Source organism: Callithrix jacchus, chromosome 10 (assembly GCF_049354715.1).
Source record: "Callithrix jacchus isolate 240 chromosome 10, calJac240_pri, whole genome shotgun sequence".
Lineage (NCBI taxonomy): Eukaryota > Metazoa > Chordata > Mammalia > Primates > Cebidae > Callithrix > Callithrix jacchus.
This window is the reverse complement of record NC_133511.1, coordinates 117,819,888-117,880,835: the sequence shown is the minus strand read 5'-3', so window position 1 is coordinate 117,880,835 and position 60,948 is coordinate 117,819,888. Positions and strand designations below refer to the sequence as shown.

General features: G+C 52.5%; 3 protein-coding genes and 1 long non-coding RNA gene across 6 annotated transcripts in view; 2 read left to right on the top strand and 2 right to left on the bottom strand.

Annotated features, from left to right (window-relative positions):
• The first annotated feature begins 1,786 nt into the window (after window positions 1-1,786).
• PTGDR2 (prostaglandin D2 receptor 2) lies at window positions 1,787-6,809 on the top strand. The gene is made up of 2 exons (XM_035262837.3): window positions 1,787-1,888; window positions 4,036-6,809. The coding sequence occupies exon 2, from the start codon at window positions 4,042-4,044 to the stop codon at window positions 5,236-5,238; it is 1,197 nt and encodes a 398-aa protein (XP_035118728.1). The 5' UTR covers window positions 1,787-1,888; window positions 4,036-4,041; the 3' UTR covers window positions 5,239-6,809.
• CCDC86 (coiled-coil domain containing 86) lies at window positions 6,661-16,303 on the bottom strand. Of its 3 annotated transcripts, none has more exons than XM_054240950.2 (5): window positions 15,491-16,303; window positions 10,907-11,026; window positions 9,687-9,816; window positions 7,718-7,792; window positions 6,661-7,530 (listed from the first exon to the last, which is right to left on the bottom strand). In XM_054240950.2, exons 1-5 carry the CDS (start codon window positions 16,246-16,248, stop codon window positions 7,411-7,413), a joined length of 1,203 nt encoding a protein of 400 aa, XP_054096925.1. In that variant the 5' UTR covers window positions 16,249-16,303; the 3' UTR covers window positions 6,661-7,410. The 3 variants fall into 3 exon arrangements, with proteins under 3 accessions (XP_054096925.1, XP_054096926.1, XP_002755427.1); XM_054240951.2 differs by having other exon boundaries at window positions 10,907-11,005; XM_002755381.6 differs by lacking the exon at window positions 10,907-11,026.
• A 144-nt stretch (window positions 16,304-16,447) lies between these two features.
• Window positions 16,448-26,368, top strand: LOC100896816 (uncharacterized). Its single transcript, XR_624072.4, has 5 exons — window positions 16,448-16,575; window positions 22,319-22,641; window positions 22,755-22,957; window positions 23,115-23,280; window positions 24,249-26,368. It is a non-coding gene; the product is annotated as an uncharacterized LOC100896816 (long non-coding RNA).
• A 19,267-nt stretch (window positions 26,369-45,635) lies between these two features.
• MS4A10 (membrane spanning 4-domains A10) overlaps window positions 45,636-60,948 on the bottom strand; it is an 18,505-nt gene continuing 3,192 nt past the window's right edge. Inside the window, 8 exon segments of the mRNA XM_054240949.2 lie at window positions 45,636-48,666; window positions 49,956-50,080; window positions 54,671-54,781; window positions 56,178-56,309; window positions 57,891-57,947; window positions 59,067-59,186; window positions 59,637-59,759; window positions 59,762-60,948. The exon segment at window positions 59,762-60,948 is cut by the window's right edge and continues 3,192 nt beyond it. Coding sequence (XP_054096924.2) covers window positions 48,585-48,666; window positions 49,956-50,080; window positions 54,671-54,781; window positions 56,178-56,309; window positions 57,891-57,947; window positions 59,067-59,186; window positions 59,637-59,759; window positions 59,762-59,824 — 813 coding nt within the window. The 5' untranslated portion in view covers window positions 59,825-60,948 and the 3' untranslated portion in view covers window positions 45,636-48,584.

Genomic DNA, 60,948 nt, shown 5'->3' with positions numbered 1-60,948 from the left:
GGAATCATCCACCTATTTTCTCTGGAGGGCTGCAGGCATTTGTCTTAGGAAGTCAAGCCTTCCCTGACCTCGGGGAGAGGAGACCTTTTCCTATTGCTAGTGATGTATATCTTAAGTGACTAAGGCACTTACTGATCTGCCATATTGGGCTACAATGAGATGTATCATCCCCATCACAAGGGCATAACATTTCCTTCACTTTCCATTCCTTATGGGAGTCTCTCAGCAAGAGTTTATTATGCATCGGGCTCTGCACTAAGCCTCAGTCTAAATGGAAGATGCTTGTGGGGTCCATCCCACGGGAGGTGCCTTTGCCTTGATATAGGGCTATTGAGTTCTTAACGTGTTTTTTTTTTTTTTTTTTTTTGAGGCAGAGTTTTGCTCTTGTTACCCAGGCTGGAGTGCAATGGCGCGATCTTGGCTCACCGCAACCTCCGCCTCCTGGGTTCAGGCAATTCTCCTGCCTCAGCCTCCTGAGTAGCTGGGATTACAGGCACACGCCACCATGCCCAGCTAATTTTTTGTATTTTTAATAGAGACGGGGTTTCACCATGTTGACCAGAATGGTCTCGATCTCTTGACCTCATGATCCACCCATCTCGGCCTCCCAAAGTGCTGGGATTACAGGCTTGAGCCACCGTGCCCGGCCCTTAACGTGTTTTAATGAGTATCTATTAGGTGCTGAGATGCTGAGGTCGAAGGGATAGTGCTGACCCCAGGAAGCTTGATCAGCAAATGAGAGTCAGGAGTTAGGAAACACTAAAATGCAAACCTCTCTTATCCTAGGGCTTTGAGCCATTTTAAAAAAATTTCAATTTCAATTTTTTTTTGAGACAGAGTTTTTACTCTGTCACCCGGGCTGGAGTGCAGTGGCGTGATCTTCGCTCACTGCAACCTTCGCCTCCCAGGTGCAAGCGATTCTCGTGCTTCAGCCTCCCAAGTAGCTGGGATTACAGGCGTGTGCCACCACGCCCAGCTAAATTTTGTATGTTTAGTCCAGACGGGGTTTTGCCATGTTGGCCAGGCTGGTCTCGAACTCCTTGACCTCAAATGATCTGTCTGCCTTGGCCTCCCAAAATTGAGCCTGTTTTAAATAAAAGCTATATGACCTTTGCCTTAGAGCCTATATTCGTTTTTCCCTCAGAGGGGAAGGAAGCTGATTTTTATAAACATTAACTGTGTGCTGGGAGCTTTGTATCATCCATGTCATTCGACCCGTGCCACAGCCCATAAAGCAGATGTTACTGCTCCTGCTCACAGATGACAACCCCCAGGGCTCAGCAAACAGAAGCGCCTGACCTCTTGGCCGGCCTTCTACCTCCTGCTCTCACTTCCCCACTGTACTCTCCTGGCCTGAGACCCCTCAGGTCCCTCATGGACAGGCCCCCGAATCTGCCTGGGAAACTCAGAAGAGCCAGAGGGCTTTCTTCTCTGAGGATTATGGTGTCAGGAGACAGCAGCCCAGGAAGAGTGCACAGACAGATGAGCCAATCTCCTCATGCACTTACCCTACACACTGGTCACTCAAAAGCACACCCCTACGCACACTTGGGCTCACACTCTCTTGCATACATTGGTTTTTTCACGTGCACTTGCCCCACCCTCTGGGTTTCTTCAGTCTCCGTCATGAAGTGGGGGTGGGTGGAGCAGGGCTGCCGGCACTGATGGAGATTGATGATATTTGAACACTTGTGTGACAACTCACTCTCCAGCTGTCCCCGCCTCCTCCTACTCCACCCCACCCCTAAACACACATGCACTGGGGCTGACAGCTATTTCCTCTCTCAGCCTCCCTCTGCTGCCTCTGCCTGCCTGCTGCCTCTTGTCTAGCTGCTGTCAGGAGCTGACGGCCACCAGGGCTGGAATCCTGTGACCCCTCTGTGCCCAGGTAAGGAGGCAGTGGCCCAGGGGCTGAGCAGCCTAATACCCTCTCTGCACCCACAGAAGGCAAAGTTTTACTAGGTGAGAGGGCTGTTACTAGCTAGGATGGCAGAAGGTTGAGTTTACCAAAGATTGGAGGGGACTTGATACCCAGAGGAGGCACGGACCAAGTTTTCTTAGGCGTTAACTCAATGCTAGGTACCAGGGTAAACCACTCAACTGTCTGTCAATATTCACCAGCAGTCTATGTGGGAAGACGACACCAGCAGGCTTAGGGTGACTGGCCCAAGTTCACGCAGCCAGGAAGCGGAGGAGCTGGGGTTCAAACCCAGGTCTTGGACTCCCACAAGCTTGCACTCTCTGTCCACCCCCCCTCTCCTTTTTTTTTTTTTTTTTTAACCTGCCAAAGCTGGACCTTAGCTGCTGGGCTGTCAATCCTGGGAGGCTGGTGGCTGTCTCCACAGACTCAGAAGGACTGATCTGGTGGTTCCAAAGCGTAGCAAGACTGTGCTCTCTGATCATCCCTATGGGACTTGGATAAGCAGCAGCTGGCCTGCAGGGAATGTTTCAGGGCAGAGGGGATGGCCCTTGGCTGCCTGCTGGGAGTGAAGTCCCGGCCCACTGCTGCAGCTGGGGAGCGCTGGGCAAATTGCTGTGCTTCTCTGAACTTTGTCAGTTTCTTCTTCTGAAAAATGGGGTCTCATAGGTTTGTTGCAAGCGTAACTGCACTGCACACTTCGAAGCTTAGGAAGTGTGCCCATTGTCAGGAAGCACAGACTCCTCTTCTATCTGCAGATCCCCAGCTCCAGGGAGCTCATCTGCCAGCAAAATTCTAGTTTGATATCCCAGGACCCCACCCTATAAAAGGACTGTGGTCTCTGGAAGGGAGTGGGTTTTCTCATCATGGCTAACCATGTTTTCCCTAGAAAGATAAGTACTGAAGACCATTGCTCGCCTTGCCTGCTGTCCTTCTCTTCCTCCTCCATCCTCTCTTCCTTGGAGTAGGGGTAGAGGAAAGAGCACAGGCGGGCATGAAACTTGCTTCTCCACATCTGTGCTGTCTGGGTGGCTCTGGACAAGCTATTTAACCCCTTGAGGCTCAGTTTTATCATCTATAAAATGGGATGGAGTACTAGCACCTTTCTTCTAGAGCCAGAAAGACAGCACCTATGTGAAGGACCGACCACAGTACCTGGAGTGTCAGCAGTGCCCAGGACAACCTGAGTTCCCGTCCCCTGCTACCTGCCCTCTACCTCCTGCATGGAGCCTCATGCAATTTCCTCAGTCCTCACCGGTCGTGACCAGGTTCACATCTGATGGTCTTTCAGGCTTTCAATGAGGGTGTGAGCATGCATGTCTTATTTGTTGGATAAGTGCATGAGGGAGTAAGTGAATGAACAGCGGTGGGTTTCCTGGGACAGAGAGAGAGCTGCTGTGGCTGCCCCCCGAGAGGGGAGAGATCTTTTGGCCCCATTGGGCCTCCAGAACCCCATGTGAGAGTTCCTCCTACCCACCTCTCCTGGCTCTTATCTTATTTCCTCTCCAACCATCAGAGAACGGGGCTGGCCCCCTGTTCATGGTCAACACATCTACCCAGCCACCACTGAGTGTGGGGAGCTGCATGGAGGATCTGCAGAGAGGCAAGGTCTGGTGGTGCTGTGGGTGGGAAGGGGCAGCATCCCCATCCCCCAGGCCAGCAGAACCCTCCTGCCCTACATGTGGGGCCTCCTTCACTGCCTCCCACCCCCACCCAGTGCTCTGGGGACTGGCATGGCCTGACCTTGTTCCTATATCTCTGTGTGATCTTAGACTATTTGCTTCATAATCATCACAATGACACTAATATAGCACTTGCTGTGTGCTAAATAAACGCTTTACTGTATTAACTCACTTAACTCTCCCAGTAACTCTCTGTGCTAGGGGCTGTGATGACTGATGTCCAAGTTACACAGGAAGAAACAGGCTCAGGAAGGTTGAATGACCTGCCCAATGTTGCACAGCAATCCCGGGGTGTTATCCCCCCACCCCCGGCCGCCCAGTATATTTGTGGGTCACATTGGCCTCTCCTGGGGAGGGTCCCACTCCAGGCCCCTCTCTTCATTCCCCCGTGGCCCCTGCACTGTCAACCTAGGTGCTTCCTTCCCTCCACCGCAGAGCCCCATGATGTCGGCCAACGTCACGCTGAAGCCGCTCTGCCCCATCCTAGAGCAGATGAGCCGTCTCCAGAGCCACAGCAACACCAGCATCCGCTACATCGACCACGCGGCCGTGCTACTGCACGGGCTGGCCTCGGTCCTGGGCCTGGTGGAGAATGGACTCATCCTCTTCGTGGTGGGCTGCCGCATGCGCCAGACCGTGGTCACCACCTGGGTGCTGCACCTGGCGCTGTCCGACCTGTTGGCGTCTGCTTCCCTGCCCTTCTTCACCTACTTCCTGGCCGTGGGCCACTCGTGGGAGCTGGGCACCACCTTCTGCAAACTGCACTCCTCCATTTTCTTTCTCAACATGTTCGCCAGCGGCTTCCTGCTCAGCGCCATCAGCCTGGACCGCTGCCTGCAGGTGGTGCGGCCGGTGTGGGCACAGAACCACCGCACAGTGGCGGCGGCTCACAAAGTCTGCCTGGTGCTCTGGGCGCTAGCGCTGCTCAACACGGTGCCCTATTTCGTGTTCCGAGACACCATCTCGCGGCTGGACGGGCGCATCATGTGCTACTACAACGTGCTGCTCCTGAATCCGGGGCCTGACCGAGACGCCACGTGCAACTCGCGCCAAGCGGCCCTGGCCGTCAGCAAGTTCCTGCTGGCCTTCCTGGTGCCGCTGGTGATCATCGCCTTGAGCCACGCGGCCGTGAGCCTGCAGCTGCACCACCGCGGCCGTCGGCAGCCCAGCCGCTTCGTGCGCCTGGTGGCGGCGGTCGTGGCGGCCTTCGCGCTCTGCTGGGGGCCCTACCACGTGTTCAGCCTGCTGGAGGCGCGGGCGCACTCCGACCCCGGGCTGCGGCAGCTCGTGTGGCGCGGGCTGCCCTTCGTCACCAGCCTGGCCTTCTTCAACAGCGTGGCCAACCCGGTGCTCTACGTGCTCACCTGCCCCGACATGCTGCGCAAGCTGCGGCGCTCGCTGCGCGCGGTGCTGGAGAGCGTGCTGGTGGACGACAGCGAGCTGGGTGGCTCGGGCAACAGCCGCCGCCGCCGCCGCCGCACGCCCTCCACCGCTCGCTCGGCCTCCCCTCTCGCGCTCCACAGCCGCCCCCAGGCCTCGCGGGGCCCGACGCGCCTCCTCGGCTGGCTGCTGGGCGGCTGCACAGCGTCCCCGCAGAGGAGCCCCCGGGACCGGGCGCCGAGCAACGCCTCGAGTTAGAACCCCGTCCGGGCAGGGCAGCGCTCACGCGCGAAAGCATCACCAGGACGCCGCGGTTCGACTTGATACCCGGACTCCAGCCGCGGAGATCAAAACGTCCGAGGGGCGGGACCCAGGTGTCCACATTTTAAAGCGCCTGGGGAGACTGAATTTTTTTTTTTTTAAGAAACAGTGAGTTAAAGGAGTGCATCTTGAGCTTTGATGCGCCTGTGAATCACCGAGGGGTCTTGTTAAAGTGCAGTCTGATTCAGGGGGCCGGGCCGGTGCTCAGAGTCTGCACTTCACAAGATCCCAGGCCGCGAAGCCAGGGCCGCAGGTTCCCAGAGGCCTGGAGTAACGCAAAGTGAAACTCCTAATAATGACTTCCCAGACTAGGGCAGTGGAGTCGGAAGGGCACTCCGGGTGCGTCTCCCTGGAGCTCAATTTTAACAGATGATGGGGTGGGGTTTTACCTGAAACGGGATACATGTGTTTTTGAAGAGAGGAAAGCTTTGAGAAGCACAGGTCGAGCCTGCCCTCTGCATTTAGCCAACGTTTACTGTGCTAGATGCTTTATTCCACAATCTTAAGGGACAGCTTCTATTAGCGTCTTTACAGCTGAGCACACTGCGGCTCAGGAGGTTAACTGGCTTGCCCAGTTTCAGGGCTAGAGAAACTCGTAACCTCAGGCATCACTTGCTCAATTACCCTCCGGTGATCGAGGACATCCTCTGAGCTACTTGAGGGACTTAAGACGCTACCTCGTGACCCATCACTGCCCAAGGTACTTCCAAGGCAGAAGCAGGGGATGCCAGGGTCAATCTCTCGGGAAACCTGGGGCTAATCAAATCCAACGGGCAAAATGACTAAACGTCTTTGGTCTTTAGAATTCGAATGGGCACAGCAGCTCTGAGACCACAGCATGTCATTTCTTAGCCAAGCTGACCAGAATTCCCTGCAGGCCTGCTGTTCTGTGGGATCCCTCTGGACAGTGGTAATCCCAAGATCTGTGCAGCCCCCATCTCTAGCACGCACTGGGCTGCGCAGCTACCATTTCCCATTTGTGGGTAGGAGGGGTAACTTGCATCTCTGACCTGGCACTTCCACTGCACCGCGTCTCATTCCTCTGTCTGCCACGGACTTGAGGTCAGAGACTGCTGTGTTGTAGCTCTGCAGCCCAGGACTGACAGAGTTGGTGCCAATGAATGTTGCAGGGTGGATGAAACATCAGTGAAAAAAGCAGATGAGAAGCTCTGGGGATCTTGGTTCTGTGTTTTTGTGCCACAAAAGGCCCAGGTCATGGAAGGCCTGGCCCACAGCAGGTGTTCAGCAAAGGAAACAGTGAGGTGCCCAGCTGGCTGCACAGCCACCCCGTGTTGACAACTCGCTCATGCTCCCTCCCATCCCTTCCCCCTCACAGCACTTCCCCCATCTGACATGTGGTACATTTTGCTTGTTTATTATGTTTTCTCTCCATCAGAATGAAAGCACCTTGAGGGCAGGGACTTTGTTCTACTGTATGTATTTGCTGGTGCCTAGGACTGTGCCTGTAGGCAACAGGCACTCAATAAATATTTGTGCTGTGGACTGGACAGACAGGAGTTAGATTCTCTGGGGCTTCTGCAGAACCTGGTTTGGGAGAGGGGGTGCTAGGGAAAAACCCTGTTCCCTGCAACCTCCCCCTTTTAATGTTTCAGTGTTGAAGATGGGGAGCCGGATTCAGCTTGCTGGGGACAGAGACAGTGGGGTGCAGAGGTGCCCAGAGCAGCCTTTGGGAAGGTGTAGGGGAAGCGGGATTCCCAACTTCCAGCCTCCAGGCCTGGGATGGACCCAGGACGCTAAAACAAGACACATACCACTGGGGGAGCCACCTGCCAGTCACCAGCTCACTGAGGAACCAGAAGAACGTACTGTTCTTGGTTTGAAGGCACTTGGAGAAGGGGAGGAAGGAGGAATAGGGGCTGATTCTCTTCTCACCCACATCTCTGCCAGGTCCCAGGCCCCCTCTGGGCTTGTGTCCCACATAGACCTGCCTGCAAGCCTTCAAAGGCCCCAGAGCCCCAGTCGGGGTGGGGTCCCTGTTTTGGAGCCATGGGGCTGGAATGCTGGCGCCAGCAGAGGCGTCTGAACAGTGGCTGGAGGTGCTGTGTCTGGCATGGTAGTTGGCCATGGAAGGCCTCGGCTGTCCCGAGCTCAGATCTTGGTTGCCGGCTGAGGGGGTGGCTGCTTCTGCAGCAGGGCCAGGGTGTCCCGCTTCTCAACGGAGCGCAGCTGCTTCTTCTTTGCCCGCTTGAGCTTTGCAGGGTTTCGGATCTGGGGGTGGTGTGAGGGTAGGGCATTAGTGCGGCTGCAGCCTCGGTCCAAGTTCCCAGGGGAGAAGAAGGCCACCCCACAAGGGCCTGGGAACGCAGCGTGACAGTGGGGACACATGCAGCAGGGATCGAGGCCCTGGTTTGCACCCCCAAGTGGGGCAGAGGGTGGGGGAAAACGAAACACTCACCACTTGGACAATCTCTGCCTTCCGCTCATTCTCCAGGCGGCGTTTCAGGTTCTCAGCGCGGCGCTGTTTCTTCTCCTGGAACATTTGGGGGAAAGGGGATTTGAGTCTGGGAGCAGAGGCGGCCCTGGTCTCTCAGGCCCCAGAAGAGTAGGAGTGGACAGAATTCCCAGGAGGAGGGGGAAGGGCCCTCTAAGCCAGGCTACAGGTGGGTGGTGTGGGTGGAGGGCCATGGGAGCTATCCCGGGCCATGGTCTCGTGCCAGGGCCCGCTGTGGTGGAAGCTCCTGACTGCATGTTGGGAGGTGGGGACAGGACAGGCCGTTAAGGACGGGCTGAGCCAGGAGGCCTGGGTGGGCTGAGACACGGGAGGTGCCCATCTGGAGATGACACACATGCAGACAGTGGCCCTTCATGCCACTCTCATCAACTGCCAAGAGAGAAAGGGGAGCTGGCCCTTCCCCATTCCCACCCTCTGGAAAGTCTCTGCTTCTCCTGAAGTGCTGCTGTGCAGAAAGCCAGGCTAGGGTGAGGGCTGGTCCCCAAGATCCTGGAAGGTGTGGGGCTGGGCAGGGCTGTGCTGCACAGAAGACTCCCGGGAGCTCTCTGGCCTGGATTCGAATCTTGATCCTGTTATTTCCTAAACCCGTGACCTTGGCTAAGTCTGTGCCTCAGCTTCTCCATCTTTAAAGTGACAGTGACCACAGGATCTACCTCATAAGATAGTTTTGAGAGATAAGGGAGGAAATGTGTGTGCAGGGCTTGGAGCAGCTCCAGCCCCTTGGGCACAGTGAGACTCTAGATGGAGTCTGTCTTGGGAGGGGACACCCAGCGCTCCTGGACTGTGTGTCCCCTGGTAGAGCCAGGGCGGGGACACTGGCTCCAAGTCTGCTGCATGGTTAGGGGTTTCTGGTGGCTTTGGCGACCTGGAGTAGCAGGGGTAGCCTAGGCCCCTGCGGGGAAAGGAGAAGTGAGTGAGCCTTGGGCTCCTGCGGTCAGGGCAGGTCTGGGCAGGAGCCTCTGCAGTGGACAATGAGAAGCGGGACAGTAGCTCTGTCTTGCCCAAGAGGGAGCCAAGGCCACACAGGAAGAGAGATAAGGCCTCAGCATACGGTGGCAGACACACCGTTCCCAGGATGTCAGCTGTAAGCTGAACTGGGCTGACTCAGAGTGGGTGACGGGTGACTGAGTGACTGGCCCGCTCCTTTTCTCAGTGGCCAGGCTGGGACCACAGGCTAGGGGTGAGTTGTCTGAATCCCGTTCAGCACTCCTCCTCTAGCCCTGGGGTCATTAGAGGAGTGGAGGAGCCCCCCAACTGCCTGCCTCCCCTGGGGGCAGGTGCCCACTAACGCCACCCCGCTTTCTCTGCATGCTGCCTGCCGAGTGCCCTCTTCCCCACCCTGAAAAGAGCCTGGCAGATGTGGGTGAGGCTGTGACCCTTCACAGGGGCTTCCTGGCTCTGGGATGAGTGACAGGGAACAGAAGGGGAGGAAAGGCGTGGGGGCCATGTGTGTTGCTGGGGTGGTGGCTGCTTCTTGGAGAATGACAGCAGCCATACCGGGGACGTGGATTTCCAATCTGCAAGCCCTTCCCAAATGAGTAGGTCCCAGGAAAGGGACTTTGACGCCATCTCCCAGGAAAGGGACCTGGACGCCATCTCGCTGACTGCCCTACCACCCGGGGCTTCCTCCTGGGCTTCTCCCTGAGGCCCGCTTGTGGTCCTCTGTCCCTGTCCCTGAGGCTCTTTCAGAGGCCTAGACTATCGTGGATGGTCCCCTGGGCTCCCTTCCCCGTGGCTGCGGACTGTACTTCTGCTTCTGGCCAGTCGCCCTTCCTCCCTGGAGCCTTCAGATTCAAGAATGTTTCTTAACCTGCGTCCCGCAGGCACGCATGGAAGCCCCCCCCTCAGGTCTGTCCCAGCAGACATCAGCATGGCCCTCTGAGCCCCAGCCTCAGCCTGGCTGGCCCCTCACCTGGCGGCGCCTCTCCTTCTCCTCCTCCAGGCGACGGGCAAAGTCCTTGGCCAGCTTCCTCTCCTGCCGCTCCTTCATCTTCCGCTGCCACGATGTGTGCAGGGGCTTGTCCTGGAGCATCTGGGAGAATCTGAAAGGGGTAGAGGGGGTGCTTATAGGGTCTGTGGGGCAAGCGCCACCCACACCCTGGCTCTTCTCGGCCGCAGGCTCTGAACGTTCTTCCCCAGAGCCCAGGTGGAACCACCTCCTTGCTGGCCTGACAGGCAGCCCTCCAGGTCTGCAGAAACATGGGGTGGGAAGGAACCCTGATCATGCTGGCTGCCATTTCTCAAGCCTTGTCTACATGCTTCTGAGGTGGGTACTCCTATCCTCTCCACTTACAGAGGAGCAAGCCAAGGTGTGGAGAAGTTAAAAGCTGCCCGAAGACACCATGTCCTAAGTGGCAGCCAGGACTCGAACCCTGCCAGAGACTGCAGAGTCCAGGCCACGCGGCCCCTGCTGTAAAATTCTGTGTCTTCCGCCAAGTGCATTTGGCCTGGGTGTGAATGCCTCTGGAGGTGGGGCGCCCCATTTCAGAGTCTTGTGAGTGGTCGGAGTTCTGGGTAATGATTCAGAATCCTCCCCACCAAGACCAGGCGTGGCTCACCCCTGTAATCCCAGCACTTTGGGAGGCCAAGGTGGGCAGATCACATGAGCCTGGGAATTGGAGACCAGCCTGGCCAACATGGCAAAACCTACTAAAAAAGTTTCTACTAAAAATACAAAAAGTAGCTGGGTGTGATGGTGCATGCCTGTAATCCCAGCTACTTGGGAGGCCGAAGCACAACTGCTTGAACCTAGGAGGTGGAGGTTGCAGTGAGCCGAGATCATGCCACTGCACTCCAGCCTGGGAGACAGAGCAACACTCTGCCTCAAAAAAAAAAAAAAAGAATCTCTTCCCCCAGCTGGACATGGATGGAGTGGGCACATCAGGGCTCTCAGGGAAATCTGAATTTTCTTAAGAGCGACAATGATTTTAGAGTTACGGAAGAACTAAGCTCATCTCTGTAGGAATGCATACCGTAAGCCGGGCGCAGTGCCTCACGCCTGTAATCCCAGCACTTTGGGAGGCTGAGGCAGGCGGATCACCTGAGGTCAGGAGTTCAAAACCAGCTTGACCAACATGGAGAAAATCCGTCTCAAATAAAAATACAAAATTAGCCTGGTGTGGTGGTACATGCCTGTAATCCCAGCTACTCGGGAGGCTGAGGCAGGAGAATCGCTTGAACCTGGGAGACTTGAGGTTGCGGTGAGCCGAGATGGTGCCATCGCACTCCAGCCTGGGCAACAAGAGTAAAACTCTGTCTCAAAAAAAAAAAAAAAAAGAAAAAAAAAGAATGCATACTGCAAGGATTTATGGATGGGATAAGGTGTCTAAGATGCACTTTAAAATATTTCAGGGAAAAAAATGCCAAGGATCAAAGATGAAGCTAGACTAGTAAAATGCTGAGCTGTGCTGATGCTGCTAATGAGGACTTTAGAGCTCTGCTCTTTGTCTGCTTGGAAATTTCCATAAGAATAAGTAACAACAAGATGAGAGTCTCTTGGTGGCCTCCACATACTGAAGTTAGGTCTTTCTCTTTTAAAGATTCGAGGTGCATTTTGGTGTCCCTTGGCCCTAGTGACCTGTGGCCCCAGCTCTCTGATCTCCTCCCCTTCCCAAGGCCCTGCCTCTGAAGCCCTGGCTTCTTATGCACTAAGAATGGGGCACCATGGGGACGTCCCCCATAACTGTAAAGCTGGGCTTCCCAAGCTGGGGTATGAGAACCCTGAAGGGACAAGGCGGTGGGAGGCTGGAGACACATAGCACCCAGGACACGGCGCTGTGTCTCTGTAGAGCGGGGCTGTCACACAGAACCTTTTGTGATGGTGGGAGCATTCTACATGGACACGACCCAGTAAGGTAGCCACTAGTCATGGGTGAATGCTGGGCGCTGGGAATGTGGTTGGTGTTGCCAGAAAAACTGAATCTTAAATGTGATTTAATGTAAATGTACACAGCCACATGTGGCTGGTGGCTAAGGTACTGACTCTGTGCAGAACCGAGGCAGATCACCGGTTCACCTGGGTACTGAGGGAACTCAGGCCTGGGTTCCGAGTCCAACCACTTAGCACTCAGGTGACCTTGAGCAGTCTCGCCAGTGGAGATGAGAATCATTCCTAATCCAAAGGGTAATGGGAGATGTCATCGACACACACATAATAGGTGCTCAATAAATGCTCCTCCAGCCGGGTGCGGTGGCTCAAGCCTGTAATCCCAGCACTTTGGGAGGCCGAGGCGGGTGGATCATGAGGCCAAGAGATCGAGACCATCCTGGTTAACGTGGTGAAACCCTGTCTCTACTAAAAATACAAAAAATTAGCTGGGTATGGTGGCACGTGCCTGTAATCCCAGCTACTCAGGAGGTTGAGGCAGGAGAACTGCCTGAACCCAGGAGGCAGAGGTTGCGGTGAGCTGAGATTGTGCCATTGCACTCCAGCCTGGGTAACAAGAGTGAAACTCCGTCTCAAAAAAAATACATAAATAAAATAAATAAATGCTCCTCCTCAGAGAAGGGAGCCAGTGTGCCTGAGGGGCACTATGGAGAAGGTGGGGTCTGGCATGAGCACGAAGGCAGGGCTGCAGGCGGGTCTTCCCCACCACAGGCACTTTCCCGGCTGCGGCTGTCTTCCTCCCTGCAGCGGGTGCTGCTTCCGACTAACCTCTGGGCTCACTTGCCACACACAGAAGCTGCTCCCTCGAAGACCCCAAACATCCATTCAGTGGCCCGGCTGGGCCTTCTCCACAGACCTGCCTGCAGCTTGTGAAGCGGCGGTAGTTCTCCTTCCACAGCCTCCTTGTGGTTTCCCTGCTTCCCTCCTGCCCGCCTAGGTCTATTTTCAGCAGCCAGACTGACCTCCCAAGGCAGGTCATTTCATTGCTTGGCTTGATACGCTCCCATGGCTCCCAAGCTCAGAAAGCTGGAGTCCCTGCAAGGGTCACCACACCCCGCTGTCTCTCTGACCTCATCTCCTACTGTTTCCCCTTCTCCCCCTCATTCCAGCAGCAGGATTTCTGGAATGCCTCCCAAACAGGAGATGCTCAAGGCCTCTGAACTTCCCTTTCCTTGTCCCGATACTCTTTCCCCAGACCTCTCCCTGGTTCCCTCTGCGAGGCCGTCTCTGAGCACTGTGGCAATACCCTGCCCTCCCTGTTATTCTCTGGTCCTCATCCTGGTTTATTTTTCTTTAAACCCTTTAGTACTGAAATAGCATCTATGTCCTTATCTTTATCTGTTTCCCACAATTAGAATGTTTGCTTCAGGAGAGCTGGGACTTTTTGTTCACAGCCATGTTGAACGAAATTGGTTGAGGGATGAATGAACTACCTCTGTCCTCATTCATAACTTGCTCAGCTTAGTGCCTACCCTGTGCTGGGCTCTGGGAGATCTCATGATGATAGGCAAGTCCCCACTCTCATGGAGCCTCTGGTTTAAAGGAAAACAGGCAGTCAGTAAGAGTCACACAAATAAATAAGCATCTGTGCAAATGGAGGTGTTACAAAGGAGAAGTACAGGGCACAGTGATGACGTAAAGCATGGGGACTTAACCCTGGTGGGACAGGCCAAAGAGGCTTTTCAGAGGTGACTTTTGAGCTGAGCCCTGAAACATGAGTGGGGGATTGGCCAGGGAAGAGCCTTTCAGACAGAACTGCACATGTGAAGGTGCTGAGGAAGGAGGGAATGTCACACGGGAGGAATATGGAAGGGACGTCGGTGTGGAAGCTCCAGTGATGGAGGGAAGAGGAGGGTGGGCCTGTTGGCCTCATTAAGGAGGCTGGAGTGCATGCTCTGAACGAGCAATAGTGAGTCAGGAAGGGTCTGCAGTTGGGCAGGGAGCTGTACACATACCCTCCCTCCGGACTTCTTGGTCAAGTGATCTGTGGCCTCCTACTCTCCTCCAGCTGCTGATCCCATGTCTTGTGCGGGTCCCTCCCTTCTCCCCACCTGTGCGTGGACCCGGCCCTGTCCAGCTCAGCAAGCCCGTCTCCCCACCTGCAGCTGAGTACCAGGACCCCAGGCTCCACCGCTCAACCTGCTCATCACCCTCCTCCCACCTGAACCAGCCTCCTCCAGTTCCACATGGCCATCAGTGGCCCTGCCATTCTCCTGTGACCTGCTGGGACAGGGCAGATGGGTAGTGCCATCATCCACTTCTCCAACATCGACAGTCACTCTAGCTTCAAAGTCTCTCTCTCATGGGAGACTGGCAGTAAATTACTCCGGAAGCCTCAGTTTCTTCTGTTTAATGAGAGGTGGGGGATAATATTCACTGCCTAGGGTTTTAAGGGTACAAGAAAAAGGCCTAGCACAAAACCTGGCCCAGAGTCAGCTTCTTCCTTAGACACCCTCCTTCCTCAAGGTCCCTCACAGGCACGCATCCCCGCCTCTCCCCTGCGGTTCCCATTAGCTCCAATTGAATTGAACCCCACACTTCTCCTTCAAGGCAGCCTAAACTCTTCCTTCTTCAGACGAGCCACTTTGTTCCTTCATTAAACAAGCATTTATTGAGCATTTACTATGCTCTTGGCACAGAAAGACAAGAAAGATCTCATGCCTGCCCTTAAGAAGGTTGTAATCCAATTCAAGGTGGATCTACTGCGATTGGGTAAAGGGTTTTGCACATAGGCTTCAGAATCAGATCTGTGCTCAGGTCCTGTGCTGACCACTCAATTAGCCTCGGTTCAGCCTAAACTCTTCCTTCTTCAGAGGAGCCACTTTGTTCTTTCATTAAACAAGCATTTATTGAGCATTTACTATGCCCTTGGCACAGAAAGACAAGAAAGATCTCATGCCTGCCCTTAAGAAGGTTGTAATCCAATTCAAGGTGGATCTACTGCGATTGGGTAAAGGGTTTTGCACATAGGCTTCAGAATCAGATCTGTGCTCAGGTCCTGTGCTGACCACTCAGTTAGCCTCGGTTCAGCCTAAACTCTTCCTTCTTCAGAGGAGCCACTTTGTTCTTTCATTAAACAAGCATTTATTGAGCATTTACTATGCCCTTGGCACAGAAAGACAAGAAAGATCTCATGCCTGCCCTTAAGAAGGTTGTAATCCAATTCAAGGTGGATCTACTGCGATTGGGTAAAGGGTTTTGCACATAGGCTTCAGAATCAGATCTGTGCTCAGGTCCTGTGCTGACCACTCAGTTAGCCTCGGTTTCCTCACACAGAAAAACAGGAATGATAACACCACCTGCTTCACAGGGCTGATGTGCAGAGTAAGTGTGATGGTACACGCTGTTCCATGTTTGAAAGGCTGTTGACTGGTAAATCCTTATTAAAGTGCTTAGCACTATGTCCTATATAATCAGCTCTCAGTAATAGTTTTTATCATAAAGGCAAATAACTAGCAGATTATATTGAAGACCTCACTGCTTTGATCAAGTAATGGCTGGTTTACTTGCTTCTGCCTCCCTCACTGGAGAGGGCAAACAACGGTAAATGTCTGCAGAAGGAATACACGACTGAGGCACTACAGGAGAGGCCCATAGGGACCCTGAGGAGGAAAGGCATCAGAGAAATTGATCTTTGAGGGCCTGGTCCCACCCGCCCCCGGATCCCAGGGCATTTTACCACATTCTGACTGTAATGACCCGTTTGCTGACACCCCCATTAACGTGAGCTCTCTCTAACCCCGGGGCTGTTCTCCAGGCTGCAGCAGGGAAAGGCAAGTTCACAACACTAAAAAGAACCCCACCCCTGTCCATGCTGTCCCCTACTTCACCTTTTCTTGGAGCGGTCCTTCCACACTCGCCCCGATTTGGGCTTCCCCTTTGGGATCACAGGAAGCTTCTCTTCCTTCAACTTCTTGGACGCTGGGGCTTGGGATGAAGAACCTTTTCGCTTCTTTGCCCCGAAGACGCCTGTCACCGTCTCTCCAGCTGGAGGTGGCTTGCTCGGCTCGTGCTGACCCCGGGGGGAGCCAGGTGTTTCGGGTGTCAGCTCCAGTAGTGGCTGCGAGGGCTCCGGACCGGGAGCTTGCTGACCGGGGTAAGGCTCTGGTGATTCTGGGCCCGGCGGTAGCTGATGCTGGGGGAACCCCGGGGTCAGCTCCTCCTTATTCTGGGCCAACTCAGAGGCCAGTACTCCCTGGCCTTGAGAACACTTTGGCGCTTCCTCACTTGGCTTCGGCTGACATCGTGGGGATTCAGGACTGGACTCCGGCTGTCTTTGAGGCGACTCCGGGTGTAGGTCTTGCTGACGCTGGGGGGAGCTTGGGCCTGGCTCTGGGTGCCCTTGGGGGGACTCCAAGCCTGCACCCCGCTGCAGACTGGGTGATCCTGGGCTTGTCTCCGGCGGCCTTTCGGGGGAGCCCAGGCCAGCTTGCTGCACACTTGGAGGAGACCCGGACTCCCTCGTTTCTTCTGGGTTCGACGCGAACTCCACAAGGGCCCGTCTCGCCCGCGAAACTAAGGTGAGGCTCTCGGAGCATTCGGGCCGTAGGCCTTCCAGCCGTCGACTGCGCCTTAGCGGTGTGTCCATGGCTCAGCCGGTAAGTTTCCAAACCCATGTACACGTGTAGCCCCCGCCGACAACCGGCGCTTTCCTATGACGTCACGACTCGCTACGTCCGTAACGCGCAGGAGGGGCTGTTGCTGTAGCGGCCATGTTGGTGAGGGGTGGAGTGGGGGACTGGGGGGGGGGGGGGGTGAGGTTTAGCATGCGCATGCGCAATGCGCACGAGCGCCTTTAACACGTGATTGATGAGCCGGTTTTTTTCTTGAATTCGCGTTTGCTTTTCTTGCAAACAGTTTCCTGGGAAAGAAGAACGAGCAAATAGAAAAGGCAAAGTGGGAAGACCCATTTCCGGTAAAGAACAGGGTTGAAAAAAGGTCCGAGGAGCCCATAGGGAAGGCTCGTGGAAGTTTTGTGAACTCCCGTGCAGTTGGTCAGCGTCCTGCCTTCCTTGGGCCTGTTTTCTCATCTGCAGTATGGGTCATTTTGCACTAGCTTTGAGCATCCAAAATGATCCGTCGGAGTACTCCTACTAGCTGCCTGAGAGAATGCTGTCTGGGGGTCCTGGAGGTGGAAGATGGGTCTTTTTTGTGTTAAACATTCACTTGCCTTTCCTGGGCCTGTGCTTCTGTATGTGATCTATGGCTCAACCTTTTCAGTGTTTTCAGTGTTTATGAGTGAAGTTGAGGTACCAATAAGAGGCACCACCTTTGTCTTGTGGCTCACCTGGGCCCTCAACCAGCTTCGTACCCTTGCTTGTCCCTCTTTTCTGCCCCAGTTCTAGAAACAGGTTGGATCACCTCTGATCTTCCTTTCAGCCCAGACAGTGCTTTTTGCCCCTGCGAACCTGCCTCCCCTCCCTTCCCTTCCTATTCACCTGTAAACGTACTTTACTTACAGAGCACTTTGGGACCTCGACAGTGAGCAGGCTTTGCCTTCTGGACCTTCCAGGAGCTAGAGAAGACTCGGGACTGTGGGGTTGGGGAGTGCGGGGCTGTGGGGACCTTCGTGTGAGACCCAGGAGTGGAGTTTTGATTTACTTACAGAATGCTTCTTAGGAAGAACATCTTGGAAGTGGTCCAGTTGGGTTATTCTTGGAACTGCCTGGGATTGGCCTTTGAATATCCCAGGGCCCCTGTCCAACATTCCAGTAGTTTCTTTTAGAAACCATTGTTTCTCCAGCTGGGGGCTTGTGGGAGGGCATGGGAAATTATCCAAGAATACAGGGGTCAGAGTGCCCTCATCTTCCTCATGTTCATGAGCCAGGGAGACCCCTGCAGGGGGGCTTTGCCTGCCTCACTGCCACTCCCCTGTGTGTAGCTCTCCACAGCGGAAGCAGCTGGGATACTTCCTTGCCCAGTTTTCCCACCTCCCAAGTCTCAGAGGAGTGAGTTCCATTCACTTCCTTAAATTCCCTGCCCCTTCTGGGAGACCCCAATGATCTGATACTCAGAACCATGCCTGGCAGGCATTGCCAGGGTGCTGGAGGAGACTGTACGTCCCTCTGCCCTGCTCCAGCCTCCCTAGGCTTGCCCTGCCTCCTAAGCGCTTATCCCAGCTGGAGGGATCACTCTCCAGTGCAGACTGGATCACATCCTAGCCTTGCCTGAAATACTTCAGAGGGTGATCTCAGGTTTTCACCAGAGGGAGGGAGATGTTTTTCAGAGGAGGCCTTGGGTTTCCCCCAAACATTTGGAGACGCTTTGTCAACCTCAGCATCAGGCGGGCTCTGGCCCAGAACCCCCTACTCCCACCTGAGCTCAGTTCGTCATTGTCTTTATACATGGTGTCTGGAATCCCTGAGGACACTCCTGAAATCTTCAGAAGAGCCTGGTGTGGAGGTCACTGTTGGATCCTATCTCTTTACACTCCTTTGCTTTCTTTAAAAAATTATTATATTTGAGACAGGGTCTTGCTCTGTTGCCCAGGCTGGAGTGCAGTGGCACGATCACCGTTTGCTGCAGGCTTTATCTCCCAGGCCCTAGGGATCCTCCCACCTCAGCCTCCTGAGTAGCTGGCACCACAGACTCATGCCACCATGCCCGGCATTTTTATTTTTTGTAGAGATAGGATCTCTCTGTGTTGCTCAGGCTGGTCTTGAACTCCTGGGTTTAAGTGATCCTCCTGCCTCAGCCTCCCGAAGTATTGGGATTACAGGCATGAGCCACTGTGCCTGGCTGCTCCTTTGCTTTCTATTGTGGCTTTCTACATCCCAGTTTTCTTGCCTGCAGGTGGTAGCATACTGAGGGGCTTCTCTGCAGCCTCCAGGGGTCCCCAGCAGGATTGAACCCACATAGGTAACCTGGTCATGTACCCTCTTTTGGCTTTATCCCTCTCTTACTTTCCCACTTTGTTATAGATGCTTGCTGGGTCATTTTCAGAGCAGACAAATATTGTACTTAAATCCTCATTCAGAGTTGGTTTCTGGAGAAACCCAGCCTAAAACACTGGGGCAAGCAGTGATTGATCCAGGCACTGTTTCAAGCACTCTGCAAGTACAATTCCATTTACTAATGCTGCTCCCAAGAATCCTGTGAGGCAGCTGCAGTTGTTACTGGGAGCACATGAGCACATGGTAAGTGCTCAGTTAGCGCTGCCGGTGACCACCAGGGACCATTTCCCTGCCCTTTTCTGATCTTGGTATTGAATAGAGGGCCATGGGGACGCAGGTCCTTGACATCTGGGGGTTGTCAAACCCTCTCAACTGCAGCACCCCTTGGCTGACAGGAGGTCAATGACTTAGAGGAGAACACCTGGCCCCTGTCTTCCATCCATCGGCTAGTGCTTGTTTTCCCTCAGTCAGCAGATCTCAGTTTACATAAATAAGCTGGTATTGCTCATTCAGCACATTCTGCACGATGGTGTGAGCCAGGTGGTACCCAGCACCTCCCAGCACACAGACAAGGATCAATGTGAGGAACAGGTGAGCAAGGCCCACGTGGGGGCAGCTGCAAGGCAGCTAAGTGTGCCAGCTCTGGAACCACAATCCTGGATTCCTGAATGTGTCTCTGTCTGATTTTGGGCAAGCTCCGTAGCCTTTCCATGCCTGTTTCCTTGCCTGGGTAACAGGCAGATTTGCTGTTAAGAGTTGTGGCTCTGGGGTCAGACACTCTAGGTGTGGATCTTATTTGCTCTGTGACCTTTACAAGTGTCTCAGCCTCTCTGTGCCTTAGTTTCTTGTCTTCTTTTCTTTTCTTCTTTTGGCAGAGCCTTGCCCTGTCACCCAGGCTGGAGTACAGTGGCATGATCTTGGGCTCACTGCAACCTGGACCTCCTGGGTTCAAGCGATTCTCCTGCCTCAGCCTCCTGAGTAGCTGGGACTACAGGCGCCTGCCACAATGCCCAGCTAATTTTTGTATTTTTAGTAGAGATGGGGTTTTACCATGTTGGCCAGGCTGGTCTAGAACTCCTGGCCTCTAGTGATACGCCTGTCTCAGCCTCTCAAAGGGCTGGGATGACAGGCGTGAGCCACTGTGCCTGGCCGAGGTGATTTTCAGCAGGAGCACAGTATGTGTTTGTTGAGTGACTGCATCCTTATTAGGACCTTACAGGGCTGGGGTGATCATCCCCATTTTACTGATGAGGAAATCCCAGTCCCAGAGAGGCTGCGATTTGGGGCCAGAGTGACAGAAGGAGAGGGCACAGGGTGAGGTCTAGAACTCAGGGCTTCTTGACTCTAAGCCTTTAACCTCCACCTGCATCAGGCCCGGGACTGGGACATGGGACTGCCTCAGTCTGGGATGTCATTGGCACCCAGGTTGTTGCTGAGCATGGCAGGAGTGAAGGCAGAACCCACATGGCAGAGGTGAGACTGGTCCTCAGTGAATCTTCACTGTGCAGCACGGATCCAGTGGCTCTGTGTTCTGCTTAAGAGCTCTGTTAAGTATTTGAAGTCAGTTTTCTTGTAGTTTTTCCAGAATTGTCTTTTGTCCAGGTTAATCACGTCCTGTTCCTCCAGCTGTTCCTCCCATGACATGATAAATCTTTGGGAAAGACACCAGTTCTCTACAATGCTTCCAGAATGTGGGGTCCAAGGCTGACCATCCCCATGTGGATGGCTGAGTAGATTTGTCACCTTCCTACGACATGATCCATATCAGTGTGGCCAAGATTGCATTCAAGCCGTTCCATGGAATCTGATGGAAACCCTCAGTCCAGTTCCCATGGCTGTCACGCTTCCCTGCTCCTCTTGCTCTGATCTTGGACATGAACTGTTGGCTTTTTTGGATGGTGCAGGATTTTTCATGTGTCCCTGTTGCATTTTGTTTTTACCTCTCTGGGAACCCAGCTCTCCTCCTTTGGTACTTGCCCCCACTTTCTCTTTTGTACGTGTGAGGAGCTGCTTCTGGGTACCTTGAATCAGGTCCCACTGAGAACATGGAACAGGACCAGGGTATGGCAGGGTAATCGTGTGAATTCTTGTCATGCGTGCTTATCTCAGAGGCTCATCTTTGCTGTGTGCTCCTGACATCTCACTGTCAGTTTCAGATCCTTGAGAGGAGGTGGGGGGGAAGAGATCTTAGTAGAGGGGCCAAGGGATGGGGGAGGATGGAATGGTACTTGGGACCCCAGCTTGAGACCTCCCTGCTTCCCCCACAGAGCATTGCCAGAGTGCAGAGAAGCTCCTGGCCTGGGAAGGGCCCACTTTGCAAAGTTCTTGTGTATATTCCCCTGCTTAGGTCTGAGGAGGGCAGAGCTTATCTCCCGATCCTCTCACAGCGTCTGCAGGTTCCGCTGAAACAGGAAGGGGCCAGACCTGCTAGCCCAGGTCACCATGGAGAGGGGGAGGAGGAGACAAGACCTCCTCTCCCTCCTCAGGCCCCTGCCAGCCTCCACAGCATTTTCCCTGCTCCAAGGCAGACCAAGGAAGGGGTGGGGCGGGGTTGGTAATGAACACCTGAACAGGTGGGAAGTAGCTAACTCCGGAAGGGAGCATGGTGTCTCATACCCACTTCCAACCTCACCCAATGTGTTGGGTCCAGCAGCAATGCTTTCCAAACTTCAGTGAGTGTCGGGATCATGGAGGGTGTTGTATTAAAACACAGATTCCTGAGCTCTGACCAGCCCCTCCCCCAAATTAAGATTCATGAATTTGCATCTCTCTCCCCCGCCCTTTTTTTTTTTTTGAGATGGAGTCTTGCACTGTCACCCAGGCTGGACTGCAGTGGTGTGATCTCGGCTCACTGCAACCTCTGCCTCCCACATTCAATTCTCCTGCCTCAGCCTCCCAAGTAGCTGGAACTACAGGTGCATACCAACAGGCCTAGCTAATTTTTGTATTTTTGGTAAGACAGGGTTTTACCGTGTTGGTCAGGCTGGGCTCAAATTCCTGACCTCAGGTGATCCACCCTCCTCGGCCTTCCAAAGTGCTAGGATTATAGCTGTGAGCCAGCACACCTGGCCTGAATTTGCATTTCTTTTCTTTCTTTCTTTCTTTCTTTCTTTTTTTTTTTTTTTGAGATGGAGTCTCACTCTGTTGTCCAGGCTGGAGTGCAGTGGCACAATCTTGGCTCACTGCAACCTCCGCCTCCTGGGTTCAAGTGATTCTCAATCTCCCAAGTAGCTGGGACTACAGGCACTCGCCACCACGACCAGTTAATTTTTTTTTTTTTTTTTTTTTGTATTTTTAGTAGAGACTGGATTTCACCATGTTGGCCAGGTTGGTCTGGAACTCCTGACCTCAGGTGATCCTCCCACCTTGGTCTCCCAAAATGCTGGGATTACAGGTGTGAGCCACCGTGCCTGGCCTGCATTTCTAGCAAGCTGTCAGATGATGCTGCTGCTACTGGTCCACAGACCACATTTTACACAGCAGCATCTGGTGGGAAGGATAGAGCAATACGAGAAGAGCGTTCCTTCTTTGCCTTCTGTCTAGGGCAGGTGCTGAGATCGTCATACTGTTTTGTTTATTCACCGAGTCTTTTTTGAATGTTTACTTCATGACAGCATCATGAAGAGGTATAGCAGGGAAGAGGGCGATTGTGGTCCCTGCCTTACTGGAGCTTACAGCATCTTGGGGGCATAGATCATAAACACCTGAACCTGAAAAGTATCCTTTGAGGAAGGCTGAACAAGAATTAATTCCCCTATTTCACAGGTGAGGAGATGGCATCTCAGAGGGGCTATGTGACTTGCTGAATGTTGCCCAAATGTTAAGTCACAGGACTTGAACTCAGGACTCCTCAACTCAGAATCTGCCCCCATTCCCTGGCTGTGAGTCTTCTCTGCTTCATGGAGCTGCACTGAGATGGGAGAGCGACAGGCCCTGTGCATATGTTGCCAGTGGGTGGAAAGCTGCGGACTTCATCCCTGTGTGTGGAAGAAGAGCTTAGACAGATGGACAGATGGGTAGGCACTCATACTTACACCCCGCACCTGGACTCTCAGTTCCTAAGACCTGGATAGGCACAGAGTTTCATGGTGAGTCACTTCCCCTCCTTTCTTCTCTGTTCACTTATTCCTATTCTCTCATTTCCTCTAATATTTGGCTTCCTCTCTGTTCACTTCTCCCTATTCTCTCATTTCCTCTAAAGCTTTGGCCCTCACACAGTGTGAGGTCTGCTTAAGTGATGGTCATCCCTTCCAATCCATATGGCAGCTTCATCTCAATGGCAACCCGTGGAGACCTTGGGGACCAAGGAGGAGCGTACCAGGAGCAAATTATGAGAGATCTTCCCTGGAGCATGATCAGCTTGGTTTCTGGCTTCTTGGTTCCTTGGTTCCTCTTGACCATGTGGTAGGGAAAATCTCTGCTTTTTCTACCACTGAGTTTCTCTGTCACTCTAGTGGTGACCAAAACCGGCCGTAAATCTGACTCAGCGGGTTCATACCATGCTAGATGGGTAAGATGAGCCCTCCCCTGAGTCAACAGTTTCTCTTCTCTGTTCTCATAGAGGAGACAGAACATGAGCCCCCCAGGGACGGAGCAACTCCTAAACCCCACTGGATCAATAAGGCTTATTCTTCTGGATCTCAAATTCCATGGCGTGTTCTCTCAAGGGGCAGTTGTAGAAACAAGCAGATCACTCCCCTAAAAAATGGAAAAGTACGTCACTTACGGTAAGTTTTCAGGACATGAGAACGGTCAGCAGTCTTGATTTTATTGTGGTGAATTAAACATCAGAAAATGGATCGGTTCCACTGGTGGTTTAAAGGATCGAGATTCTTTTCAGTGTAGCTACAAAAGTTTTGGCAAATATTACCCCCATTTAATTCTCACAGCGACTGAGGAAGTTAGTATTGCTGCTCTGTTTTTCAGAGGTGGAGAAATTTGCCCAGGGATAGGCAGCTGGTAAGTGCACAGTGAGGGTTTAAATCTAGCACTCTGCTTCCAAAGTGTGGACAGTTTCACCCAGGCTGCTCTGCCTCTGTGTTTTAGGCACTTGACCTAAATCAAGAATGAGCCTCCTCTCTAGCCTAGGCCTAGTTTTTATATTCTTTGAAAATAAGCCAGAAATTTCAGATCGTTACAAGTACCTTCCCTACAGGGCAGGGCTGATAACTGAAGTGTTATTCCACTGCTCTTTTATTCTCTGCTTTAAACCAAAGATTATACAACACCCAGATAATATCTTCTGCTTGAGTGGCTTTCGCTCTCTGCTCTCAAGATGACTGTGGGTAGATCTAGATATCTCGCTTGTTTGGAAATTAGACACAGGTTGGGTAGGACGCTGCGCTTTCCCAGGTTGGCCTCAACTGTATCTCCTATCCATGTGCTCTTCTTACCATGTGACCTAGATGTCCCCTTCCCTCCAGTAGTGGGGTCTACATCCCCCTCAACTTCAAACCTGCATGATCTTTGTAATTGCCCTGGGCAAGTACGGCAGGACTGTTGCCATGTGACTTCTTCATTTTATTTTCAGAGACAGAGTCTTACTCTGTTGCCCAGCCTGGTGTTATCATAGCTCACTGTAGCCTCAAAGTCCTGGGCTCAAGCAATCCTCCTGCCTTAGCCTCCTGAGTAACTGGGACTACAGGTGTACACCACCACACCTGGATAATTACAATTTTTTTTTTTTTTTTTTCAGACAGGTCCTGCTATATTACCCAAGCTGGTCTAGAACTCCTTGCCTCAAGCCATCCTCCTGCCTTGGCCTCCCAAAATGCCAAGATTGGCATGAGCCGCTGCATACCCAGCCTGCCATGTGACATCTGAGACTAGATCATAGAATGCTGTGAGCTTCCATCTGGCTTTCATAGACAGGATGCTAGCTCTTGGAACTCAGCCGCCATGTTGTGAGGAAGTTCAAATCATCCCACATGGAGAGGCCTATGAAAGTGCTGTAGCTCACAGCCCAGCTGAGGTCCTGGCTGAGAGCCTGCATCATCTGCCAGGCATGAGTGAAGATACTTCCGGATGATTGTAGCTCCCACTCATCAGATCACTCCCAACTTGGATTCTTCCCAGCAGAGGTTCCAGACCATAGAGCAGAGATTACCTTTCCCTGCTCTGCTTTGTCCAAGTTCTGGGCTATAAAATCTACAAGCATGATAATACGATTGTTTTACACCAGAAGGTTTTGGGGTGGTTTGTGACATAGCAACTGGTACAGAAATTATTTACTAACAAGCAGGTGTCTATCTCAAGGGGGAAAGTCTTATGGTCATTTTTGCACCCTTTTCTGGGGCAAATATGATTGGTAAGGACAATGTCCATCATAGCACTATTGCTTCATCAGAGGCAGTTTGGATGGATGAGCTTTTCCTTGTTCTTTAGTTACAATATGTTATAATAGCTTACTTGTCCATTTCCCGCTGACTAGAATGTGAGTTCCCTATGATAGGTCCCCCCCCCGCCATTTTGTTTGTTCCTGTATTCCGCAAACCCAACCAGTACAGGTGTTCCTCAGCTTATGATGGGGTTACATCCAAATAAATCCACCGTAAGGTTGAAAAGTCCCAAGTTGAACCAGCTTAAGTTGAGGACCATCTGTGCTTAGTAGTTGTTCAATAAATAATTGTCAGATGAATGGTCACGAAACAAACATCAAGTGGGCAAAAGTTTCAATAACGATTCCTGGAGAGAATTCTAGCATTAGCATCTTCTAGTTGTTATGTAATGTAAAATTATTGTTTGGATAAGGACAAGTTCACATTGTGGTGGGAATTTCTGGAGAGTCATAGTTAAGAGTTCCCACTTTTTCTTGAAATAGTGAATGCAAAAGAATCAGTGGGCAAGGTATGATGAGTGTTAGGGGGACGGCAGGTCCATACTCAGGAGTTTGTTCAAGGAATTGGTTCCTGAGTACTCTCTAAAAGGATTTGGTATCAGTCAACAAGGAAGAATTGATTCGAGTAGACTCTCCTTTGTTGCCTGGCGTATGCTGGGCATAGGGACCACAAAAGAGTGTAAGATGCAGACGCTGTCCTCAACTGTGTTGAGTCCAGCTGGAGAGAGAAGATTGAGTCTGTACTTAGATAGCCCAGTATGGCAAGCTGGGTGCAGTGGTGAATCTGATAGGGTTTTGCCAGCTGAAACCCTATCAGCCCCGTCTGCTCCCAAGGGTGAGAGAATGTCAAGGAGGACTTCCTGGAGGAGGCCAGTTAAAGGGGATTGATGAGTTGGCCAGGTGGGCAGTTTCCTGATGCACTCATCAGAGGAACACCGAAACACCACAGAAATTCATCAGAAATCTGCTGCATGTTAACTCGGGTTTCCACCTGCAGGTTCTCTCATAGCTGGTGGAAATGAAATTGGTGTCCCTTTTGCCAAAATAGACAATACCCCTAAGTAGAAAGAAAAACTATTCTTCCCCAGCACAAGCCTACCTCTGTGGGGGTATTTCCGCAGTGTGCATTGCAAGTTGCTGCATCCACTGGCCAGCCTGGGTCTGAGACCAGCCTGCTGGCAGCCCCTGCAGTGAGCATGGCTGGGCAGCCTGAATTCTGAAACCAATTAATGCACTGCAAAGGACCGTTTACCAAGAAGGCATCCGCAAGCCTTAAAAAATATCTCCTAAGAAGTTGTCCACCTGTAGACCCAGCTACTTGGGAGGCTGAGACTGGAGGATTAGTTAAGCCTGGGAGATTGAGGCTGTGGTGAGCTATGATCTCATCACCGCACACCAGCTTCAGCAGCCAAGTGAGACTCTCACTGCAACCACAAATGCCTGAAAACAGCGATAAATAAATATAGAATGAGACTGGTTATTGCTTCTGTGGTAACTTCTGCTATTTACAAATGAGAGAGAGGGTGAGCAATGCTCCTCAGTTTTGAGTGGGGGAAGAATCAGGAAAGACAATTCCAAATCGATTAGAGTCCAGTTGGTGTGTGTAATACATCTCCACTTTGAACGTGAAGAAAGGGGGTTACAGCCGGGCCTGGTGGCCCACGCCTGTAATCCCAGCACTTTGGGAGGCCAAGGTGGGTGGATCACCTGAGGTCGGGAGTTCAAGACTAGCCTGACCAACATGGAGAAACCTTGTCTCTACTAAAAGTACAAAATTAGCCAGATGTGGTGGTGCATGCCTGTAATCCCAGCTACTCAGGAGGCTGAGACAGGAGAATGGCTTGAATCCAGAAGGCAGAGATTGTGGTGAGCTGAGACTGCTCCATTGTGCTCCAGCCTGGGCAACAAGAGTGAAACTCCATCTCCAAAAGAAAAAAGAAAAAAAAAAGGGGGGTATTATGACTTTTATTAATGAGAAAATGGCATCTTGCTATTTTCACTCAGTTGAAATTAGACATATTTGATTATCAATTTGGATGGGGGCCAAATTTTTAGCCTGCCCCAGGCACCCAAGTGTTTCTGATCTGTCCTCCAAGCAGCACAGGCCACACAATCCTGTTGGTGATATAATCAATGTGGAATAATCTCGAAATGCCCCAAAGGCCATCGTTAGTGCCTGGAGTGAGGAGAGCTCAGGGTAACCACAACTGGAGGGGCGGATGTCAACGGAATCCCAAAGGTCCCAGCCTATGAACCCTGACATTCCCGGCTGTTCCCTCCTTGACCAATTCTGTTCCATTCTGCAAATAAATATCTTTCTGAATTTGGAGCTGACCCCACTGGTACCAGCAGCCTCAGCAGGTGCCCATAAATATCTGAGACTGGTATTTCCCTGGCCGGGCACTCCTGATTTCTTCGCCCAGAGCGGGTGCTCAAGTTCAGTGCTCGATGCCACGCTGCCACCTGGTGGCCGTGTGTCACAAGTCTCTGGAGCTGCCTGTGTGGAGAGAGTGACTATCCCAGGGAATACGGGATATCATTTATCCTCCAAACAGGAACTTCTGTCTAGATGGGGCACTGGGTGTAAACTACATCTATGCCACAGGGACATATGGTCACTCTTTTGGAGCCTCCCAGTTACTGGGATATGCATTCTGCAATAGGCCGTCATGGGACAGAGGTGGGAACCAGGAAGCGTCGCTCTCTGCATGTTCTCCAGTGGCTGGATAGTCCTCTTTCTCCTATAGGTGTCTGGGTTGTGTCATTCCCTTTGGAATCAGCGATATACTGTCTGCTAATGTGAGACCTTTGGCAAGGGATTCAATAAGAAGCTAGCTAGCTCTCTCTCTCTCTCTTTCTCTCTCTCAATGGAATCTTGCTCTGTTGCCAGGCTGGAGTGCAGTGGGGCGATCTTGGCTCACTGCAACCACCGATTCCCTAGTTCAAGCGATTCTTGTGCCTCAGCCTCCTGAATAGCTGGAATTACAGGCATGTGCCACCACGCCTGGATAATTTTTGTATTTTTCGTAGAGACGGGGTTTCACCATGTTGGCCAGGATGGTCTTGATCTTCTGACCTTGTGATCCACCCGCCTCAGCCTCCCAAAGTGCTGGGATTGCAGGTGTGAGCCACTGCACCCGGCAAGAAGGCAAGCTATCTAGAAGGGGAGTGACCTGCCATCTATTGGGGACCTGTTATGTGCTTATTTTAATCTTAGTTGCCTTATTAGATGGGTACTATGATTAGCCCCATTTCACAGAAAATGAAACCGAGATTCAGAAAAATAGGTACTTGTCCAAAGCCACACACTTGGTAAGTTAAAGCTGGGATTCAGACCCATTTAATTCCAAGCCCCATGTGGTCAACCATTCAGACTGACATCCAGCAGCAAAACAGTACAGAAGGGTCGAGTAAGAAAATACATGGAAAAGTATGTAGTGTATTTGGCAGTAAGCTACTAGCGGCTACCCTGAGAGGGCTTGAGGTCTGTGGAGATGGGAGAGAAGGAGGTAGGCTCCATACAGAAGATTGTCACTGTGCAAGGGAAGAGAGGGGAGCCCACAGTCAGAGAGAGATGTGGGGTCTCTGGGACTTGAGTTTCTGGAGCCAGAGGAGAGGGAGAGGTGTGGATGGAGAAGGTGGACACAGTGGAGGAGGGTCATGGTGGCCTCGGAGGAAGGTCAGTTATAGGTGAGGTCATGGGCAGGAAGTTGAGTCTTGGGGCCGTTCAGGGACTGCAGGCTACAGTGGCAGGTCGGGGATTCTGGGTAACTGGGTCACTGAAGTGGTCAAGGTGGGGGCAGCCATGGGCAGTGTGTCTCTCACTCCTGCAAGGTGTGTTGGACCCAACTGAAGACAGTGTTTCTCCTTTCCTCTCTTTCCCTAGGATATGAGCAGAGGAAACTCCTCCCCCAGTATTCCCAGGCCCATTTCTGCCACATCCAGGTCCCTGGTAGCAACCTCATGACATAATCACATGTTTTTGAAAAGATCTGACCTCGATGGCCCCAGCCAGAAGGCAGGACTCACTGATAAATCTTAGGTATCCTCATGTTGGCCGTCTTTCTAATGTCCCCTTGACCTATATTATCTTGGAGGGGAACGTCCTTGGTAGGAGGCAAGCAGCTGGAATATCTTACTCCATACAAATTATTATTATTTTAAAGAGACAGAGGCTCACCCTGTTGCCCAGGCTGGAGTGCAGTGGTGTGATCATAGCTTACTTCAGCCTTGAACTCATGGGCTCAAGCAATCCTCCCACTTCAGCCTCTCAAGTAGCTGGGACTACAGGCATGCACCACCAGGCCCAGCTAATTTTTTTTTTTTTAATATTTTTTTGTTGAGATTGGGCCTCACCAGGTTACCCAGGCTGGTCTCAAACTCCTGAGTTCAAGTGATCCTCCTGCCTTGGTGTCCCAAAGAGCCACCACATCAGCATCAACACGGGAAAAGCTAGTCCAGTGGCAAGTACTTGGGGCTGTTAGATCCTGGTGGGGTTCTGCCTTGGGGCTCTGGAGCTAATTGCTAAAGCACTTAAACCCTATTCCAAAAATCTGGGTGTCATGGTGCCTGCCTGGAGTCCCAGTCACTCAGGAGGCTGAGGCAGGAGGATTGCTGGAGCCCAGGAGTTTGAGGACAGCATGAGCAACTTAGTGAGGCTCTATCTGTAAAAAAAAATTGGCCAGGTGTGGTGACTCATGCCTGAAATTCCAACACTTTGGGAGGCCAAGTCAGGTGGATCACAAAGTCAGGAGACTGAGACCAGCCTGACTAACACGGTGAAACTCCGTTTCTACTAAAAGTACAAAAAATTACTAGCTGAGTGTGGTGGCATGCGTCTGTACTTCCAGCTACTCAGGAGGCTGAGGCAGGAGAATCGCTTGAACTGGGAGGCAGAGGTTGCAGTGAGCAGAGGTCATGACACTGCACTCCAGCCTGGGTGACAGAGCGAGACTCCATCTAAAAAACAAAATCCCACTCCCCATTTTCACTTTGGTAATAGAGAATAAGAAGACATCTCTTGGTGGTGGTTTCTTGGGTCAAATGGCGCCCACAAAGTGGATGCTGGTTCTCTGGGTCTGAGACACTCACTTGGGTATAGTTGCTGCTGGCAGCCAGCTCAGCCATGAAGCCACACACCCCGAGGCTGGCCCACAGTGAGGTGACCAGGTTCAGCCCTATGCCCACCTTCATCTGCCAAGGAGACCAGAGCCCATGTTACTACCCAGCTGGAAGAGGAGGGTGCTGGCTCACATGCCCTCTGTGGACACTTCTTCCTGCTGAGCCCATGGCAAATAACATCCGTCAATCCTCAGAAACCACCAGGGTCACATCTGTATAAAAGCTATTTGCCATCTTTTGTGGGTTGAATTGTATCTCCCCAAAAGATATGTTGAAGTTTTAACCCTGGTACCTGTGAATGGGATCTCTTTGGAAATAGACCTTTGCAGATGCGATCGAGTTAAGGTGAGGTCATCTTAGGGATTATGACTAGTGTCTTTAGAAGAAGGGAAGGGACACAGGAAGAACAGCCCCTGATGACAGAGGCGGACACTGGCAGGATGTGTCTGTGAGCCAAGGAACACCAAGAGTTGTGGCAACCACTGGAAGCTGGGAAGAGGCTGGAACGGATTCTCCCCTAGAGCGTTCCGGGAGAACTCCATCCTGCCAGCACCTTGACCTTGGGCTTCCAGTCTCCAGAATCACAGACTACACTTTTCTGGTTTTTTTTTTTTTTCTTTTCTTGATACGGAGTCTCACTCTGTTGCCCAGGCTGGAGTACAGTGGCACCATCTAAGCTCACTGCAACCTCTGCCTCCTGGGCTTAAGTGATTCTCCTGCCTCAGCCTCCCGAGTACCTGGGGTTACAGACACCCCCCCACCACACCTGGCTAATTTTTGTATTTTTAGTAGAGACGGGTTTTCACCATGTTGGCCAGGCTGGTCTTGAACTCCTGACCTCAAGTGATCCACCAGCCTCGGCCTCCCAAAGTGCTGGGATTACAGGCATGATCCACCAGGCTCGGCCACGTTTCTGTTGTTTTAAGCTACCTGGTATGTGGTAATTTGTTACAGCAGTGCTAGGATTCTAATTCCCCAGGTTCAAAACAGAAGACTCTGGTAGGGGTGGAGTCCCCCCTTCTGGAGGTCTAACCAAAGTTTAACACTATTTGGGTCTGCATCCAGCCTACCCAGTTAGGGGTGATTTGCTGAGTTCAGGCTGTATAGAAGGCAGGGAAGAGCCGTGGTAAAGGAGAAGAGACTAGAACCAGACTCAAGTTAGATGCACGAGGCTCCGATAGGACGGGAGGATGGTCAGAGCTCAGACCCTCCCCACTCACCCACCATCCTGTGGAAGAGCCTCGCAAACATCCACCATCATGTAAGGTCTTCCAGGATAAGCTGTGCCCAGAGGCAGAGGCAATGTCTGTGAAACTCACCCGGGGAATGGTGCTTGCTGAGATGACCAGGATGGTTGCTTCTGAAACGCAGAACTGCACAGAGACGCAGGAAGATTGATGGTCTCAGGAAGCCCAAGGGGCACCTGCCTCCTGGAAGTGCTCATGCTGGGAAGGATTGCCGTGGGATTTCATTTATGGCTTGGCACAGTGGGGCCATATACTAGGGAGAAATGGGGCTTATGCGAGCAGAGAATTGAATCCAGCTCTCCCCACAGGCTCTGCATAGGTTGGTGAGGCAGCATAGTAGAAGGGACCACTAAAGGTTCCTAGGTACCTGTGGGGTGCGGTGCCTCATGCCTGTAATCCCAGCACTTTTGGAGGCCAAGGCAGGTGGATCACTTGAGGTCAGGAGTTCGGGACCAACCTGGCCAACGTGGGGAAACCCGTCTCTACTAAAAATACAAAAATTGCCAGGCATGCTGAAAAGATTCCTAAGTACCTGGTCCAGTACTTTTCAAACTTGACAGAGCACATGAGCAGCCTAAAAATCTTGTTAAGCTGCAGACTGACCAGCCCATGTAGGGTGGGGCTCAGATTCTGCTTTTTCTTTTTAAGAGACAGGGCCTTGCTCTATGGCCCAGGTTGGAGAGCAGTGGCACCGTCATAGCACACTGCAGCCTCCAACTCCTGGGCTCAGATGAACCTCTTGCCTTAGCCTCCTGAGTAGCTGCAACTATAGGCACACACCACCATACCCAACTAGTTTTTCTTTTTAAAAATTTTTTTTCTTTTTTTTTGAGTCAGAGTCTCCCTCTGTCACCCAGGCTGGAGTGTGATGGCACGATCTCGGCTCACTGCAACCTCTGCCTCCCAGGTTCAAATAATTCTCCTGCCTCAGCCTCCCAAGTAGCTGGGATTACAGGTGCCCACCACCATACCTGGCTACTTTCTGTATTTTTAGTAGAGATGGGGTTTCACCATGTTGGCCAGGCTGGTCTCGAACTCCTGACCTTGTGATCCGTCTGCCTCGGCTTCCCAAAGTGCTGGGATTACAGGCATGAGCCACCGCGCCCGGCCTTTCCCCCGCCTTTTTAAGATCTTGTTGCATATCAACATTTTTTATTTTTAGTAGAGACAAGGTTGTGCCATGTTGCCCAGGTGGTCTCACACTCCTGGCTTCAAAAGATCCTCCCCTCAGCCTCCTAAAAAGCTCTGGAATTGCGGGCATGAGCCACTGGAACTGGCCTGAGATTCTGCATTTCTAATAAGCTCCCAGGTGGTGCCAAAGATGCTGGTCCCTGGCCCATGCTTGGAGCTGGGAGGGACCAGTCTCTTATTTTGAAGATAGAGAAACTAAGGCTGAGAGGAGAAGGAAGCAACCTGCCTAAGTCACAGGGCTGCTAAATGATAGATCTGGATCTAGAAATCAAGTCCTGGGGGCCTTTGTTTCATTATAGTGGCTGAGTGCCTTGACTGGAGTGTTACCCTCGGGGGAAGCCCCCAGGGACACCGACTTTCTCCTTCCAATATCTCCAACTCAGCTGCATATATTGGGGTTGGTGCCTTTTGTCACAACTTTCCCCACCACATGCTGTGAAGCAGCTTCAGCTCTTCAGCTGGCTGCCTCAATAGCCCAGTGCCTCCCTTGGGCCATCCAACCCTGTGTGGGCACCAGCAGGGGGTGGGCCTGGAGCTTCCCCTCGAGCTCAGAACAGTCCCACAGCCTGCAGCTTCACTCCCGCTTTGCAGACTCAAACTCCCTTCCAAAAGTGCAGGGAGGATTTGCAGTCCTGGTCTTTGTAGCCCTCCCTGTCCCTGGGCCACCACCGGGTGGGACCTCCAGGGTCCTCAGGAACACTCCTCCTGCCAGCGGGTACAAGTAAGCTGTGGTGAATGCAGTGGAGCCCGAGGAAGCGGCCAGATGTCCCCACAGCTGAGATGAAGCAAGCTGATAATGATCTGCAGGGCCTGGGGGTGGAGGTGGGAGGGGGCAGAGCTGAAGCCTTGGCCTTCTGGGGTGGTGCTGTGTCTCCCAGGGACTTCAGTGGCTGGGCAGAACTCCGTGCAGGAGTCTCTGCTGAAAAGGATCCTGGACAAACTCCCCATCTACTTCCTTCTTTGGCAGCCAAGGAAACAGAGGCCTGGAGAGAATGAGAACCTTGCCGAGTCCCTGTCAGTGAGGGGCAGAACCAGCCCTCCTCATCCCCTGTGGGGAGAGAATGAGAACCTTGCCGAGTCCCCGTCAGTGAGGGGCAGGACCAGGCCTCCTCATCCCCAGGGGGAGAGAATGAGAACCTTGCCGAGTCCCCGTCAGTGAAGGGCAGAACCAGGCCTCCTCATCCCCAGGGGGAGAGAATGAGAACCTTGCCGAGTCCCCGTCAGTGAGGGGCAGAACCAGACCTCCTCATCCCCTGTGGGGAGAGAATGAGAACCTTGCCGAGTCCCCGTCAGTGAGGGGCAGGACCAGGCCTCCTCATCCCCCGTGGGGAGAGAATGAGAACCTTGCCGAGTCCCCGCCAGTGAGGGGCAGAACCAGGCCTCCTCATCCCCAGGGGGAGAGAATGAGAACCTTGCCGAGTCCCCGTCAGTGAAGGGCAGAACCAGGCCTCCTCATCCCCAGGGGGAGAGAATGAGAACCTTGCCGAGTCCCCGTCAGTGAAGGGCAGAACCAGGCCTCCTCATCCCCTGTGGGGAGAGAATGAGAACCTTGCTGACTTCCCCGCCAGTGAGGGGCAGACCCAGGCCTCCTCATCCCCCAGGGGGAGAGAATGAGAACCTTGCCGAGTCCCCGCCAGTGAGGGGCAGGACCAGGCCTCCTCATCCCCAGGGGGAGAGAATGAGAACCTTGCCGAGTCCCTGCCAGTGAGGAGCAGAACCAGGCCTCCTCATCCCCAGGGGGAGAGAATGAGAACCTTGCCGAGTCCCCGTCAGTGAAGGGCAGAACCAGGCCTCCTCATCCCCTGTGGGGAGAGAATGAGAACCTTGCTGACTTCCCCGCCAGTGAGGGGCAGACCCAGGCCTCCTCATCCCCCATGGGGAGAGAATGAGAACCTTGCCGAGTCCCCGTCAGTGAAGGGCAGAACCAGGCCTCCTCATCCCCTGTGGGGAGAGAATGAGAACCTTGCTGACTTCCCCGCCAGTGAGGGGCAGACCCAGGCCTCCTCATCCCCCATGGGGAGAGAATGAGAACCTTGCCGAGTCCCTGCCAGTGAGGGGCAGGACCAGGCCTCCTCATCCCCAGGGGGAGAGAATGAGAACCTTGCCGAGTCCCTGCCAGTGAGGAGCAGAACCAGGCCTCCTCATCCCCAGGGGGAGAGAATGAGAACCTTGCCGAGTCCCCGCCAGTGAGGGGCAGAACCAGGCCTCCTCATCCCACGTTGGGAGAGAATGAGAACCTTGCCGAGTCCCGGTCAGTGAGGGGCAGAACCAGACCTCCTCATCCCCCGTGGGGAGAGAATGAGAACCTTGCCGAGGCCCCGTCAGTGAGGGGCAGAACCAGGCCTCCTCATCCCCAGGGGGAGAGAATGAGAACCTTGCCGAGTCCCCGTCAGTGAGGGGCAGAACCAGGCCTCCTCATCCCCAGGGGGAGAGAATGAGAACCTTGCCGAGGCCCCGTCAGTGAGGGGCAGAACCAGGCCTCCTCATCCCCAGGGGGAGAGAATGAGAACCTTGCCGAGGCCCCGTCAGTGAGGGGCAGACCCAGGCCTCCTCATCCCCAGGGGGAGAGAATGAGAACCTTGCCGAGGCCCCGTCAGTGAGGAGCAGAACCAGGCCTCCTCATCCCCTGTGGGGAGAGAATGAGAACCTTGCTGACTTCCCCTCCAGTGAGGGGCAGAACCAGGCCTCCTCATCCCCAGGGGGAGAGAATGAGAACCTTGCCGAGTCCCCGCCAGTGAGGAGCAGAACCAGGCCTCCTCATCCCCTGTGGGGAGAGAATGAGAACCTTGCTGACTTCCCCTCCAGTGAGGGGCAGAACCAGGCCTCCTCATCCCCAGGGGGAGAGAATGAGAACCTTGCCGAGTCCCCGCCAGTGAGGGGCAGAACCAGACCTCCTCATCCCACGTTGGGAGAGAATGAGAACCTTGCCGAGTCCCGGTCAGTGAGGGGCAGAACCAGACCTCCTCATCCCCCGTGGGGAGAGAATGAGAACCTTGCCGAGTCCCCGCCAGTGAGGGGCAGACCCAGGCCTCCTCATCCCCCATGGGGAGAGAATGAGAACCTTGCCGAGTTCCCGCCAGTGAGGGGCAGAACCAGGCCTCCTCATCCCCAGGGGGAGAGAATGAGAACCTTGCTGACTTCCCCGCCAGTGAGGGGCAGAACCAGGCCTCCTCATCCCCAGGGGGAGAGAATGAGAACCTTGCTGACTTCCCCGCCAGTGAGGGGCAGACCCAGGCCTCCTCATCCCCAGGGGGAGAGAATGAGAACCTTGCCGAGTCCCCGTCAGTGAGGGGCAGACCCAGGCCTCCTCATCCCCAGGGGGAGAGAATGAGAACCTTGCCGAGTCCCCGTCAGTGAGGGGCAGAACCAGGCCTCCTCATCCCCAGGGGCACCACAGGTTTGCAGAACCCTAGGAAACTTGGGTGAAGGTCATCTCAGCCATCAAGCCCAACACACTGGACAAGCCCTTAATTTGTGTTTTCTTATGAAACACAATAAAAGATGTCACTGTGCAGAAGGAGCTTGTGGCTTAGTAGGGGAGAGACGCGTAGACCGAAGGGCAGATGTCTGTGGTCCTTGGAATGACCTTTTTGCTTCTTGGGTCTTGCCCTTTATTTATTTGATTTTTTTTGGAACTAAGGGACAAGCCCTTTCTGGTTGACAGCCACTTACACCTGCTTTATCCCTCACTTATGACACTTACCTACGCCCTGAGGGCTGAGTGTAAGAGCCTCAGAACTGGATGGCGCACACCAGAGCCAGGGCACAAGGCACCGCACAGGTGTGCATTGCCGATAAGAAGAGAGGATGAGGTGGGGGTGGGGTGGGAGAGAGGCTTCGAGATTTCCAAGCAGAAGAACCAGGCAGAGGGGAGTGGAGACCCAGGACATTTGGAGGTGATATTGTGGGGGGGTGCGGGGGGTGGATGCTGGGTTTTGGGTGTGGCTGGAGCAAGAGATTTCTGAGAAGGAGATCTGGCTGGTGGGGTTCTCTACTGGCTGCAGAAGCCATCACTGAAGGGACATGTGGATAATACACATGCTCTTCCAGGCTTTTCTCCTTGCCCCACCCAGAAAGCAGCCATACCTCTGGGGCAGGTGGGTTGGCTGCATTGTGTATGACTCTCTGGACTCCCAGGTGAGTCAGGCTCAGAGATAAATGAGGCTGCCTGGGAGACCTGGCTCCCTTCTCCCTTCCTGTCCTCTCTTCTGAGCCCCCGGAGCCACGTTCTCCCAGACAGGTGGGAGGTAGGGGATCTGTTGTTCTCTGGGAGCTCCTCTCGGAGGAGTCTTGCAGGATTTTGGGTAGCCACAAGAACCTGGGGAAGAAAGTGAGTGGAGGCAGCCCCTGTGGGTGTCCAAGGAAGCGGTGTCCCGGGAAGGCCTGGTGGGCAGAGGGGACAGGCAGGCAGAGGCCGTGGCTCACTGAGGGCCAGAGCGTGTGGGACTGGGAGTTGGAGGACGAGGTCACCCTGCGGCACCCACAGGCCAGAGACCTTGCACAGCCCCCCTGGGCTCAGGCCTTCAATTTCTCCTCTAGCAAAAGAGTAATAGTCCATAATCAGCCCCCAGACAGGGCCTGCCCCCTTCACACTTGGAGTTTTCCTGAGCATTGCCCTGGAGCCAGGAACAGGTGCCAGGGAGTCTCCGCAGCAAAGACACACCTGCTTTTCCTGCTCGTTGGAGGGGGGCAGTGGCCAGGGGAGAAATCAGCTGTACTTTTTTTCTCCTTTGTGCTGCAGCCTTTAGCCTCACTCCCTCCCCTTCCTGGAAAGAATGGAGAAATCTGTTGAGATCTGAGCTTTGGAGTCTGGGTTCTCCTCATCTGAGTGAGTGAGGACAGAACCAGGGAGGTAATGCCATCGCTGAGTCTTGAGGGCTGCCCTACTTACGTTTCCAAGGCAGGTACTTTGGGGAAGATTTAGCCCATCAAAAAAGTAAAACAGAGTTGTCCAAAGGGAGCTAAGGGAGAAGAGAAGAGAGGTGGGAGCTTGGCTAGGAAATGTAGACTGGCCCTTTCTGGGAAAGGTGGGAAGCCTGGAAACCTAGGGGGTGGTGGGAGGTGTGGGTTCACAAACAGTGGTGCAAAGGGATGGACCACTTTGTGCCCAGACTCCAGGGCAGCAGAGAGGGGCTCACTGGGCAGGCCCAGCCCATCGAACCCCGAGGGTGTGAGGGGCATATCTGGGCTGGTCAGCAGCTTTGTGTAGCCAAAGGGGCAAAAGAGCCCACCATGGATGTGGTCCTGTCCCCTCCCTGCTATTATAAGGACAAAGCTCTGGAGTTTCCACAGGACCCAATGGATCTGGGCAGAACCCAACAATGACTGATAAAAGCAAGCAGAGGGGGCAGGGGAGCCAGGTTTAACTCAATTAAGAAAGGTAAAGACAACAGGCAAGATTACTCATGCCTGTAATCCCAGCACTTTGGGAGGTCGAGGAGGGCGGGGAGGTTGGGAGTTTGAGACCAGCCTGGCCAGCATGGTGAAACCCTGTCTCTACTAAAACTATAAAAATTAGCTGGGCGTGGTGGCAGGTGCCTGTAATCCCAGCTACTTGGGAGGCTGAGGCAGGAGAATCACTTGAACCCAGGAGGTGGAGGTTGCAGTGAGCCGAGATCGCACCATTGCACTCCAGCCTGGGCAACAGAGCGAAACTCCGTCTCAAAACAAACAAACAAACAAACAAACAAAAAAACAAATATAAATGAAAATAAGTAAAAAAGCAAGGTAAAGACATGGATTGTTTTATTTCCTTTGAATTCCGTGGTGGAGTGTCACGTGCCTCAGCCCATGGTTTCCATGTGAAACCGTCCTGAGGAGGTGGGGAAGTTAGTTTACTTGACAGGTGCCTGGCAACCTGGCTCTGAATGAAGAGGGTTGAGATGCAGCAAGACACACACCTTGCGCACACACACAGGCACGCTCTCACGCACACATGCATACACATGCACAGGCACAGACACTGGCATATACGGGTTATCTTCTCTCGTCCTGGAACCCTCCTCCCCCCACGGCTTCTCTTCCTTCCCATGGGCACACCCCCCTCTGTCCCTATATTTTTTTCAGGCCTCTCTTCACGCTGTCTCTTACCTTCCTGCAGCCTCTTGTAGCCAGGCTGGCTCCTCACCTCAGGGGGGCTGGCCCTGGCTTCTTTGGTGGCCAGGGAGGCTTCGGGCAGACAGGTCCTTTGTGTGGCCCTGCGTGAGGCCCCTCACCTCGGCAAGTCCCGTACAGCCCTGACCCAGCTCTGCCACTCACCAGCTGTGTCACCTTAAGTAAGGCACTTGACCTCTCTGAGGGCAAGAACTGCTGGCCGGAGCCGGGCAGGGGACTGACTGGGGGAAGGTTAAACTAGCAAGAAGTTCCTTAAATGCTGGAGCCTGGAGCGCGGTTTGCACAGCAGTTTGCACAGGAGCTGATGAGCCAGTGGGGCAATTGCCAGCTCCCATCCAGGTAGGAAATGATCCAGACTTTCTCTACCGTGTTCCTGGGCAGATCTTCCCAGGACACACACCAGTGGCTCCCTGTGGCCTACAGCACAATCTGGAAGCTGGGGCCTCATCCTAGCACAGGGTTTCCCAGCCTCCGCAGTACCGGTGTTTGGGGCTGGGTGCTTCTCTGTTGCGGGGCTGCCCTTTGCTTGTAGGATGTCTAGCAGCGTCCTTGCCCTCTACCCAAGATGCCGGTAGCACCTCCATCCCCAACGACAACGAAAAATATCTCCAGGCCTGGGTGCGGTGGCTCACACCTGTAATCCCAGCCCTTTGGGAGGCCAAGGTGGGCGGATCATGAGGTCAGGAAATTGAGATCATCCTGGCCAACATGGTAAAATCCCGTCTCTGCTAAAAATACAAAAATTAGCTAGGCATGATGGTGGATGCCTGTAATCCTAGCTACTCTGGAGGCTGAGGCAGGAGAATCGCTTGAACCAGGAAGTCGGAAGTTACAGTGAGCCAAGATTGTGCCACACTGCACTCCAGCCTGGGTGACAGAGTGAGAATCCATCTCAAAAAAAAAAAAAAAAAAAAAAAAAATTCTGGAAAATGCCTCCAGACGTTGCCAGTGAGAACCACTGCTCTAAACTAAGTAAATGGGAGCTGTTGTGGGTGGTGGCGGGTTGGGAGGGGGTGGGGGATTTTAGAGGCTTCTCAGGTGGTTCTGATCCAGCGGGACCTCTGAGTGGCCCCACGGGTGCCGCATCCCTCCCAGGCTCTGCCTTGCACAGCACCCCAGTCACACCAACTCCGAGCAGACCCCCAAATGAGACGTGGAACCTCCTCAGAGGTTCAACCATCATGCTCTGTCTCCCTTACCACCAACCTGGCCCCAGGGGTTGGGGTAGAGAAAAGTAGGGTTTAAATAGCTAGGACGTTCCCACCAGCTTCCCCTCTGTGAGCTGATGCCCGGAGTGAGTCTATGTGGGAGAGGGAATGTGGTGTTCCCGCTGTTGGTCTGTGTTGTATTATTAACTATTTGGGAAATTCAAGAGAGCTTCACAGACAACTTTGACCCTACATGGTTTTTCTGTTTTTTCATATGGAGTCTTGCTCTGTCACCCAGGCTGGAGTGCAGTGGTACAATCTTGGCTCACTGCAACCTCCACCTCCTGGGTTCAAGCAGGTCTCCTGCCTTGGCCTCCTGAGTAGCTGGGACTATAGGCGTGCACCACCATGTCCAGCTAATTTTGGTATTTTTGGTAGAGACGGGGTTTCGCCAAGTTGGCCAGGCTGGTCTCGGACTCCTGACATCAGGTGATCCACCTGCCTTGGCCTCCCAAAGTGCTCGGATTATAGGCATGAGCCACCGGCCATCCCCTACTTGATTTTTATCTTATCCACCGGCTTGGGGTGCTAACCTCTGTGAAATGGGGTTTCCTGTGTTTGGAGGCCACACTTGCTCCCTGCTTCTCTCATCCCATGCCTTTGCCCAAGCTTGCCCTGTGCCTGGAATATCATTCTTCCCCTTGGGACTCAGCTCAGGCATCTCATCCTCCTACAGCACTGCCCTGGCTGCCCCAGCCCAGGCCGAATGTGACTTTCCCCTCTGTTTCTATGACACCTGGCCCTAGGCCTCCTAATTTCACTGTGTTGTCTTGTGTTGATTTTTTTTCACTCCCTGGAGCCACCCAGCAGAAGGGCTTTTTCACTTCTGTTTTAGAGACCGAAGAGCCTGGACTTTGTAGTCCATCAGCTGAAGGCTTGAGTCCTGTTTCTGCCACCATGAGAAGCAGCATTAAGCAGCCTCTCTAGGCCTCCATATCTTTGCCTATAAAATAGAGACAATCACAGCCCTTTCCTCAGAAGATCACTGAGGATGGCTGGGCGCAGTGGCTCACGCCTGTAATCCCAGCACTTTGGGAAGCTGAGGTGGGTGGATCACTTGAGGTCAGGAGTTCAAGACTAGCCTGGCCAGCATGGTGAAACCCCGTTTCTACTAAAAATACAAAAATTAGCTGGGCATGGTGGTGTGTGCCTGTAATCCGAGCTACTTGGGAGGCTGAGGCAGGAGAGTTGCTTGAACCTGGGAAGCGGAGGTTGTAGTGAGCTGAGATCATACCACTGCCCTCCAGCCTGAGCAACAGAGCAAGACTGTTTCACAAACAAAACAAAACAAAACAAAACAAGATCCCTGAGGATGAAGAGGTGCTGACAAACTGCTCAGCCTCTTCTGGCACAACTAAGCTGACAAATGGAGGCAGCACTGCAGAGCAGTCATGAGGCACCAGTTCAGGCTCTGGCATCCAGCGGAGTGTGATTCCTGGGTCTACCATTTTCTTGCTATGTGACTTTCAGGAAATCACTTAACCGCTCTGTGCCTGAGTCTCCTAATCCACAAACTGCTTTTTGTGAGGACTTCTTGCGAAAGCGTTTAGAATGGTGTCTAGCATGGAGTAATTTTTGGAGTGGAAGAAAATTTAACGTGGGGATGTTTGACAATCACCAGCCTCCAGCATGCCCAAGATAATTCTGTGATTGGCAGTCCTGTCCACCCTGTTCTCCAACTTCTCTTGCCTCTGTGTGTCTGTGATGATCTTTGGATGTGTCAGTTTGTCTCGGCTGCAGTCCCCGGTGATTCAATCAAGCATTAATCTAGGTGTTAATACCTGTGAAAGTAGGCCGGGTACAATGGCTCACACCTGTAATCCCAGAACTTTGGGAGGCTAAGGCAGGTAGATCACAAGGTTAGGGGTTCAAGACCAGCCTGATCAACATGGTGAAACCCTGTCTGTACTAAAAATACAAAAAATTAGCCAGGTGTGATGGTGAGCGCCTGTAATTTCAGCTACTCAGGAGGCTGAGGCAGGAGAATTGCTTGAACCCGGCAGGCAGAGATTGCAGTGAGCTGAGATCTCGCCATTGCACTCCAGTTTGGGGGACATAGCAAGACTCCGTCTCAAAAAAAAAAACAAACAAAAAAAAAACAAAAGCTGGAAAGTATCTTGTAGGTGTGATTGAATCTATAATCCATTGACAGTAAGGGAGATTTTCCTAGATAATCTGGGTGGGCCTGATTCTGTTGAAAATCTTACAGAATAGAACTGAGGTTTCCCTGGTGAAGTCATTCCCCCATGGGCAGCAGCTTGGCTGATTGTACTCTTGCTCCTGAAGCCCCCCAATCGTATAAGCCAATTCCTTGCAATGAATCTTAGTTTATATCTCCCACCAATTCTGTTTCTCTGGGGGAACCCTAACTGGTAAGAGTGTCCAGCACCTGGCAGGGACCTGACACATGGAGGGGACGATCTGCTACGAACGGATGCAAGGCAATAGGACCGTTTGGAAGGAAGTGGGGAGATGGGGAGGAAGTGACCACAGCCATCGGGGTGGTGCGGGGTGGGCGAAGGGTTTTGGCCTGGGAAGAGCTAAGTCTCTAGGCAGAAGAAATAGGAGGGCCAGGACAGCTTAGACACCCGCAGGCCTCGTCTCACAGCGTCTCCTTCTGGCCATACCCCGTATTCTAGGTTAGGTCACCATCACATTCTTTCATAATGCCTCTCGGTTCCCATTTATGGTAGTTATATGTTCACAGTTGTGATCGTTGGATTAGTGCGTGTCTCCCCCACCGGATTCTGAGCTCTGAGAGGCTGGGGTTTGCTCATGGTGGTTTGCCCCTAGACGTAGCATCGTAGGGAATGAAGGGAATGAATGAAGGAATAAACAAGTGCAATGCCATCCTGCCTCTGTGACCTGCCTTAAGGTCATGGAGACAGAAGGAAGAGGGCGTGTGGCTTTGAGGTTTCTTTAAGGCTTCCGGGGTGGGGTTGGGGTTAGAGTTTGCAGAATTATCTCATAGCCTAGGGGAGATGATACATTTGGGAGCCAGGAACTCAGGGTGCTAGATGCAGATAGGAGTTGTCCTTGTTCCTGCTCTCAGGCTCCTAGGAAAGCAGGTGGGGCAGGCTGGGCAAGAATGCCATGGGCAGTGCAGTATAGCTCAAGACCTGGGTCCTAGCCCCATCTCCATCAGAGGTCTGCTGGGTAACTTCAGTAAGCCCCATCTGGGCTCAGTTTCTCCATCTGTCTCAGGATGCGCTAGGCTAGATGATCCACAAAGATTCTTCCAACCCTGGAGTTCAATGAGATTAGGATGTAGAATTCTAGGTTCAAGGGTCACAGTAAACTTTTAATCTCAACTGCAGAGTGCAAACCCTTGCACTTCCCCTCTGCAAACAGAGTGGAGAGGTCTCCTTTGCTTGTTTTCCAGACTTCAGTCCTTCAAAGCTCTAACTTCATGAGTCTTTTTTTTGCTTTCTTTTTTTTTTTTAAATTGAGATGGAGTTTCGCTCTTGTTGCCCAGGCTGGAGTACAATATCAAGATCTCAGCTCACTGCCACCTCCGCCTCCTGGGTTAAATCGGTTCTCCTGAGTAGCTGGGATTACAGGCAACCATCACCGCGCCCAGCTAATTATTTTGTATTTTTACTAGAGACAGGGCTTCATCACGTTGGCCAGGCTGATCGGGAACTCCTAACCTCAGGCAATCCTCCTGCCTTGGCCTCCCAAAGTGCTGGGATGAGGTGTGAGCCACTGCGTCTGGCCTAATTCATGACTCTTAAACATTTGTGTTTTGTGTCATTATTTGTTTAATACGTTTCCTTAAATGGCCTCTTTTTAAAATCGATGATCTTTAGTATGGGCAGACTTATGCAAGACTTGTTGCAAAATTCTGCCAGATGTCTGGTCTCAAAAGTCCATTACAATTAATATTAGAACATTTATTTCTGAAGCAGTGATAAGTGCTTCAGAAAACCCCATATCCACAATCACTGCTTTAACTTATGTATGTGGATTATAAAAGCCCTTGATACCACTTCCATAAACAGAAATTCAGTATCGCTTGCCACAGATGGAAGATACACATAAAAGTAAACCCAATGGGAGCAAAGCAGTCTTGTGGAAATCTGGCTTTGTCCCATTGCCCACTGCACCCAGGGCTTGCTGTCTCGGTAAAAAGAACAAGTGTTGGTGTTAAAGATATAGCTGTCCCAAACCAAGACTTTCTCCTTAAAGAAATCTCAGAGATTGAAAAAGAAGTAATCCCTGAGAGGTTTCCTCTCAGTGTCTCACAATTTGGGGAGCTGTGGGTGGGAGACCCCACAAGAGCCAAGGCAAGGGTCTGAAGCCTCAGCCTGTTCCCATATAAATACAGAACTAGAAAAGAATGAGAGATATAGTTACATAGTTCTTCCTATATATATAAAATCATAATCACATAGCTATTCATATGTAATCATAAATATATACATCTATATAATTATATGATCTTCAATCTTACTAATAAGTCTCAGGTTAAGAAGTATGGGACTGAAGTGGCATTGGAAAAGAGGTGACCCTAAGGCAAGATGCTCTAAGATGTCTGTCTCACCCACATAAGGGCTGCTGGAGGACGCCTTGGCTTTGTGACAGTGTCAGCGCTCTGAAAGCGCCTGCTGTTTAGCCAGCTAGGGAAGGAAATGTCCAAGATGGCTGAGACGTCTCCTTCCTCAGGGGAGTGAGGAGAAAACTTCACTCTCCCAAGTGGAGTAAGCCTGATGGCTCTTGTGGTAAGCCTGACGGCTGTCAGGGAGACCCACAGACATCCGGGGACTTAATTGTCTCTATGCGATGCTGTGCTTCAGCGGTCACGTTCCATGTCTACTTTCAAGTTCTGCTTCTGCACCTGGTTCCCCTTTTTCTCAGAAGATAAGAATTAGTAATAGTAACATAAATCTTAGTGACCTTGTTCTTTCTTGACAAGTATGTGAAAAGTGCTGACGCCTTAGGTTTTCTCCTTGCCTTGGCTTCTTCAAAGTCTTGGGCCCTTGTCTCCAAGACATGTAATTTACTTGACCCTATCACTGGCCACCATTACCTCATCCTACCTACCATGCCCCCTGCTTTGAACTCAATAAAAGTCAGAGCGTCCAGGCACTCGGGGCCGCTGCTGGTCTCTGATTTGGTAGCAGTGGACCCCTGGGCCCAAATGCTCTTTCTCTATCTCTGTGTCTTGAGTCTTTTATTTCCACAGTTTCTCGTCTCCACACCTGCAGAGAGGGACTCACCGGACCCTGCAGGGCTGGACCTTACAGAGAGCACCGAGGTGGGGTTTTCATCTCCATAGTCTCTTCGGAGCTTCAGTATAACTCTGTGAGGGAGGGATTATCCTTCCCATTTTACAGATGAGAAAACTGAGGCTTGGGGGAGTCAGCTGTTTTACCTGCATTCTGCAGTAAGTGGTTGAGGAAGTTCTTAGTCCCAGGTGCTCTTTCTACTCCCTGAGAGCTGCTGCCCCCGACTCCTGTCCTAGACAGGGAGCACACAGCCTATCTCTCCCCAGGCTTAGGCATACTGTGGCAGAGTTTTCACTAGGGAATGAAAGGATCTGTCTATGGGGACCCAAGGCCCTGAACCTTCTGGTTTATTTGCCTCAAGGCCATTGAACTGACATCTCTAAACTAGAGTATCCTGAGGCCAGATGTTGGCCGTGACAATGTCCTTTTGTCTCATGCTAGAAACCTGGCGTGCTAGAGCTGGCCAGGAACAACCCCATCATCGGGTCCAGCGTCCCCTAAACTGGATCCAGACTCATGACGTCCCTGTACATTGTGAGGGGCTTCAGAATTGTGTGACCCCTCCAGAAACATTTCCAATGACTGCATTTTGCATGGCCTAGGCGAAAAAAAGACGCTAAGTAAAAAGAAAAATAATTGAGTTCAAGTTATTGTTTTTAATACAGTACCATAAAGCTAGGGGTTAATACATGTGAAAGTTTCCTACAGTATATGTTCAGGTATTACAGCAAGACGCATATCCACCCTTTCCTATTTGACAAGTGATGCCATCTAGTTCATTTTCTGCAAAGAAACTTTGTGGGAGAAGGAGGAAATAAGAAATGATGCTAGCGGTGGGGAGACCGTGACAGTTCCTCGGGTCCAGCCACTAATCGAAGGATGAGCTGGCCCCTAGTACCCTGGGTGGGGGTGCAGGGTGAAGGCAGCAGTACCACCTCTGGAGTATTCTCCCCAGTTATGCTTACCCTGCATGGAACCAAGCTTTGAGGCTCTTCTAGGTGTGACTGGCAGGTTACAGGAAAGAGGGAGGGTGGGGGAGCCGGGGAAAGACGCCATGAAGAAACCACTAACATTCTGCAAGACAAAGGGTCTCAAAAGTCTACGTCACGAGAAAGGTGAGAGGGCCTTTCTAGATGAAAAGAAAATAAAGTGATGGAACAATCAAATCTAATGTGGGAAACATGGCTAGATCCAGGTTAGAAAAATGGCGATAAAGACATTTTTGGCCCAGTGGGGGGAAATTTGAATATGGACAGGGTAGTAGGATTATAGAATTATTCTTAATTTTCCTAGTGTGATACTAGTACTATGATTACATAGGAGTGTGTACTTATTCTTAGGGCATAGTGCAGGTAGAAGAATTTAGAGAGGGAAGGTCATGATGTCTGCAACTTTCAGACGATTCAAGGAAGAAGTATATACAAATGTATATGTATAGCCATGCATACCATATACCTGCTATATGTGCACACACACACATATGTAAAGAGACAGATACATGTGGAGAAGCAGGGAAAGCAAATATGCAAAATGGTAACACTCTAATCTCAGTGGAGCTGTAAGGGTGTCAATTGTGCTATTAACTCTTCCGCATGTTTGAGAGTTTTCATAATGAGTGAAAGTGGTCTTAGACTTAGTTTAGGGCTGAGTCCATTTCAAAATCAGCTGTGTGTGGCGGCTCACACTTGTAATTTCAGCGCTTTGGGAGGCCGAGGCAAGAGGATTGCTTGAGACCAGGAGTTTGAAGGACCAGCCTGGGCAATGTGTCGAGAGCTCTGCTAAGAGTAAACACAATTAGCTGGCTGTGGTGACACAGACCTGTAGTCCCAGCTACTCAGGAGGCTGAGACGGGAGGACTGCTTGGTCCCAGGAGTTCAAGGGGGCAGCGGCATATGACTGTGCCACTGCACTCCAGCCTGGGTGACAGAGCAAAACACTGTCTCAAAAAATTGAGAAAAAAAATCAATCAAAATACAGACTAAAATTTAACCACAGCACCAACTATAGCTAAAGACTGCTCTGTTTCTAGCCTGATGTTAGAAATTCTGCCTACCGTGTAGAAGACACCAGTCATTCTAGAGGTCTCGGTATTGATGAGCCTCAGGGACTGGGCTCTGGCCATGCTCCCCCAGGACCTACTAACTCTGTCCCAGCTTCCACCAGCTGGGCTTCCACCACGCACCTGCGGAGGCAGTGGCCTTTCAAAGGGAATATTGGCAAGTCTTCCATTTACTGACTTTAAAAAATATATAAGTCTAGGCCGGGCACGGCGGCTCACACCTGTAATCCCGGCTACTCGGGATAGGTAGGCAGGCCAAGGTGGGCAGATCACGAGGTCAGGAGTTCGAAACCACCCTGACCAACATGGTGAAACCCTGTCTCTACTAAAAATACAAAAATTAGCCGGGCATGGTGGCAGGTGCCTGTAATCCCAGCTACTCGGAAGGCTGAGGCAGGAGAATTGCTTGAACCTGGGAGGCAGAGGTTGCAGTGAGCCAACATCACCCCACTCTACTCCAGCCTGGGTGACGGAGAGAGACTCTGACTCAAAAAAAACGAACCAGAAGCCATTTCTTCCTTTATCGATGCAAACCACCAGTCTAGCACAACTGCGTGTTTTACAAATGGAGACACTGGGACCGAGTGAGGGGAAGGGACTAAAAGCCGCACAGTAAGCGACTGGCAGAGCTAGCGTGGGCACCCAGGTCTTCAGACATCCCAGCTAAGGTTTTCTCCATCAGTCCCTTTCATCTTTTGAAAGACTGGGGTTGTCCTCAACCTTTGCATGGCTCTCTCTGCCACTCTCAGAACCTAATGACTCAGACTTTACAATCTATTTTAAAGCCAGCTGGATTAGAAGCAGCCAGTGAAGAGAAGAGGTGCTACAGCTGAGCTAGTGACCACAGCCAGAAAGGCCTCGAAGGAGCTGGAAAAGCAGGAGAATGCAAAGAACCTCAAACCCCGGGGACATTCAGTGCAAGGGCAAATGATACTGGCAGCATCCCTCCACACAGGGATTTTATAAGACAGTGGAGTGCAGACTGCTATCTCAGACAGCTTAAAACCCTGGGCTGGGAGCAGTGGCTCAGGCCTGTAATCCCAGCACTTTGGGAGGCCAAGGCGGGTAGACCACCTGAGGTCAGGAGTTTGAGATCAGCCTCACCGATATGGTGAAACCCTGTATCTACTAAAAATATAAAAATTAGCCAGGTGTGGTGGCGTGTGCCTGTAGTCCCAGCTGGTCAGGAGGCTGAGACAGGAGAATTGCTTGAACCTGGGAGGCAGAGGTTGCAGTGAGCCCAGATCATGCCATTGCACTCCAGCCGGGGAAATAGAGCAAGACCCTGTCTCAAAAAAGCAAAATGAAACAACCTGGGTTACCACATGTGTTGAGCTCTCAACTGTGTAAAAAATGGCTTGTCCAAGAGGACAGGGTTCCCAGCAGCTGTGAGGGCTGACTTTGCTGTGTAGACCACCAAGCTAGCCTTTTGTGTGTTCAAATCTCATCTTCCCAGTGAAAGCGCAACTTCGGGAGAGCAGGGCATGTGCCCCAACGATGTTTGAGCATTGTCAGGTGGTGGCTCTTCAATTTGCAGTCTGGATCCAGGTCCTGGCTCCGTCATTGAATATCCATGTGCCTTGGGCAACTTGATTAACTTCTCTGAGCCTGCATGAAATGGAGATGGTAACAGCAGCTAGGTCACAGATTGATTGATGGGAGGGTTAAATGACACTGAGATTAAATGACATTTACTTGGGTCGGAGTCAGTGGCCCAGTGAAGATTCAAAGAGTGAGCTCTTCGAATACCTAGGGGAAGAGAGTCCAGGTGGAGGAAAGGCAAGGTGATGACTCAGAGGCAGGGCTATCCCTGGGGGCATCCATGGAACCTCAAGGAAGCCACGGTGGCTGGGGAAGAGCTAGCAGGAGGAAGGGAAGCAGTGAGTGAGGCAACGGGTTGGAGGGCGGAGTCGCGTTTTATTGCACGTGTTTGTTATTTTGGGGGTTCACTTCTATTTGCGGAAAGATACTGATTTCCCATTTCTTGCTGCTACAAAGTGCCCCTTTAAAATAATATAGAAAAAGGAATCAGTGTGGAAGTAGAATACACTGCAGCCCACAAAAGAGCAAGACTCCATCCTCAGATGACTGAAATTTGCAAAATGAGGAAGGCAGGTCCCTCTCTCTTACATTATTTACTCAGCACAAGTAGGTTTGGAATTTCAACGCTAAAGTTTCACTGGCAACCTCGATGTCACAACTAGAACCTTGAATTCTACTCCTGATCTCAGAGCTTTCCAGCTGGGAGACTTCTGGATCATGTCATCCTCCCACTCCCGCTTTACAGATGGAGAAACTGAGGCCCAGGGAGGCAAACAGATTCCTTCAGAGGGTCTGGTTCAGAGGGAAGAACTGTACACAGTTTCTATGGGACTCAGCTCCCCAGCTGCTTCCCCACCCCCTGCCAAATCCAAGGATTCAGACACACAGGCTCCCCCAGAGACCTTTTAGTAGGTTGAGGCAAGGGAGGCTCTGGCTGTGTCGCTCTGGAGACTTTCCTTCCATGCTCCCCTTTATATCCTCCTGTGCATCCACCGTGGATCAGAGAAGGCAGGCAAGGGAGGGCAGAAGGCATGGGGCCACCTGGGGGCTGCTGGCCCAGGAGTTTGCTCTGGAGGGTGGTGGGTCCTGGTTGCACCCAGGTTCAGCCAAGGCAGCTCCAGTCAACCAAGTCAGGTGCTGAGATGTTCCCAGGGGGCCCTGGGAGTTCCTCTAGTGCCTGAGGGGACAGGACCATCGTTGCCTCGGCTACCACTCCCAGGCCAGGCAGTTCTGGGTACAGCACTGTCAGCCCCTTTCTGGTCACAGCTCCCTCGGGAACTGGTTCCTATCCATGCCAGGGAGAAGGGGCCACGGTGGGTTCCGAAGGTCTGGGGAGCCGGGCCAAACCTCTTTACCTCTGATGTTGCTTGTGTTGGGCGGCGTGACCCTGAACCACACTCTCGTAGGACGGTGGGGGCTCCACCGGCAGACCTTTGAGTTGCAGTGGTGGGTTCGGAACAAGGCATGCGTCATCATCGTTCTGCAAAAGAAAACCCACCGCCCCTGCTGCTCACATCTGTGGAGCGACTGGCTGTTTCCGAAACACTTCCCTACTAGCTCACTTCTGAAGTCTCAAGTTCTCCGTGACTATGGGGAAACTGAAGTGAGGCTTGAGAGATGAAGTGATTTCTATAGACCAGCGTGTGACTCCACTCTCCCTGTTCTTGGAAAGAGAGTAGGGGGAGGCCCACATGGGACTCAGTGGATGGGGTCCTGGTTCCCATCCTGCTACCAGTGTCCTGGTGACCAGGTGCAAGTCACTCACCCTGTTGGGTTTCCTGGGGGGGAGGGGTTTGGGCCAGGTAATGCCCCAAGACCCTTCTAGCCAGGATTGGCACTGTTGGCATTAGACCTGCCCCTTCAAGATACTCTAGGGGCAGGTCTAATGCCAACAGTGTCCCCCAGTGATTGCTACCACACCTCCATTCCTGATTATGATGAGGGTGGCATCAACTCAGTGCTGCAGAGCCCATCCCTAGCATCGTCCTTTCTGATGGGAGGGCACAGGGCCCATTGGGAGACCTAGCACAGCTGCTTACTGGCCGTGAGACCATAAGTCACTTAACTCTTCTAGGCCTCATTTTTTCCTCTTTAAACGGAAAAGCAGAACCTGCCTCCCGGAATGGCTGTGAGGTTCAAAGAGTTCTCAGCTAGTGCACTAGGCAGGAGCCAGGCCCCCAAAAGACTTCCATGTACTAATCTCTGGTCACATGGCAGAGAGGAATAAAGGTTGAAGGTGGAACTAAGATTTCCAATCAGCCTTGAGATGGGGAGATTCTCCCGGATTATCTGTCTGGCCCAGTATGATGACAAGCGCCTTTAAAGGTAGAAGAGGGAGACTGGGTTATTGGAAGGTGTTGTGATGCTGGCTTTGAAGGTGGAAGAAGGGTCCACAAGCCAAGGAATGCAGGCAGCCTCTAGAAGCTGGGAAAGGCAAGGAAAGAGATGCTTTTCAATGCCCCCTGAAGGGAGGCCGTCCTGGCGACACAGCTTGATTTGAGCCCTTGAGATTTGAGCCCGACCTCCAGAACTATAGACTAATACAGGTGTCATTTTAAGCCACCAAATCTGTGATAATTTCTTACAATAGCAATAGAAAATGAATTCAGCTACCTGCAGCACTAGCACAGTGCCTGGAACACAGCAAAGGTCAATAAACAGTGTGGGCAACCCCCATATAGGCACTGAGGAAGGAGAGCTAAGCAGAATCCTGGCACAATTAAGATCTGAAGAATATCTCAGTTTATAGTGTTACTACTCAGTTGTTTCCTTTTATATGACCCTCTCTATATAATCATATATTAGTTCTTAGAATGAGTGCCTAAAGAATATCTTACCACTCAGTTATTTCCATATATATGACTATATCTTAGTTCATAATCGGAGGAATGCCCAGAGTAGACACGGTACAGAGCATGAATTAAGGAAAAGCAGCTTATATTCGGAGGAATGTCTGGAGCAGACACAGTGCAGAGCATGATTTGAGGGGAAAAACAGTTATACCAGGACAAGAATCCATGACCCAGGCGGCAGTGTTCAGTATGGTAAAGACACCCTCTGTATGGCAGGCTTGGGGCAAGAGCCACTCCTCCTGATAAAGGAGTTGTAGGACCTTGCACCAGTTCTTGTGGAGGGCTGCCCTCAGACCGGCAATCCCTCGAGCATCCAAGGGCTCAACACTCCTCTGGGTAATTGCACCTTGGTGTCTGTGAACTTTATCAGCTCTTGTTACTGTGCCACTCGAAAAGCATCTTCCTATAGAACTCATTGGAAGCTGCCAGCAGGTGACGTAGACCCTGACAGCTCTGTCACTGCTATGTGACTTAAAGCATCCTATAAATCTTCTTAGTAGCTTGCCCATAGATAGAGGTATTGCACACTGCACCCTCTTCACTGCACATGGCCCGCCTCCATGCCTTGGTGACCTAATGGGGGTGGACCCCTTACTGCACATGGCCCACCTCCATCCCTTGGTGACCTAATGGGGGTGGACCCCTTACTGCACATGGCCCGCCTCCATGCCTTGGTGACCTAATGGGGGTGGACCCCTTACTGCACATGGCCCGCCTCCATGCCTTGGTGACCTAATGGGGGTGGACCCCTTACTGCACATGGCCCGCCTCCATGCCTTGGTGACCTAATGGGGGTGGACCCCTTACTGCACATGGCCCGCCTCCATGCCTTGGTGACCTAATGGGGGTGGACCCCTTACTGCACATGGCCCGCCTCCATGCCTTGGTGACCTAATGGGGGTGGACCCCTTACTGCACATGGCCCGCCTCCATGCCTTGGTGACCTAATGGGGGTGGACCCCTTACTGCACATGGCTCACCTCCATGCCTTGGTGACCTAATGGGGGTGGACCCCTTGTTTTATTGCTCACGACCCTATCGCTGTCCTTAAAGATGACTTCACTCATTGCCCTGCCCCTAACACAATAAATACTGACGCTTCTGGACATTTGGGGCCTCGCCTGACTCCACTTATATGTGGCATGGCCCCCCGAGCCCAGCTGCATTTTCCTTGTACTTCTGTGTCCTGTCTCTTTATTTCTCAGATCCTGCGCCTCAGCACAGCATAAGGGACACCCCATGACCCTGTGGGGCCCTCAGCCCTACAAAATAGGAACAACGATTGCTCATACCTGAAGCTAGGTATGGGGCCTCAGTTTCCCCCATCCTTAAAAGTGGGGTTGGCCTCAGTGACTCAAGGCCCCCATCTGGTTCTCTGATGTCTTAATGAGAAGACTTCCTACCAGGCAGCCAGGCATGAACTAAGACAACTTCTCTGCTTGATGTTAAATGAAACGCAGAGGCTATCAACTTACATATGCATTAAGTGAGCACGCGGTATGTGATGAGGTCACTAACGTGAACATCGGTGCCAAACGTGCAGGATTATGGCGGATTTGGCACTTTGTTTTTTGAGACACAGTTTGGCTCTTCTTGCCTAGGCTGGAGTGTAATGGTGCTACCTCAGCTCAAGCAGCCTCTGCCCCCAGATTCAAGAGATTCTCCTGCCTTAGCCTCCCAAGTAGCTGGGATTACAGGCATGCGCCACCACACCCAGCTAATTTTGTATTTTTAGTAGAAACAGGGTTTCTCTATGTTAGTCAAGCTGGTCTTGAACTCCAGACCTCAGGCAATCCGCCTGCCTCTGACTCTCAAAGTGCTGGGATTAGAGGCGTGAGCCACCGTGTCCGGCTGACACATTTTTTTTTTTACAATGTTATAAAGTTGAAATTATACTATGATTTTTTTTTCTTTAAAGAAATGAGTCTTGGAAATCACTTCTGGTCAGGTTCTTTATTTTTTATTCCTTAATTTTTAAAATAAAACATCCGTATCCTGAACTGCTCAGGGTCTTTGTGGTAGGGAGAGACTTGCCTTCTATTTTAAAATATATCTAGCCCAGTCTGCCGTTCTGCCATCCCCAAGGGTAGACAAGGGCGAGGCTGTGGGTTACACGTAGCTCAGGCTGCGTCCTGGATCTTCTTACTGGCTGCTTTGCCTTAGGAAGTGATGTGATCTCTCTGAACCTCAGCTTACTAGTCTGTAGTATGGGAATTTAAGTACCTCAATGGGTTTTTGAGGGCTGGGCCCGGTGGCTCATGCCTGTAATCTCAGCATTTTGGGAGGCCAAGGCCGGCAGATCACTTGAGGTCAAGAGTTTGAGATCAGCCTGACCAACAGGGCAAAACCTCGTCTCTACTTAAAAAAATACAAAAATTAGCCAGGTGTGGTGGCACGTGCCTGTAGTCCCAGTTACTTGGAGGCTGAGGTGGGAGAATTGCTTGAACCCAGGAGGTGGAGGTTGTGGTGAGCCAAGAATGTGCCATTGCACTCCAGCCTGGGCAACAAGAGAGAAACTCCGTCTCAAAAATAAAGGTTGTTGAGAAGATAAAGTTAAATACAGATATATTTATCTATATATCTGCATATCTATATCCATCCATCATCCATCCATCCATCCATCCATCCATCCATCCACCCATCCACCCACCCATCCACCCACCCACCCAGCCACCCACCCATCCAGACAGCCATTGATATAGTACTCAACAGAATCCCTGGAATGTCTGAAATGCCCAATCTTTGATGACTCCATCTCTCACTTGTTTCTACCACAGCCAAACTCCACACACACTGTAGCTTCCCCAGACCTTCTCTATCCTGTCTCCAAGCCAGTGCTTGTGCTCTTGCTCTGCTGAATGAAAGTCCCGCTTCCATCTGTGCCTGCGGGGCCGAATCCTGCCCAGTCACCACGGCCTCCCTGATGCAATTTTCCCGGGGCCTTCAGAGCTGGCAGCACAGTCGCCTGTTGTTCTGGGCACCCACGGAGTTTCCCTTCTGGCAGCCTCACCCTTTTCTCCTTGGATTGGCCTCCTCTCTTGCACCCATGCCTTGGCCCCCGTCCTGGACCGTGGGCTGCCACTCAGGGAATCCTCAGCAACGTGAGGAATGAAGGAAACACACTCCTCTTGTAACCCCCACATGTCTTTCCTTTCTCGGCCCTCTGCTGCCTCGTGGCCCCATTTTTTGAGGGCTTGTCTTCCCAGGAAGGGCCTTACCTTTGCAGACAGGCAGTCCCCTCTCCAGGCTGTGACAGCCGTGGGCACTGGCAGGAAGAGCTCTAGGACGGTGAAGCAGAGCAACGCCAGCTCTAGCCTCTGGATGTGGACCTGAGAGGGGAGAGGGAGGGAAGGCAGGGTGAGGCCTTGCTGAGTGTCGGCACCCGGTATCTGGGCTTAGCCAGCTAGGGATCAGATCCACATCGGAGGGCAGTGGGGGCTTCTGCTCCCAGGTGTGCATGGGGAGGGCAGTGTGGATCTCTGTGGGATGGGGACTGGGTCTGTCTTGGTCACTGCTCTACACTCATTGCCTGGCGCATATACGTGTTTGGTGAGTGTTGGCCCAACGTTTGAGGGCTGGGGAATCTCACGGTTCCCTGGGAAGACTAAAGGTAGCCTTAGGGTCATCTGATCCAAGCCCACTTGACAGATGGGGATACCTAGTCCCAGAGTGAGGGAGTATGTTTTACAGTAGCGGGGGGAAGAGCTGTGCAGCTGGGAGACATCTCATAGTATCACATGCATTTGGTGGGAAGCATATGTATGTGTGAGCACGTGTGTGTGTCCACACATGCTCACACATGCATGTGGTATTCTCGTGTATGCGTGTGTGTGTACGTGCCAGGAGGAGACAAGGAATAGCAAACCACTATGGTCAGAACCCTTGCAGGCGCAGTGGCTCATGCCTGTAATCCTAGCACTTTGGAAGGCCGAGGTGGGCAGATCACAAGGTCAGGAGTTCGAGACCAGCCTGGCCAACATGCTGAAACCCTGTCTCTACTAAAAATACAAAAATTAGCAGGGTGTGATGGCAGGTACCTGTAATCCCAGCTACTTGTGGGGCTTAGGCAGGAGAATTGCTTGAACCTGGGAGGTGGAGGTTACAGTGAGCCCCTATCATGCTGCTACACTCCAGCCTGGGTGACAAGAATGAGACTCTATCTCAAAAAAAAAAGAATTCTTGGAGCCTTGCCCAGAGGCACCCAGCCTGGAGTGGCTGGTCCACCTTCTGCTTCAGAGGAAGCGGTGGCGTGGTGAAAAGAGCACCAGGCTCGGAGTCAAGGACCCACTGATGTAGCCTGTCTGGACCTCAGTGTTCACTTCCAGAAGATGAGGGTAACCAGGTGGACTTGGCCAGCTTTGCGAGGCTCCCGGATCACTGGGGCCACCAGGGATTCATGCTTCGAGCCCTGGCTGGGAAATCTGCAGTTCTAGGCTGTGGTCCTGGATTTGCAGCTACGTTGCGGCTTGACCTCAGGCAGGCTCCTCCCCGTCTCTGGCCCCATTTTCCCATCTGTAAAAGTGGACTTGGACTCCATGATGCTGACCAGTGGGCAGCCTGGCACCCCCCTTTCCACCACACCTTGGGAGGGACAGGAACAGGTTGGCCAAGGGCTGAGCGGCCACACCTGGGCTCCAGGAGAGGTTTTCCGTTAGCTGGAAACCTCCTGTTGGCTAAGCCTGAGGCAGCAGCTTCACTGAAGTCAGAGGTTCCTCCGGCACTCACCCTGGAGTTGGGGTACGTTCTCCAGATGGGGGACTCAAATGGGCTTTCCAGAAAGAGATCCTTGGTGATGACAAAGAGGCCGGACAGCACGCAAAGGAGGCCGATGAGGTTTGTCATCAGGCAGCGCCCCTTCTACAGGTGAAAAATAGAGGTAACGGCTATCCAAAGGGTGGAGATCTGGGGCTAGGTCCTTCCCCCATGCTTGCAGGAGCTTCCTCTGTAGCCTCAGGAGAGACTACCTGTCACTGGACCTGAGGTCCCTGCCCTCACACAGGAGCTGAGCCACTGACCGCTGAGGAGGGCCCAGCTGGCCCTCACCTTCTATGGTACAAATCAGGAGAACCCAAGAGCTGCCTTCAGATCCAAGAGCTCCGCAATAAAGATGCCCCACTGCCATCTCCCCCTCAAAGCCAGCCCTGACCAGCCCACATCAGGTATGCCAAGTGTCAGGGACCTGACACCCAAATCACCCCTCATCCAGCCCCTTCCCCGCCAGAAAGGGAGGAGGAGCTCTGAAAGTGCCCTATGTCCCCATATTCCAGGGCCAGCCCCATTTTCTCTGCCCACCCACCATGGTCCCCGACATGCCTGTGTTCATTGTCTTCTCTGGCTAAGCATCATTGCAAGAGCCCCTTGCCAAGTGCAAACCCACGTAGTGAGGAAACTGTGCACATGTGCAATCTGCAGCCATTTACACTGGAGTGGGTTTCTTCGCAGTGAGAGTGTCCCTATGTTCAGGTACACAAAGCAGGAGGCCTGTGGTTCTAACAGGGGGCTCAGCCCAGGAGGGTGAGGTCTGGGGAATGGGAATAGAAGGAAGGCACAGCCATCCATCTATTCTCTCTGCCTTCCGAGAATGCAGGGAGCAATCACAGCCTAGCCAGGCTGAAGGACACAGACATGGAAGGACCTGGCTTGGGCTTTGGGGGCAGAGGGAGAGGAGGTGGGAAGGCCTGGGTGTGAGGTGTGATTTGCAAGGATGCTCCTTCCATCATCCATCCGCCTCCACCCATCCAGCCTTGTGTTAGGTGTCTACTCTGTGCTTACTTGGGCCTCCTTGGGCTACCAAGATGCTCAGACACGTTCTACCTACACAGAACTCAGCGTATGCTACAGACAGGTAAGTCCACAGAGTTGTGGGAGCACAGGAAGCAGCCATGGAGGTCAGGAAAGACCTCTGGGAGGAAAAGACATACAGGTTGTCTTGAGTGGTCAGGAGTGAGTTGAAGATGAGAGGCTCGTGTGCAGGGGAGAGGGCAAGGTGTTTGGGCAGCGGCCAGCATAGGCAGAACAGGGAGGACCACCGTTCCATTTGCCTGGTGCTTAGAGTGGAGAAGTAGATGCAAACCCAGCTGGAGGCTGGGGCTTTCAGGCTATGTAGTAATCCAGATGAAAACTCAGTAGATTTGAGAGGAAGCCAAGTTGTGTTCTAGATGAATGGGTCAAGTGTCCTGGGAGCCATTTTTTTCTCTGCCTCACTGCACTGGAAAGAGAGATGCTTCAGATGGGGCTTCCTTTCCTCCCACAGCCAAATCTGCCAGACTGTCTGCATCTGGACCCTTCTGCTTGGACGTCCTCTGCTGTCCTGAGGCATGAGCCTGCTCCTAGCACATCCTGGAGAAGTGTCCTTAGGATCCCCTCTCCATATAGATGCTTTTAACAGAGTTACCCCATGCTCTGATGGAGGACAATGACCTCAGTGCTCCCACTCACCAGGTAAGCTTTAGAAAAGATCTCCATTGTTATAGCCAAGATCCCTGAAATGAGAAACTGCAGGCCAGATTTGAAAGTCAAAGGAGAGACGTTGAGGTTCCTCAAAACCCACAAATTCCCACCCCACCCCTATTCTCCAAGAAAACCAACCCTTGGCGGCCAGTGGGGCAGAGAATGCTATTCCTCCGGCAAAGTGGGCTCCACTTGCCTGCCATGTGGCCCACCCCAGGCGCCGCCCCACCTCACATCTTCCCACGTGCACAAACCTCCATACTTCCTCCCATCTCTACCCTTGGACCAAGCTGAGCCCTGCACTTAGAACTCCCTCTGGTATCAGTGGCACTATTCCCTCTACCCCGACCCTTTCTCTTTTCCTGAGCCCTGCAGTTGGGAGGGCATGAGCTCTTTCCCCGAGGTCTCTGGAAATACCTCTGCAATCGTTCTTTCCAATGTTCACTGAGCACTTACTATGGGCCACTGCCTGGAAGCACAGGGTGCATAAACACTGCATGCTGGAAAGTTCTGTCACTGTGCAATGAAAGCCCGACCCCGTAGGGGTGGGCACAGAGGACTGATGTGAAAAGGGGATTGGGATACTTGCCCAGGACAGTGCCGTGGAGCTTGGATTTAGTGCATAGGCAGGACTTCGCTAGGGAGTCAGGAATAGGGTGGGCTCCCTGGAGGCCAGAAGGAACGTAGAGCTTCCGGGAATGGTGTATATACTGGCCCAGTGTCATCTCCCATCGTGGCTGATGGCCTTGGGAGGACAGGAACCATGCCTTACACCCTGGGTGTTTTCATAGCCCAACCCTAACAGGGCACCTGCTGCTGGATCCAGAGGCAGCCTGGCTGCTCCGAAGGCCAGGGAAGAAGGAAGCTGTACCTGGGTTGTGCTCACCCCCATCTTTGCCAAATGCACACATGCAATATGGGAGAGTAGATAGTCTGTGAGTGCTCTCCTGGGACTCAGAATTGACAAGGGCTCCCTGGAAGGAGCTATTTCCAGGGTGACTACGGGAAGAGAAGGAGAGACGGGAACACTGGAGAAAGGGCCTGGCTTCCGCCACACCCTGTCAGCTCTCTCTATCCCAGCCTGTATCTTGTCCCAAACGCCCGGGCCTCCCAGGCCTGCCTTGCAGACTCCCATATCCTGTCTGTGTTTTGCCTTCTACCCACAGAGGCAGCCCCCCAGAATGGATACCAAGACTTCAGCACCACCAGGTGAAGGCTCTTGACTGTAGAGGCCAGGTAGCTCCCGAAGACCAGGTGCAGCAGAACGATGGTGATGTGGAAGGCCTGGGTGGGGAACAGAGAGTGGCTGGGGTGAGGGCATCAGTGACTGGCTCCAGAGGAGGCCACAGGTGCCCTGGACCTACTGGCTGTGCTGAGTCCCTCTGTCCTCTTAGGGGTCCCGGATGGACAGCAGGATCTCTAGGAAGGACAGATCCCCAGGATTTCCTGCAGGGAGAGCTGAGGCTGTCCCTAGGACTAGGAGCTGTCTATGCTGGAGCTGGCAGCCCTTTCCTGCCATTCTCCCAGGACAGGGCCCTGTCTGAACCCCACAAGGCAGTAGATGTGGACAGATTCTCTCCAATGCTCAAGGCCTTTTCCAGTTCAGATGAATGTTAAGCAAGAAAGCTGGAGCCTTTCTCATTTCGCTTTCTCCACTCAGGGCCCCCAGCATCCTCCCGATATCTCACTTTCCTCTTCTTCCCATTGCCGGGACCCTGGGAAGTAGATGCTCACCCCCAGCTCCTTGAGAAGGCCGCTCCTCTGCTGGGACTCCTTATGCTGGCATGGAGCCAGGATCCTGGGCTGGGTCATGTTCTGGGATAGATTTGTCTGCCAGGGCTGGGCTGGGCTGAGCTGAGGACTTGCCAGGATGGGAGCCCCCCAGCACCAGAACTGGGGGTAACCATGGCTTCTGCCTTCATTGATGCTGGTTGGGGGCCCTGGCTGCTGGATGGGGAGAAAGGCCATCAGAACCTGTCTCATTTCTGAGGCTTGTGCCTGGGTGAGCCTCTGCCGATCACCTCTGTTCACAGGACTGGATCTTTCCAGAACCATGGTTGTCCTGTCCAGCAGCCCCTGGCCTTGATTTGACCTGGAATAATCTGGCCCCTGGGAATGGGGAATAATTGCTGTCACAGACTTTCTGGGATTACAAAGACACAGCTCCTTTTGGGGCAGAAAAATGAGGACCAGACACAGTTCACAGCCAGTGCAAGAAAGAGCTCACCCAATGGGCCAGAGTGCAGTTTGGCAGAGTGGGGAGGTACAGGAGGCCTGGGTCGATGGAGGGACCTTATAAACAGTCTCCATCCACTGGTCCAAGATGAATGACTGAAGCCAGGTGGAAATAATTGTCCTACCTCCTGTGGTGGTGCCTATGCTTCCTGGAGAGAAGGGAAGAAAACATCTTCCAACAAGGACTTCTTGTGAGCCAACACTGAGTCAGGAGTCCGCATTTAACAACGCTGACATTTACAAATACTTTCTCTGCTCCAGGCACTGAGATAAATATTCTACATGCATTACCCGTTTTGTCCTCATTCCAACTCTGTGAGGTAAATACTGTCCTCACTCTCATTTTGCAGATGAGGCTCGGAAAGGTTAAGCCACCTGCCCAAGGTCACACAGCCAATAGGTGACTTGGACTTGAAGGACGGCAGGCTGGCTCCAGAGCCTGGGGCTTAAATCCTTCATGCACTGTTGGCTCAACAAATGGAAATGAATGTTCTGGATGTTCTCACAGGCACAAAAAGGAATTGGGAAAAAATTTAGAAGGGAGCTGAACAGACAACCTGCAGACAGGGTCGGAATCATAGTGTGTACTGATGCCGTGGATGCACCAGGGCTTGGGGGGCTGCCTGGGGACTTGGTGAGGAAATCCAGCACAGCCTTTCTGTCCAGAAAGTGGAGAGCTGGGCGGGGAAGAAAGGGGGCTGGCTTGTGGGGATTGAGGTCAGAGATGGTTTCTCCATGGGGCTGGGGCTAATGAGGATCCTTGAGAGAGTGCAGGCTGCTCAGGCTGTCCTGGAAGGATGAAAAGGGAGGG

What these genes read in the sequence shown, in the direction of transcription:
- PTGDR2 (XM_035262837.3), top strand. Translation starts at nt 4,042, where the DNA reads ATGATGTCGGCCAACGTCACGCTGAAGCCGCTCTGCCCCATCCTAGAG.
- CCDC86 (XM_054240950.2), bottom strand. Translation starts at nt 16,248, where the DNA reads ATGGACACACCGCTAAGGCGCAGTCGACGGCTGGAAGGCCTACGGCCC. An exon ending in CCGAGTAGCTGGGATTACAG is followed by an intron (nt 9,817 to 10,906) that starts GCATGTACCACC and finishes TACCCCTTTCAG; the next exon opens with ATTCTCCCAGATGCTCCAGG. An exon ending in AGGCAGAGATTGTCCAAGTG is followed by an intron (nt 7,531 to 7,717) that starts GTGAGTGTTTCG and finishes CACCACCCCCAG; the next exon opens with ATCCGAAACCCTGCAAAGCT.